The sequence below is a fragment of the Elephas maximus genome, chromosome 6 (genome assembly GCF_024166365.1).
Source record: "Elephas maximus indicus isolate mEleMax1 chromosome 6, mEleMax1 primary haplotype, whole genome shotgun sequence".
NCBI lineage: Eukaryota > Metazoa > Chordata > Mammalia > Proboscidea > Elephantidae > Elephas > Elephas maximus.
The window spans coordinates 82,478,861-82,550,949 of NC_064824.1; the positions used below are offsets into that span (position 1 = coordinate 82,478,861).

The 72,089-nt window shown below is 35.9% G+C and overlaps 1 non-coding gene and 1 pseudogene across 1 annotated transcript; both read left to right on the forward strand.

Annotated features, from left to right (window-relative positions):
- Window positions 1-30,581: 30,581 nt before the first annotated feature.
- LOC126078605 (U6 spliceosomal RNA) lies at window positions 30,582-30,688 on the forward strand. Its single transcript, XR_007518091.1, has one exon. It is a non-coding gene; the product is annotated as a U6 spliceosomal RNA (small nuclear RNA).
- A 13,037-nt stretch (window positions 30,689-43,725) lies between these two features.
- LOC126078334 (protein RUFY3-like) lies at window positions 43,726-45,737 on the forward strand (annotated as a pseudogene).
- The last annotated feature ends 26,352 nt before the right edge of the window (window positions 45,738-72,089 follow it).

Here is a 72,089-nt window from a genome sequence, read left to right on the forward strand (position 1 = left end):
TCAGGGGATGGGGAGAAGAAATGAATTGGTGAATCACAGGACGTTTTAGGATAGTGAAACTATTGTCTATGATACCGTAATGGTGGATACATGACATACATTATACATTTGTCAAAATCAATAGGACTGTACAACGCAAATGTAATGTAATATAAACTATAGACTTTAGCTAATAATAATATGTCAATATTGGTTCATCAAATGTAAAAAAGTTACTACAGTAATGCAAGATATTAAACAGAAGAAACTGTGTGTAGGGCAGAGGGAAGTATTTGGGAACTCTGTCCTTTCTGGGGGAAAAGGAAGAATATAGGAACTCTACTTTTTGTAAGATTTTTCTGGAAACATAAACCTGCTCTAAAAATAAAGTCTATTAAAAATCAAAACAAAACAAAACAAGAAAATTCCTTCACTATATCTAAAAGGTGAATTGGAGATTATTTTATTCTTGTAAACTGAGGAACTGGCACAGCCTGCTTCTTGCTCACTGATGCCTGAGAACCTAAGGCTGCTATTTAGTCTCAATCAGTCACAGTGTTGTACCATATTAAGTTTTTCAAAAACAAAGTTGACTTCTGTTATGGACTGAATCGTGTCCTGAAAATGTATGTCAACTTGTCTAAGCTATGATTCCCGGTATTGTGTGTTTGTCCTCCATTTTCTGGTCTAATACAATTTTATGCATTGTAAATTCTAACCTCCATGATGTTAATGGAGACCTGGGGGCATAGGCATTAAAGAGCTCAGCTGCTAACCAAAAGGTCAGCAGTTCAAATCTACCAGCCACTCCTTGGAAATCCTATGGGGCAGTCCTACTCTGTCCTATAGGTCTCTATGAGTGGAAATCCACTCAAGGGCAAAGTGTTTGGTTTGGTTTTATGATGTTAATGACGCAGGCTTAGAGGCAGTTATGTTAATGAGGCAGGACACAACCTACAGAATTAGGTTGTATCTTAAGTCAATCCCTTTGGTGATATAAAAAAGAGAAGCAAGTAGAGAGGAGATGGACCTTCTACAACCAAGAAAGAAGAGCCAGGAGCATAAAACCTCCTTTGGTCCCAGGGTCCCTGAGCTGAGAAACTCCTAGACTTCAGGGGAAGATTGATGACAAGGACCTTCTCCCAGAGTCAACAGAGAGAAGGCTTTCCCCTGGAGCTGGTGCTCTGAATTTGGACTTCTAGCCTCCTAGACTGTGAGAGAACAAATCTCTATTTGTTAAAGCCATTCACTTGTGGTATTTATGTTATAGCAGCAACACTAGATAACTAAGATAGCTTCTTATCTATTTGATATAAGACGTCTCCTTTTCTAGTAGCCACACTCCTAATTATTTTCAAAAGATGCCTTTACCAGACTTACTCTAATATACTTTGAGAATATTTGGCTTTCATGGGATAGTAGCAGAACTGCCCCATTGGGTTGCCAAGACTATAATCTTTATGGAAGCCGACTGCTACATCTTTCTTCTGTGGAACGGCTGGTGGGTTCACACTGTCAACCTTTCAGTTAGCAGTATAGCACTTAACCAGCTGCACCAGAAGAATGAACAAATTTGTCTTGGAAGAAGTACAGCCAGAATGCTCCTTAGAATCGAGGATGGTGAGACTTTGTCTCACATACATTGGACATGTTATCAGGAGGGATCAATCCCTGGAGAAGCACATCATGCTGGTAAAGTAGAGGGGCAGTGAAAAAGAAGAAGACCCTCAATGAAATGGACTGACACAGTGGCTACAGCAATAGGCTCAAACACAGAAACAATTGTGAAGATGGCACAGGATCGGGCAGTGTTTCGTTCTGTTGTACTTAGGGTAACTATGAGTCGGAACAGACTTGATGGTACCTAACAACAACAATAGGGCCACATCCTTTATCTTTTTTCTGAGCCAATTTGTCCAAATGGACATTTACTAGGTGCCATCTTATCATTCAGAAGTTTTCAAAAGGGTGTGACAGCTATGCCCTTGATTAGTACCTTGTCCAAGTCCCAGTTTTTACGGGCATTTGTATTCAAGGACTTCTCAGTTTCATCTTACGCTATTGGGTTTGAGAACAACTTGTTTAAATCCTGTAAGCCTTGAATGTTCTGGATGCTTTTGCTTTTCATTCCAGCTCTCAAAATGTCCATTCTTTCCTAAATTCTTTTTTGTCTCCTGTATACTTTATAAAATGCATCTAGTAACACCAAGGGGGTGCTACTAATTTACTCATTTTATCTAACCTACATCAGGAACTGTCCAGGTTTGAGATTTTACCAAACTTGCAAGTTAACACTTTAGCCTATTAATGTTTCATGGGTGCTGGCAAGACAGGAGATTACTTGGTCAGATACACAGGACTTTCTGAGGCACAAGAAAAGCAATAGTCAGAAATTCATGTTGATTTGCTTTGATTTCCCCATGCCCCCAGTACCAAAGTGGGTGATGGGGTACAGATGGATGTCTGTGCATTCCTTGGATTGCATTGAGGGACTCACTGATTTTACAATGAGTGAAAGCAAACCTGCTCTTTTCTTGGAAGAATATGTTATTACATCCCTCTAGATTGCACTCTGAAAACCCAACTCTGAAAAATGGCCCATTAGAGAGCAGTTAGGGACTTGCATTCTTGACATACCCCACAAGAACATTCAGGAAACTCAGGGCCCATGGAGAATTGCCTCTTCCAACAACCCCTTTACTTAAAGCAGTACATATTAGAGTCATTATATTCTTCCATCTTATCATCTTTGACAGTTTTATCCAATAGTTTGCCATATGTATAGCCATCTGTACAACCCCCAATAGCAATTTCCTGGCTGCCCATTGCTTCTCCCTTAAGACAATTCCACATATTTTAGTTTTCTTTATAATTGCAGAACCCCACTTCTGTTATCACTTTTGGCCTCAATCTGGATAGGCTAGATTCTGTTGAAAACAAAGAAACAAAAATTTAAGTGTCTCACCTAAAAAAAAAAAAAAAAAAATTATTTATACCGTGTTCTAAATGTCTATCACAGGTCGCATGAAGCTCTGCTGTATGTTGCCTTCAGTATGGGACCCAAGCTGATGGAGCAGCCTTTTTCAGGAATATTGCCACTTCCTGGCAAAGGGAAAAAATACACAGTGAATCACATACTGTCTCTTAATCTATTGGCTGGCAGTCACATGTGGCACTTCTACTCACATCCCATAGTTTCATGGCCACTTCTTTCATTACACTGGGCAGAGTGATGATGTATAATTCATGGAGGGGCAGCACGGTGCTGGAAGCCGGATATCTGGCAAATAGTTAGCCAAACTATCACTATTCTCTTAAATCAAATGAGACACTCCTTAGGGCAGCTTTATATTTCTTTTTTAAAACTGTTTACTAAATAACCCTGATGGTATCTGAGACCACTAGACTTTTATATATATTTTTAAAGACAACCTAGTCCTTTTCAATGGCTGGAAAGTACATGAATAAACCAGCTATGTGACACTTTACTTTCACCAGACTGCTAAAGACAGTTAAAAACAACAGAATATTTATATTGTATTATTGTCCTGACCTGAAACAGAATCAGAGAAGACAGAAAAGTGGTGCTGTAAAACATTCACCTATGTTATTTTTTAAAATTCCTTAGAGACTAAATGTAACTTCTTCTTCTCTATACCACAGAAAAGCAGTGAGATCATATAACATTATTTTCTAGATTATAGAGATTCATAAATTTTGTAAGATTTTCCTCTTATCACAAGTTATATGAACACTATATTGAAATGACAACTACTCTTCACTGATTATTTTATAGGTTCTGAACTGGATGGCAAGTTGGATGTGTACTGAGAAGTGTTGCCATTGGATGAGAAAAATTAATACAAATTACAGTTATCTAGAGAGTGGTGGTATTAGTGAAGGAATAAATATATGGATTAGAGGAACAGAATAGACAGCCCAGAAAGAGACCCACATGAATAACAGTCAACTGATGTTTGAAAAAGGAGCAATGGGAATTCGAAAGAGAAAGGATAGTTTTTTCAACAAATGGTGCCGGAACAACTGTATAGCCACATGCAAGGAAAAGAAAAACCTAGACACACAGTAAACATCTTGCACAAAAACTAACTCAAAATGAATCCTAGATGATAGCACAAAACTCTATGGTTTCTAGAAGATAACATTGAAAATCTTGTTGACTTTGGCTTTGGCAATGAGTCTGTAGATAAAACACCAGAAGTACAATGCATAAAAGAAATAATTCGTAGGTTGGATTTCATTAAAGTTAAAAACTACTGCTCTACAAAAAGCACTATTGAGAGAATGAAAGAGAACCCACAGGTTGGGAGAAAATATTTTCAAACATCATATCTGATAAAGGTTTGTATTCAAAATGTACAAACAAAAAACAAAACAAAAAAACTCTTAAAACTCAACAATAAGGAGACAAACAACCCAATGAAGAAATGGGTAAAATATCTGATCAGACACTTCACCAAAGAAGACACATAACTGACAAACAAGCATATGGAAAAATGCTGCACATCATATATTATTAGGGAATTTCACATCAAAACAACAAGATACCATTATATACATATTACAATGATTTAAGTCCACATCATTGAAAACACGAAATGCTGGTGCGGATGTGCAGCAACAGGACTCTCGTTCATTGCTGGTGGAAATACAAAATGGTACAGTCACTTTGGAAGACAGTCTGGCAGTTTCTTACAAAGCTAAACATAGACTTTCCATACGATCCCGCAATCATGCTTCTAGGTATTTAACCAAAGGAGATTAAATCTGTCCGCCTAAAAACCTACATACAGTGTTTGTAACAGCTCTATTCATAATTGCCAAAAACTAGAAGCAACCAAAATATGCTGCAATAGGTGAATGAAAAAGAAACTACTGTACATCAATACAAAGGAATATTCATCAGCGATAGAAAGAATTGACCTATAAAGCCACAAAAACACATGGAGGAACCTTAAATGCATATTGCTAAGAAGTCAGTCTGAAAAAGCTACATACTGTGTGAATCTAAGTGTGTGACGTTCTGTTCTGGAAAAGGCAAAAATATTCAGAGACAGTGAGATCAGTGGTTGCCAGAGTTTCAGGGGAAAGCAGGAGGAATGAAGAGGTAGAATGCAGGGCACTTTTAGGGTAGTGAAACTATTCTCTATAATTCTATAATGATGGACACATGATATTATGCATTTGTCAAACACCACAGGACTACACAACAGAAATTGTAAACTCATGTAATCTATGGACTTAGTTAATAATAATTACTCAATATTGATTCATCAATTGTAACAAATGTAATACCGGAATGAATGTAAGACATTAATAACAGCAGAAACTGTGCAGGGAAAAGGGGGTATATGGTAACTTTCTGTATAATTTTTCTGGAAACCTAATTCTGCTCTAAATAAACTCTATTATAAAAAAATGAATATAAACAATTTTTGCACATCTAAATCAGGATGGGGAATGTGATAACTAAAGTGAAAAATAATGGAATGAAATTTGCACTGGGGTTCCTTTCTAATATTGAAAGAAACAGAAAACATTTAACTGTCATGTTATTCAAGCTATGTGTTATTTGTTGATCAAAGGAAACAGCTATTTCTAATACTAAAATATTTCGTCTTTTCTTGATCACTCCAAGAAGGGGCATGTACCACAGTTTTTCTCAAAAGCACTTACTCGTTAGACAAAATCAAAATAATCGTCAGGTCTAGACTATCAGACGGCTCTGAATTCACCAAGAGACTTGCAAAATATTTTTGTCATTAGCTGTGTCTTGTCTTCCTCTTAAGCCACAGAGGAAAATACTTAAAGGGGAATTTATATCCCATAAAAGATTGTACAGCTGAGAGACTAGATTGCACGACTGACCATTGGTAGAGGTGAAATCCAAGTAAAACCACATTTGTATGAGCTTGTCCCCAGCCAACAAGTGCATTTCATTCGATTCCTCATTGGGTTGACTTGGGTGTTCCATTCAAGGAACACTTGTAGGTCCTTAGGGCCTGACTGGAAGGAAATATAATGACTAAAGAATATTTAAGTTTTGGGCACATTCTTGATTTGAATCTTTGGTATGTGGGATAAATGGCTTAGCTATTGATAAACTAATTTCTTGAAAAGTAACACAGTTTTTCCAGAGATTTCTCAAGTTATGTGTGCTAAAAAAAAAGAAGTTATGGGGGGGGAAAAAAAAGCAATGTAACTACTTCTACCTGAGGATGCAAAGAAAGGAAACAGAAAATGTTTGTTAAAACTGTATTAGGTTAAAGTTTCCTAACTCTGATCAATATAATTTGGGGGTACAGATCTTCTCCACATAATTAATAAATGTGTTTTCATTAAAGGATGTATACATATACACATACACATTTGAATAATTAAAATGATGTAAAATAAACATAAAAAATACCTCTTTAGTGTATTTAGATTAAGATAACTTCAAAATCAGTTTATTTCAACATGCGAAATTCAAACGCTAGGAGTTACTCTGATTTGTTTTATAGCGCTGGAAACAAAAGCCACACAAAAGGGAGAGGGTAAAAAAAAAAAACAACTGCCTACGGTAAAATAATTTTCATTTTAGTTGATTGACAATTTACAGTGCGTGAACTATCACTTATTCATTAATTTTCCTTCTAGTCATTGTTTTATGATTTTAGAATTATCTAAAATAATGTTTTACAAACCTCGAAACTAACTCAAGCATAGATTAAAAATAAACTATACTGCACATTCAGGGTTGTTATCTTTAGGTGTCAGAAACTAGATCGAGAAGAAGGGGTGGGGATGAGGAAGAACAATATATTGCAAATATAAAATTCAAATTGGACCTTTAATCTTAGCCTAATAAATCAAATACAAAAAACAAAAAACCAAACCCGTTGTCGTGGAGTTGATTGTGACTCATAGCGACCCTATAGGACAGAGTAGAACTGCTCCATATAGTTTCCAAGGAGCGCCTGGTGAATTCAAGCTGCCAACTTTTTGTTTAGCAGCCATACAACTTAACCACTATACCACCAGGGTTTCCAAATCAAATAAGCTAGGCAGCTTATTGAAGAAAAAAAGCTGATTTTCTTCATAAAGTGTGAGCATGTGTTTCTGATTTCCTACTTTCTTCTTAAATAGTTTTATTTCCAAACAATTCTTAGTTCCTTGGTCAGCATTATCTTATCTCAAAAAAAAAAAAAAAATTCAAATTATTTTTGCATTCTATTATCAAGTACATTTATATATCATTTGTCTAACACCCTAACTTTGTTAGCTTCTTTTCACTTCTTTAGCGGTACAAATTAAATAGGATTTTATCGGCATTGCTTATACTTTTAAGCACATTATTGTCAGTTTTACTAATATATTGTGTAATTTTTCTTCCTAGGTCTTACAATACCATTTTCTTTAAATGCTGTCTTGACACAGTTTTGAGGCCTGCCTAGAGGCCTGTCCATTCCCTTTTCTGAACATCAATTGATTAAATCCACTATCCACACTCCCTTTTTCAGATTCTCACACTTCTGAACCACTATGCACCCATCCTAATTGCCCCGGGGTCAGATGCCCAACAACTAGGGAAAGCCCCTATGCCCCTTGAGCCTTCAGAATTATTTAAAATACCCAATCCCTAAGAATCCCCCACAACCTGGCTAACTCCACTCTGGTTGCCGTATGGAAGTCCTCTCCTATATTTATTTCCAGCTTCTTGTTACCTTGTCCCTGGGTGCAACCCCCATATGGTCCTGAGTCATGGTGTACTGTGCTTCCCTGTCTCTGGGAAAGTGTGAGAATAATAAACCTGTTACTTTTCATGGCCTCATGACTCCTCTTTCCTGAGTCACACCTGAATTATCATTCCACAAGTTTGTTACAGCAGTCCTCACTGGAAGATTGATCCCTATATCAGTCAAGTTACCATCAGAAAACAGAACACTCAGAATTATTAGATGAGAGTTTATTAAAAAAGGAATCATTTACAAAGGTTTATCCTCAGCACTCAAGAGGTAGTTGTTTGAAAAGAACAAGAGGACACTGTCTGGTTTAAAATTGGAAAAGGTGTGTGGCAGAGTTATTACTTATCTAATCCGTATGGTGAACAAAAAACCTGAGAAGCTGAACTAAGAGTACATGGCATCAGAATTGAAGGAAGGCTCATTAACAAACTGTGATATGCAGAGGACACAACGTTGCTTGCCAAAAGTGAAGAGGAACTGAAGGTCAAAGACTATAGCCTTCACTGTGGATTATACCTAAACGTGAAGAAACCAAAAATCCTCACAACTTGCTCAATAACCAACACCAGATAAACAGTGAAGAAATTAAAGTTTTCCAAGATTTCATTATACCTGGATGAGCAACCAATGTTCGTGGAAGTTGGAGTCAAGAAATAAAACAACATATTGCATTGGGCAAATTTCCTGCAATAGACTTCTTTAAAGTTTTAAAAAGCAAAGATGTCACTTTGATGACTAAAGTTGCTTGACCCAAGCCTACTGGTGTTTTCAATCACCTCATATACATTTGAAAACTGGACAATGAAAAAGGAAGACAGACAGAGGAATAATTGATGCATTCAAATTGTGGCATTGGTGAAGAATATTGAATACACTGTGGACTGCCAGAAGAATGAACAAATCAGTCTTAAAAGTAATACAACCAGAATGCTCTTTAGAAGCAAGAATGGGGAGACTCCATCTTGCTTAATTTGGACATGTCATCAGGAAAGACCAATCACTAGGAAAAGACATCACGTTTGGTAAAATAGAAGGTCAGCAAAAATGAGGGAACCAAAGAGACAGACTGACACGATAGCCGCAAAAATGGATTCACACCAATGATCATGAAAGATAGCTCAGGACTGGCAATGTTTTGTTATATTATACATAAGGTTTCCACAGTTTAGAGCTGACTCGATGGCAAGTAACAACAACAGAGGTTTTACAGTTCCCTAAACTCTCATTATGTCTCAGCTCAGGCTGGAAATAGGCAAATTCATAAAACATGCACAGTATTTCTTAAAGAGGATTCCACACACCCATAATGCCCTATAAGTTTAGGGTCTATGGAGGGAAATGAGCAGGGCACATCTTCGCAACTACAGATATTCTTTTATTGGAGAAATGATCTTATTAGAAATGAGAGTCTCCAGAATCTAGTGGCTGTAACAGCCTATTCTCTTGAGATAACTCTGACCTGCTGAACCATCTCCCTGTTTAGCTACTGAAAGGGGGTGGCAGGATGTGTGTGTGTGTGTGTGTGTGTGTATGTGTGTAGAATGAACCTCCAGGACCATCTACATTTCTTTTTCATTGAACAGAAGTGTCTCTATTAGCTCTGATTGTCCAGAGCGTTGTTAGGAAGTGGGGTATCAATGTGATCCCACTCAACTGGGTCAGTTAGAAAGATACATACCCAACATTATGTCCCAACACAGCCCCGTTTGTTCCCCACTCACCTCTGTTGGTTTGAACCTGGAATCCAGCCAACTGTTGTCTGTCACCACCAACACTATCCCCGCCCCTGTCCTAGAGATAATCCAGGATGTCTCTCCTTTGTCCAGAGTTGTGAGTTTCACAAGGACCCTAGGATCATGATTTTGTAATCATAGGCAACATCTGTGACAGAAAAGGGCTGGCCTAGAGTCATCTAGCACAGTGTCTGAGTTCATTTCTCTCCATGTATTCTGGATCTCAACAGTATGTTTCATTCATCTGCTGAGATCATATGAACAGTCCATCAATAAGCTGAAGCCAAAGCAGGCAGTATATGAACTGATTATTCATTCACTGAGATCAAAGCAGGCAAGAAAAATAAGTAGATTTGTGTATTATTACCCTTTGGAAAAATGGGAGAGGAAAAAGAAGAATGTTTTGTCTCAAATTTTCCCCACCCCGTGACTCCTGGGTTTCTAGAAGCTCAGCCAAGGCAGAGATTGATATGGCCAGTTTTTTGTTTTGTTTTGTTTTAGTTTTTATATGTTAGCAGAGGCTTCTATACATTTTATATTCTTTATTACCTTTTAATTATATTCACGTAAACAGAAGAGTTACACAGTGCTGGTCCCTTCTTCCAAGTTTTGACGCCCCTTCAAAATCTGCCTTTTTTGTGTGTCCTCTAGAGTCTTCAGATAATTAGTTTTTGAAGAGTTTTTTGTTAAGTGTTTATAGTTGTTGTCTTCAGGAGAATTGGTCTGGGAGGCGCTTGCTCTGCTATAACGAAAATGGAATTTCTCACAGTCTCCTTTATCTCTAATTCAAATAATCAAGTGTTTACTATTTCTTCTAATATTCAAGGTTATTAGGTAGCAAACTCTATGGGGCAGTTCTACTCTGTCCTATAGGGTCACTATGAGTCAGAATCAACTCAATGGCATTGCTTTTTTTGGGTTAACATGTTATTTATTTTCTAGATATATTAGATGTTTTCAATTATCCTTTTGTTACTGATTTCTAATGTCATTGAATTACGGTCAGAAAATACGGACTATATTATGTGAATTCTTTAGAGTATATTGAGGATTTCTTTCTGGCTGTGTATTTATATATTTTTACTGAATGTCCCATCGGTAGTTTAAACAATGTATAATCTATCCTTTCTGGCTTTAAGACTCTCTCTTCACACACATACACACTCACATGCCTAGTTATTTATCTTAACCAAAAAAAAAAAAAAAAACCAAAAAACAAAAACCTGTTGCCATCTAGTTAATTCTGAATCATAACGATCCTATAAAACAGAATAGAATTGCCCCCACAGGGTTTCCACGGAGTGGCTGGTGGATTTCAGCTGCTAACCTTTTTGGTTAGCAGCCAAGCTCTTAACCCCTGTGCCACTGGGGCTCCTTATTTATCTTAGGATTTATTATTTATGTATATTTGTATTTATACACAGGGTTTATTGTTGTTGATAGGTGGCGTTGAGTTGATTCCAACTCATAAGGACCCTACTTACAACAGACAAAACACTGCCCAGTCTTATGCCATCCTCACTATCATTGCTATGTTTGAGTCCATTGTTGCATCTATGTGTCAATCTAAGCAGGGTTTAATATGTTGTTATTTAGGGTTTATTAATTCTCTAATTAGAGTCATCATGTGTACATATAAAGTCATCATATATATATAGTATATATACACGCAGACATCATTTGTAACCTCCGTAATTTTATATACATATATTATTCAGAGTTCATTAATTCTGTAGTTAGAATTTTCTATAACTTTATATGCATATATGTATACACCCAAAACCAAACCCACTGCCACTGAGTCTATTCTGACTCATAGCGACCCTATAGGACAGAGTAGAGCTGCCCCACAGAGTTTCTAAGGCTGTAATCTTTAAGGTTGCTGACTGCTACATCTTTCTCCCGTGCAGTGGCTGGTGGGCTCCAACTGATGACATTTCAGTTAGCAGCCAGTGCTTAACCACTGCACCACCAGGGCTCCTTATATATACATATATACATAATTATATGATTTAGGACTTAGGAATTTTTTAAATAACAGTCTTCGGTAACTTGATTTCTCTTTGTTTACTTCTATAAATTTCTTTAAAGTGATTGTTATAATCTTCATCCAAAGCTGTTGTTGATGTAACTTTTTTTCATTCTCTTAGGATTTGTTGCATATATTCTGAGGCTATATTATTAGACACTTCAATATTTATCATTATTTAAATTTTATTAATGTATTGCTGCTATTTCCATTATATAATGCCCTTTTCAACATTTCTGAGGTTTTCAAATTGAATTACATATTTTTTTTTAATACCAAAGGTGTCACTCTGATGTTTGTTTGTCTTCAGGGTTTCTTTTATTTTAGTTACTATTTTATTAGAAGTAGTTTCTGCCACCTTATGGTCTTTATTTTAACTTTCTTTTTGTTTCTCTTTTTATTCCCCTCCTTTCCTATCATTTGCCAGATAAATCCAATATTTATTTAGTTATACATGTTAATTTTCTTTATCTTGGACTAATACATATCTAAGCTCTATCCATACATTTATTTTGCTTATATTTATTACATTCTATCAATTTATTATTTTTAAATAAAATTTAAAGATATTCTTATTAACAAAACAATCATTAAGCAAGAACGAGACAAGCACTTCAGCATTCTCCTATGTCCCACGTTTCTGTTTTGATCTCTCTTCCCCAGCCTCTTCAGCCATTGCTCCCTGCCCTCACATACCCCGCAACCTAGCCCTGCTAAGTACTCTTTGGCCTTTTTTTTTTTTTTTTTCGGTTAGCTGTTTTGTTAGAATGTTTGGGATATTTTCCTTTGGATTTCTTTCTCTTTTTTTATGGAAGTTATGGTCATTGTTTTTTTAAGGCTACAATAAACTTTTATAAGTTATTAATTTATGTATAATCTTTATGTGTCATTGAATCCTTTTTTTTTTTCTTCCTTTAGGAGAGTATTTTCTACAAAATTATTATTCAAAGAAGATCTTTAGTAAAGAGTTTGAGTTCATGCATGTCTTGGAATACATTTATCATGCCCTTATATAAATGATCATTTTAGGTATGAAGCTGTTTTACTCCAGAATTTTGCCATATTATTTTATGTTCTTTATTCCATTGTCACTGTTGTGAAGTCTGATGGCAATCATTTTTTAGATAACATCCTGTCTCTCTGAAAGTTTTTTTTTTTTTTTTTAGTTTTCTCTTTGTCTTTTATGTTCTATATTAAACATGCACTATTGGAGCCCTGGTGACACAGTGGTTAAGAGCTCAGCAGTTAACCAAAAGGCTGGCAGTTTGAATCTACCAGCTGCTCCTTGAAAACCTTATGGGGAGGTTCTACTCTGTCTTATAGGATCGCTTTGAGTCAAAATTGACTCGATGGCAATGGATTTGTTTGTAAACTCTGTGTAGACCTAGAGTTTTCTTTTCTGTTTACTTCATCATTCTATTACCCTTGTAGTCTGAAGTCTTTCAACCTTCCTTGATTTGAGGGAAATTTCAGTCATTATTCTATTAAACAATTCCTCCTACCACTTATTTTTTTTAATTTTCTTGTATTATATAGTTACTAGATAATTTGATTCCCACTTCTTTTTATTTCTTATTTTGTATGTTTTCTATCACCTTAATCTTATGAAGTGGCCAAAATTTCCCCTAGCATAGGGGCTGGGATAAGCAGTTATCTTGGCTGGTCCTACCTTCTGCTCATCCTTTCTCCCCCAGAGTAGAAATGACCAGTTCCTTATTATGCCCCATTCATTTCTTTCTCCTTGAACACATTATACTCTGTTGTTATGTTCATGATGAATAAGTTTTCTTATAATATCTTTCTGTAAGATCCAAGTGAATCATAATTTTTTTTCTCCCGTTTCACTTGTGTGGCTTAAAGCTCTACCCATTAAACCTATTGCCATTGCCTTGTTATTATTGAATGATTCATTCAGGTCATTTTGAGGGCTTTTCATATGTGTTAATACAATTCCATGTTATGTGTCATACATTATTTATAATATTTGCAGAATATTAGAGAATTTTAACTTTAATAAATAGTAAAAAAGCTTATACTGAGAAAGTGCATTGTATAGAAACATAGCACACTTTAGAGTGAACACTTCACAATTAGCTGGTACAAGCTGGACAGGTGCCTGTCAGTATGAGCAACTTAAAGTAGAATTTAAAAAAAAAAAAAAAAAAAGAAAGAAGAGGGAAAACAAAGTCTGCTTGCATGTGATGAGTTATGTGGTTTGGGTGTCTACAGATATATAATAAATGTGTACAGATGGGCTGCTTGTTAAACTGCCATTTCAAAAACAAAATTTCAGAAAACTTGTTCTTTCTTTTATTCCCATTGAAATAAATAGATATTCACGAAGAATTATGAATTGAATTGTGTCCCCTCAAAATATGTGTTGTAAATCCTAACCTCTAGCCTGTTATTATAATCCCATTTGGGAATGAGTTTTCTGCTATGTTAATGAGGCAGATTAGGCAAACGGAGATGGGGAAGACACACGCCAATCACATGAGGATTGTCCAGGAACAGAAGCTCCAAAGAGATGAGGACCTTCTTCCAGAGCTGAAAGAGAGAGAAAGCCTTCCCCTAAAGCTGGCACCCTGAATTCAGACTTCTAGCTTCATAAAATGAGAAAATAAATTTCTGTTTGTTAAAGCTATCCACTTGTGGTATTTCTGTTATAGCAACACTAGATAAGTAAGACAAGCTATAACTGTTGTTTCCTTTGAAAGGATTATAATTATTTCTAAAAATACCTATGCGTATACCTGAGTTTAATGATTGGTTAAAGTGAAAAAAAAAAGTTGAATTCTGTCCCTTTAAGTGGTGGAACAAGCTCAAATATGTTCCCACCTAATCAAGAGCAAAATTAATTTGTACCCAGAGGTATTAAGCAAAGATTCAGCAAGCTGTTTGCCTGCGATTAAAACTCTGGTGAGCCAAATCCAGTAAATGTGAATATAAGATTACAGTCTTCTTTGCTAGTCCTTAAAGCTCTAATCTCATTGTTTGCCATGGCATATAAGACACTCGCTCAGTTGCTTGTAGTCCAGGTGTTCCCACTAATGGTGATTCCACATTGTGTTTTTCTTTCTTTGTTTTGCTTAATTATTGTAGGCGGTGAGGTATATGAAATACACTGTATAATGTAATTCAGAATTAGACTCAATCATTATCCTACACAATTATTTAAGAAACACTTTAGAGTAAGTACAAATCCTCATTTGTTGTTTGACACAGTAAATGCTATATTAAATGATTATTTTCTTTCTTGGTCATAGCTCATATGTTCTACAATAGATAAAATATCATATATACTTTTTAGGGACGCTTTGAATTGAATATGTTACTAACAGTAAGGTGTTTTCAGGTTGTAAAATTGTAAATTGGTTAATTTACTACTTTTGTATTTGTATTCTATTTGGAATTACAGTTTAAATTTTTATGAATTTAAGCAATAACTCAAAATAATGATCCAAACAAGATAAGATTTAATATCATTTTTTATATACTACCCAGAACTTCTTTCTTAGATTGTCTGTGTTTCTTTCTCTTCACTAGTAAACTTCTAAATTTTTTTCAAATGACTTCTCTGGAACTGCTGCTTTTGAATTAAAATTCTACTGTCAAGTGCTTTAATCATGAAAAGACAAATAATCACTTATTTCAGTAAGAAATGTTCTCTCATAGACTCTTAACACAGGCAAAATGAAAACACAGCAAAAGTTAGTTTCAAAAAATCCTAGCATCCAAAGATACAAATTTGTGACTAGACAGGGAGCTCAAAATTGACACTATAGCTTTCATTCCAATATAAGGTCCCTAACTGCATTGCCATGTATAGTGTCAGATGAGTTGTATAAATACTTTACGCAGTACTGTATATATTTTCTATAGACCTTTATTTTGTTTCATGAACCATGAGAATTGATACTGCTTCTGGCTCCAATTACTTCTCTTATTTTTTACACTCAAGCTATAAAATGTTTAAAAATAGATAGAAAATATTTTGTCTCTTATATAATTGGAGGCCAGTTTGTTCTATGCCCAACTCTTTGCCCACTTAGTTGCCTATCAGCACCACCAGTGCAGGATAGCTCATCCAACCACACTCACTTCAACTAGCTAAGTAGACATCATTGCCTCTAGGTTCTACATCTACATCACTGGTTATTTCCTTTCAGTATCCTTTCTGAATCCAACTAATCTGTTTGCCTGAAGTTTCTGTTAAAGTATGCCAATGCTATGTGGCCAAAAGTCATCAATGTTGTTTTTGCAAATACTTCATCTTTTTCTAGTTTATTCAGTTTTTCCATTTTAGTATACTGAGTTGTGATTGCTTTAGGAAATCCCTAAGAAACTGAACAGCGTCTCTATACTGAGCTGCTCTGCACTTTTTATGATAAGATGTACAAATATATTTTTATTTTCATTATTCTTTTAAAGGCATTTACTCAGATGAGTCATTTTATTGGTCTAATTTCTATTATATTTCTTCTTCATCAAGCTTTAACTGATTCTTCTATCCAGTCTTTGGTCCCTAAATATATGTTCTTATTATTCTACTTTTTCATTCATTCATTCATTCATCCCACAATCATTTATTATCAATTCACACTTTGTGTTATTCATTAGAAATTAGTAGATAAAGCAAAATTCAAGAGTGTATCAAACATACCAAGACTGAAAATTTTAAAAATGTTAAAATAACATTTGTAGTTTCTAATTAATTTATCTTTAAGATGGGAGAAAGAAAATTTGAGGGATATGCATATAAATATCAGAGGGCTGGGTGAGTATACAAAAGAATTAATCTGATTTTAGAAAGTAAAAATGAATGCATATTTCCTTAGAAATTTATCCTAAACATAATGAATATATCCCGAAGCAATTTCATCCTGTAAAGTAGTCACCATCCAACAGAATAAACGTGTCAAATATGCTACACAAAATAGCCAGAACTTCACCTTCTGTTGTAGTATGTAACTTTTTTTTTTCTTTTTCTTTTCTCCGTGGAGAATCTTACCTTTCCAGATCACTGAAGCATAGTGTGTGTGTGTGTGTGTGTTTCTGATTCCAAATTCCTCTCACTTAGTATGTTTCCTTTCTTCACTGAACTTTATTCTTTAAAATGCCAATTTAACTTATGCCAAACAAAAAGTTAAATGAAATTTGGAAGTATACCCTTTGTTGTCAAATACTTTTAAATCGGACATCAATTCTTTTTAATTCATCCATTAAAAATCCCAGAAGCCAGTCTATGAGGCACATAATTAGAATTGAATTATTAATTAGCAGTTCAATGGAAAGGGAAATCAGCTGTCCTCATGTTCTTGAGTCATCATCTTTTTTTTCTTCTAAATAAATGTAAGGATGCAGTAATTTACATTGATTTCTGTGGACATTATTTGGGAGAATTTAGGAGAAAATAAAATTTATGAGATGAATTTTTAAATCATGGTTGTTGGGTATAGGTTATATACAATTACATTAATCAATTTCAATTGTACAATTCAGTGAGTTTGATTAATGTACTCTGTCATCATCATAAGACATATCCCAATAATATCTTCATGCCTTTTTGCAATAAAATACCACTCCTCAATATGGCCTCTGGTAGCCGCTAATATTCTTTCTGGCACTATAATGTTTTTCTAGAATTTCATGTAAATTGCATAATATAGTAGACAGAATTTTATATCTGGCTGCTTTTACTTAGCATGATGCTTTTAAGATACACTCATGCTGTGGAATATAGTAGTAGTTATCCTTTATTGCTCAATGAATTGTTTGGATATACCAAAATTAGTTCATCTATCCACTAGTTGACTAACATTTTGCTTGTTATCAATGTTTGACTATTATAAACAAGTCTGCTGCAAACATTCACTTAGAAGTATTTGTCTGGATATACAGTTTTATTTTTCTTGGATAAATGTCTACGAGTTAGATTGCTGGGTTGTATACTAAGTATGTGTTTAACTGCCAAATTATCTGTACCATTTTACATTCCCACCAACAATGTATGAGGGTTTTACTTGTTCTATACACTCTGTAGTATTTGGTGTGGTCAGTCTTCTCAATTTTAGACATTCTAGTGGGTGTGTCATGGTATCTTATTGTAGCTTTAAATTGAATTTCCTTTATGGTGAAAAATGCTGAACATATTTTCATGTGTTAATTGGATACTCATATACCAACTTCCATGAAGAGACCTTTAAAATTTGTTGCCTGATTTTATACTGGGTTGTTGTCATCTTATTGAGTTGAAATATTTCTTTTTACATTCTGGACACAAATCCTTTATCAGATATATATTTTGAAAATATTCTAATCCTTGGCTTTTCTTTTCAGTTACTCAGTAATGAATTTGTAAAAGTATAGCTTTTAATTTTGATAAAATTCAATTGATTTTTTTCTGTTATTACTATATTTGTTATGCCTATATAAGAAGCATTTGCTTAACCCAGGCTCAAATATTTTTTATCCTATATACTGTAATATAAAAGTTATAGTTTTAGCTCTTATGTTGAGGTCTATTATCCATTTCAAGTTTTTTTTTTTTTTCTTTAATGATGTGAAGTGTCAAAGTTTACTTTTTCTTATGGAAAATCTATTGTTTTACTCCTTTTGTTGGAAACATTATCCTTTTCCCATTGTGTTTCCCTAAAGTGTAAGCAGCATTGAGTATTAATTGAACAAGTATCTGGGAATCTATACTACGACTCTATATTTGCTGGGCTTATATTTCATCCCATTGATTAATATGTCTGTCCTGGAGCTAATGGCATGCATTCTTGCCTAGTGTAGTTTGAAAGAATAAGTGTTGAAATCTAATAGTGTAAGTCTTGCAGCCTTGTTTTTCTTTTTCAAAACTGTTTCAATTATTCTAACTCCTTTATATTTCTATACAAATTTGTAGGTTTTTTTGGTAGGGTTCTTTATTTATGCTTAGTGGAACTTTGATTGAAATTACACTGAATTCTTTAATTTGTGAAGAATCAGCATTTTAATAAGCCAAGTATTTTAATACAGGAACATTTTATATTGCTCATTTCTTCTGGTCTTTTTTTAAAAATGTCTCTTGGAAGCAATTCATAGTTTGATATGTAAAGATTCGGCAGATATTCTGTTAAATTTATCTTTAAGAAGCTCGTGGTTTTGTGTTATACACAGGAAATTTTTCAACTTTTAATTTCCAGTTGCTCATTACCAGAAAAGAGAAATGCATATGATTTCTGTATACTGAACTATATTGAGTGACTTTGCCAAATTAGCTTAATAATTCTACTAGATTTTTTGTAGATTGCTTAGGTTTGTCTACAAAGCTGATCATATTGTCTTTAAGTAAAGGCCAGTTTATTTCTCCTTTTTCAGTCTGTTTTTCTTTTATATCTTTTCTTGCTTTATTACATTGACTAGTATCTATTAGTGCTGAAAAGCAAGAATGACACTTTGAGAACTAAGGTGTGCCTGACCCAAGTCGTGATATTTTCAGTCGCCTCATATACATGTGAAAGCTGGACTATGAATAAGGAAAAGCAAAGAAGAATTGATGCCTTTGAATTATGATGTTGGTGAAGAATATTGAATATGCTATAACCGCCAGAAAAACGAATAAGTCTGTCTTGAAAGAAGTACTGCCAGAGTGCTCCTTGGAAACAATGATTGCAAGACTTCCTCTCTCTTACTTTGGACATGTTATCCAAACGGATCAGTCCCTGGAGAGGGACATTGTGCTTGGCAAAGTAGAGGGTCAGCGAAAAAGAGGAAGACCCTCAATTGGATGGATTGACACAGTAGCTGCAACAATGGGCTCAAGCATAACAATGATTGTGAAGACGGCACAGGGTCAGGCAGTGTTTCATTTCTGTTGCACATAGGGTCGCTTTGAGTCAGAAGCAATTCAACAGCACCTGACAACATCAACAGTATTTACAGTCTATGTTAAATAAAAGTATTAAAAGTGGACACCCTTGCTTTTTTTCCTTTTTAGGTGGAAAAAATTTGGTCTTTCACAGAATAAATAAAATTTTAACTATAGATTTTTTTTTTCGTAAATTCCTTTTATCAGATGAAGGTGATTCTTTTTCATTACTAGATTGCTAAGGGTTTTACCATGATATTGACGTTTGTGAAATTCTTTATCTGCATCTGTTGATATGGTTTTGTTATTTTCCAAAACTTGTAAATATAGCCCTTTTTATTGATTAACCTTTAAATATTGAACCAACCTTGCGTTCACTGGATAAAATTATGTATTATCTGTTATACCATTACTAGAATTACTGGTAATATATAATTATTAGAATAAAACATTGCTGAAGCAATGGTCAATTTATTCACACATTTTTAATAGCCAAGACCCAAACCTTTTCAACATAACATAGCCACTTTTTTTTACTCTTCTCCTCTCTTCTTCTATGTTCTTCTCTCCTATTTAAGGCAAGTAAAGTACAAATAAAATAATAAGACAGACCATGTCCTGATTTTCAGAACAGCATGATGTTGAAATTTTGAATTGTAATAAATTATAAACATAAAGCATAAAAATAAAAATGCTATTAGAAAACAACAATAAGTGAGAGTAAATGCACTGAAATATCTGTCATTATTGATGTTGGAATTCACCATCACAGATAACAAAACAGAACTAAACCAAAAAACAACAACAAAAAACACTGTAGTCAAACAGTTAAGTTTATTTAGCTTCCTGCAGCACAGAAGAGCACACAGCAGAGATCTAGAGATAGTGTGATGAAAGGGAGATGAGTGGTTATTATACAACTGGTCTTCTGGTGGGTGATTCTAATGTGACTACAGACACAATGCTCAGTTCTAGTCAGGGAGCAATGAAATTCAGAGATTGGTAATTTTGGGCTTTTTTGTATTTCTTTTCAAATTTGTAAGATTAAAACGGTTCGAGTGGACATTGGTAAAGAAATATTCACATATTATACAATAGTATGAATTGAGGATTTTAAATATTTTGGTGTTGCTTAGTGTACTTTCTTCTATAATTTTTCTGAAATATTAACAGAGTGCTTTGTCTAAGTATTGTTATTATTCTGTGAAAGTTATTTACATTTAGTTTGGAACTTTATAGCCTAGCTCTCAGCTGCCAACTGCCATGGCCAATTTTCACTCCCCCTTTGGGCAAGAATAAAAATATGTAAATATCCCAATATTATTCTTTTTGTGGGAACAATGGATGTAGTGTATATGTTGTAACTTAAATTATTAATTGACAGACAACTGTAAGTTTTTATTTACAATATATAGAAAAGCAATATCCTTAATGAGTCATTAAAATTAAAACTGTATAAAAAAACAGATTTATGAATGTGTTTCTGACCAATATCTTGTGTAGATTAATAGACACTTAATTAAAAAAATAACATTTAGGAAATGTGACTTGTGGCCAGCACACCATACTAGATGTGCAACATTTAGTGTGTCACTTTTGGATTCTTTCCACAATAGACAGAAAATGGCATTTTCTGATATATTCATTGGCAGACTCTAAAATCCTCTGCTTTTTCAAAAATAGTCAACATAAATCATACCATGGTGGAACACTTTACGAATCCATATTTTTTAAAGATTCATAAAATTAATGATCTTTTTATGAAAAAGAGGATAAGTTTAAGTCACTCCCTTATAACAGGATACAAATTTAGTTGTACAGTAGTCATTTCAAGACAGCAATGAAGAAGTCCAGAACACATCCTATGTATGTGAAGAAATGAGACTCAGGAGAACACGTACTCACTAATTTTAACAAATGTTAAAACTTCAGCCCTATCTACCTAGTCTTTAAAGAAATTTAGATAACCAGGAGACAGAAAAAGATTTTAAGCAAGGAATAATTTGGTTAGGTTTGTAATCTTAAATATAATAACAGTAATTATAATAATAACAGCAAAACCTCATTCTGACAGCAGTAGATGATAAATTAGGAATGGTCAGAATATTACAGGAAGAATGTCAGGAGGCTAATGCAGTGAATTTTGAAAAAAAAAAGATGCAGAGAATTTTAACTGAAGCAGAGGTTGTGGGAATGAAGAAGAAGAAACAAATTTAAGAAATACGTACGGGATAGAATAGATAGAAATTTGCCAAATAAACGAATAGAGAATACAATAAAATTTGTCGATGTGAGATGTGTTAAAAATCAGAAAAATCCATGTATTCAATCAACAAATATATACTGAATGTTGTGCAGTGGTCAAGAACTTAGCTGCTAACCGAAAGGTTGGCAGTTCAAATCTACCAGCTGCAGTTCTGTTCTGTCCTATAGGGTCGTTAACGAGTCGGAGTCAACTTGAAAGCAACAGGATTTTTTTGTTTGGTATATGGTTTGATTTCAGAGGGGAGAGGTACATTTCTTTTTCTTGAGACTATGCAAAAGAATAGGAAGACGTACAGCTGAGAGGGAGAGAGAGAGGGTAACTCGTGGATGGTGTGATGTTTGAAGTGTGAGGTGTGAATATTTCTAGGCTTAGGACAGGAGAGAAGTAAGTTTCAGAATCGTTAACAATTATGTACAACGCATGGGAAAGGCATTAGCATTGAAAAGTCTATAAATTAGATATGTCTCCTCATTACAGTAACTAATAACATTTTCTATAAATAAAATAATAGAGTGGCCAGACTAAATAGTTGAAGTCATCAATAAGCAAACTGCATTTATAACTCTTCTTTGGGACTATAAAAATATTTAAAAATGGGAGATTCTGAGGCTTTCCCTAGAGGAGTCTTATTAGAAGATTTTGGTAAATAGTTCATGATCCTTCCCATTTGTGAGAACCAGAAAGAATTAAAGTAAAGAACAATAGTTACAGAAATAGGCAATGAGTGAGAGATAAATGAATTCTTTAAAATGTTAGCATTGCACAGAATGAGCTATACGACCCTAAAGTTATCTCAGTCAGTAACTGGAGAAGATCATAGCAGGGAAAAAAAGAAGTACCAATTTCACTCTTCAGGCCTCAGTTGCTGATAACAGCATAATACAGAAATTTATACCAGCTTTGCAGAGCTTTTTGACACAGAGTTTAACAAGCTATGCCAAGATATTTGTGATGTCTGCCACTCAAGTTTCAAGAAAGAGAAGGAAGATTTAAGCTTAAGGACTGTGATTTTTAAAGGAGAAAAAGGTGGGAAAAGCAATGCAGAGAATTGATATTATGAGGACCCAGATGTAATGATATAAAATTGTACTATAAAGATTAAATTTTATTTGAGACAGTGGGAAGGAGAAACAAACAGTAGTCCTAAAAATGAAATGTTTTTATTTAGCTTAAATCATATAAGTCAATATTTGCCAATGGCTTTTCTATGAGATAGCCTTCAAAGAAACAAAAACACTTGTTAGGTGCTGTCGAGTCGATTCCAACTCATAGCACCCCTATGTTCAACAAAATGAAACACCGTCTGGTCCTGTGCCAGCCTCACAATTATTGTTATAGTTTTTTCAGCCCATTGTTGCAGCTACTGGGTCAATCCATCTCATTGAGTGTCTTCCTCATTTTTACTGACCCTCTACTGTACCAAGCATGATGCCCTTGTCCAGGGACTGGTCCCTCCTGACCACAAGACCAAAGTATGTGAGAAGAAGTCTTGCTACCCTTGTTTCTTAGGAGCGTTTTAGATGGACTTCTTCCAAGACAGATATCTTCTTTCTTCTAGCAGTCCGTGGTGTACTCAATATTCATCGCCAATGTTATAATTCAAAGGCACCAATTTTTCTTTGGTCTTCTTTGTTCATTGTCCAGCATCGCATGCATATGAGGTTATTGAAAACACTACAGCGTGGGTCTGGCACACCTTAGTCCTTAAAGTGACGTCTTTGCTTTTCAAAACTCTGAAGAGGTCTTTTGCAGCAGATTTCACCAATGCAGTGCATACTTTGATTTCTTGACTGCTGCTTCCTTGGGTGTTGATTGTGAATCCAAGTAAAATGAAATCCTTGACAAGTTCAATGTTTTCTCCATTTATCATGATATTGCTTATTGATCGAGTCGTGAAGATTGTTTCCTTTACGCTAACATGTAATCCATTCTAAAGGCTGTAGTCTTCAATCTTTATCAAAAAGTGCTTCAAGTCCTCTTCACTTTCAGCAAGCAAGGTAATGTCATCTGCATATGGCAGGTTGTTAATGGGTCTTCCTCCTATCCCGATGTCGAATTCCTCTTCACGTAGTCCAGCTTCTCAGATTATTTACTCAGCATACGGCTTGAATAAGTATGATGAAAGAATACAACCTGATTTTGAACCACACAGCATTCCCTTATTCTGTTCGAATGACTGCCTCTTGGTCTACATACCTTTTCCACATGAGCACAATTAAGTGTTTTCGAATTCCCGTTCTTCATAATGTTATCCATAATTTGTTATGATCCACACAGTCAAATGAGTTTGTATAGTCAATAAAACCCAGGTAAACATCTCTCTGGTAATCTCTGCTTTCAGCCAAGATCCATCTGACATCATTAATAATATCCCTTGTTCAATGTCCTTTTCTGAATCCAGCTTGAATTTCTGGCAGTTCCCTGTCAATGCACTGATGCAACCGATTTTTAATGATCTTCAGAAAAATTTTGCCTATGGTATTAACGCCTAGTTTTCACCAATGGTTTCAGTGCAGTTTGAACTTATTCCTTCAGTACCATTGGTTTTTGAGCATATTCTATCTCCTAAAGTGACTGAAAGTCAACAAACTCTTTTTGGTACTGTGACTGTGTATTTCTTCCATCTTCTTTTGATGCTTCTTATGTCATTTAATATTTTCCCTATGTTGTTGTTGTTGTTGTGAGGTGCCATTGAGTTGGCTGCAACTCATACCGACCCTACATATAACAGAATAAAACACTACCCTGTCCTGTGCCATACCCACAATAGTTGTTATGCTTGAGCCCATTGTTGCAGCCACTGTGTCAATGTATCTTGTTGAGGGTCTTCCTCTTCTTCACTGATCCTTACTTTACCAAGCATGATGTCTTTCTCCAGGGACTGATCCCTCCTGATAACATATTCAAAGTATGTGAGATGTAGTCTCACCATCCTTGCTTCTAAGGAGCATTCTGGCTGAACTTCTTCCAAGGGAGATTTGTTCATTCTTTTGGCAGTCCATGGTATATTCAATATTCTTCACCAGCACCATAATTCAAAGGCTTTAATTCTTCTATAGTTTGCCTTGAACATTGTCCAGCTTTCAAGTGCATATGAGATGATTGACTCAAGGCTTGAATTTTCTTTTCAGTTCTTTCAGCTCGAGAAATGCCAAGCATGTTCTTTCCTTTTGGTTTTCTAACTTTAGGTCTTTGCACATTTCCTTATAATTATTTTAAATTGTCTTCTTGAGCCACCTTTTGAAATCTTCTGTTCAACTCTTTTACTTCATCATTTCTCCCTCTCACTTTAGGTACTCTAAGTTCAAAGCAAGTTTCAGAGTCTCTTCTGAAATCCATTTTGGTCTTTTCTTTCTTTCCTGTCCTTTTAATGACCTCTTGCTTTCTTCATGTATGATGTCCTTGATATCATTCCACAACTCCTGTAGTCTTCGGTCATTAGTGTTTAACACGTCAAATCTATTCTTAAGATGGTCTCTAAATTCAGGTGGAATATACTCAAGGTCATATTTTGGCTCTCGTGGACTTGTTCTAATATTCTTCAGTTTCGACTTGAACTTGCATATAAGCAATTGATAGTCTTTTCCAGAGTTGGCCCCTAGCCTTGTTCTGATTGATACTATTGAGCTTTTCCATCATCTCTTTCACAGATATAGATGAAATCAGATCAATTACATCTGCATATAACAAGTTAGTAATGAGACTTCTTCCACTCCTGATGCTATGTTCTTTTTCATATAGTCTAGTTTCTTGGATTATTTGCTCAGCATACAGACTGAGTATGTATGGTGAAAGAATACAACTCTGACACACACCTTTCCTGGTTTTAAGCCACGCAGTATCCCCTTATTCTCTTCAAATTACTGCCTCTTGGTCTATGTATCGGCTCCGCATGAGCACAATTCAGTGTTCTGGAATTACCAATCTTTGAAATGTTATCCATAATTTGTTATGATCCACACAGTCAAATGTCTTTGTGTAGTCAATAAAACTCAGGGAAAAATCTCTTTGGTATTCTGTGCTTTCAGCCAAGATCCATCTAACATGAGGAATGATATCCCTCTTTCCATGTCCTCTTCTGAATCAAGCCTGAATTTCTGGCAGTACCCTGTCAATGTACTGCTGCAACCGTTTTTTAATTATCTTCAGCAAAATTTTACTTGCATGTGATATTAATGATATTGTTCAATAATTTCCACATTCCAGTAGATCATCCTTCTTTGGAATAGGCTTATTATGTGAATATCTTCCAGTGGGTCGGCTAGGTCTTCCAAATTTCTTGGCATAGATAGGTAAGCACTTCCAGTGTGCACCCTTTTTTTGAAACATCTCAATTTCTGTTCCATCAATTCTTGAAGCCGTGTTTTTTGCCGGTAGATTCAGTGCAGCTTGCACTTCTTTCTTCAGGACCATTGGTTCTTGATCATATGCTACCTCTTGAAATGGTTGAATGTCAACCAATTCTTTTTGGTGTAGTGACTCTGTGTATTCCTTTCATCTTTTTTGATGCTTCCTGAATTGTTCAATTTTTTGCCTATAGAATCATTCAGCACTGCAACTTGAGGCTTGCATTTTTTCTTCAGTTCTTTTAGCTTCAGAAATTCTGAGCGTGTTCTTCCCTTTTGGTTTTTAAACTACAGGTCTTTGCACATTTCATTATAATACTTAAGTTTATCTTCTTGAGCTTCCTTTTGAAATCTTCTGTTCAGCTCTTTTACTTCATCATTTCTTCTATTCACTTTATTTTACATTCCAGACAAAATTTCACAGTCAGTTTTTTTAGGCTAATTTTTTCAGATATTGACTGCCCGGTCTTTTTTCACAGTCTGTAAGCTCCTCATAAACCTGTCCACCACGGGTAACCCTGCTGGTGTTTGAAATATCCATGGCATAGCTTCCAGCATCACAGCAACTCATGAGTCACCACAGTATGACAAATTGACAAATGAGTGACGGCAAAAATACATTCAAAAAAAAAAAAAAAACAGGGTCTAGTAGATTGATCAATTTTGCATTGAATAGTCCTCATCTAAGATTTATAATGTGTATTAGAATACTAAAAGAATGGGAAAGCTTTCAATAAATACAACTGGCTTTTCAAACTCATTTGACTATAAAGCTTTTTTGTTGTGTGCATGTGTATGTGTGGTAAATGTTGGTTTGAAGCATTCAGTGAGCCTAAAAAAAAAAGCATTTTTTTTTTTTTTTTAGTGGTGTTTAATTTGGTTCTTTATATTTATTAGACTAGTTAATGTAAGCTGACCAGCTTGCAATCATCAGATTTTTTTTTTTTTTCCGTGTAATTAAGTTCACATGGTGAAAAATTATTCCTTTCATGGTGCATTATATATTCAGTTGACCACCAACTTTTTCCAGCTCAGGTTTCTTAGTAATCTACTTTAACCACTGAAAATATTTGGTTCCCTTCAGTGGAGACTTGTGTAATGGTGAAATGTGGAAGAAATGTTTGCTGAAGCAAAATAGCTGGGGTAGAAAACTTAAATATGAGGTAGCACATCGAAGAAGTGTGATTGGGTAAAAAAAATTTGTTTTTGTTTTTTGTTTTTTTTTTTGCTTTTGTACCCCTAGATAAGCCTTGTAAGCATATTTATGATTTCCTGTGTGATAGTTACTGACCCCTGGTGGGATTGGTTTGCATGTATGTGTGTGATATTTGGAAAACCAGAGGTTCCTGCAATACTTCTAGCAACTAAGGTCCAGTGGTAAAGACAGACATACACCATAGTGCCCAAGACCCCCCAAAGGCTTTTGGTAACCAGGTATTTCCACCCAATATTTCTTAAAATCCATATTACCAACCAAAAATTTAAACATACTCCATGACTCAGCATACTTCCACTAATGAAAACAAGTGGTAACAACAACAAAAAATTTAAAGCAGAAAATAATTGGACCATGAAGGCGTTATATTGATTTTTTAGAAATGTAAAATGCCAATTTAACTATCGAGAAATACAGTATGTCCCAAGGAAATCTAACAATTGCTTATATATCACAGTGTGATCTCTTGATTACCTCAACATGTAAGTTATCAAAGCAGATAGTTTCCTCAAATCTATTACATTTTTTAGTTCCTATTTTTCCTTTTCTGCATTTATGGAGAAAAAAAATCAAACAGATGGCATGGAGTAGATTTTAACTCATGAGGACCCCACGTGTGCCAGAGTAGTAGAACTGTGCCATGGGTTTTCAATGGCTGATAGTTCAGAAGTAAATCACTAGACCTTTCTTCTGAGGTGCCTCTGGACAGACTCCAGCTGCCACACTTTTGGTTAGCAGATGAGTGAGTTACCATTTGTACCACCCATGGATGATGACTTAAAAGAAAGAAAAACCTTTTCTTCACTTGATAAAATAACATGACAGCCGGAGAGTATTTATTTTTTCTTTCCTTTTCTTTTTTAAGAAAACACACTAGAGACTAGCAATCCTAGGGAAGTACAATTCTTGCAGGACTGCACTGATTCATGAATAACCTGAGAGCTTCTCCCATCCACCAGGACATGTGTTCAAATTATAGCCCACTCCAGGGATGACTTGCACTTTAATGAGAAATTCCCAGGAGCTTTCCCTAACCTAGATAAATTTTAGACCTAAATCAGGGATAACAAACTGAAGGGCCCACCCTGCCTTCAGGCTGTTTAGTTTGGCCAGATAAGTTCACGTTTTGAGAAACTGAATTTAAAGGACTTATTATACAGACGACATACTCTCCATTTCACCATAAACCCAAATATGCTCATCTCTATTAAAAATTGAGTTAGCTCTCTGATTCCTGCAATTATTAGAGCAACAATTTTTTAGGTGGTTATGGAATGAGCAGTATCAGCTTCACCTGGTGACTTGTTTGAGATGCAAATTCTTAAGCCTTACTCCCCAGTCTTACAGAGAGGAAGGATTCCAGAAATTTATGCTTTAACAATCTGCCCAGGTAATTCTGTTGCATGCTCAGGTTTGAGTTACACTACATTAAACCTTGTGACCCATTCCCTAAATGATTATGACCCTACATCTTTTCTGATTTTCACCTGAAATGGTTTTCTGTAGTAAAGTAAAAGTAATCAATGAAAAGAACACTTTTCTTTCCTATTTTCCCCCTAATGTTATGTTTCACAAAATGTGCTCCAATGGACATCATAGGACATTTATCCTGTGAATGCATATTAATAAGTATACATAGATGTCCTGAGATTCTGTTAAAGAAATTTAAGTTTGAATAATTCAGTATTTCTTAAACATATTTGACCATACATGCTTTTTTTTCCACAAGTAATATCTACAGGCACTCACTGGGTTATGAATGAGATCCATTCCTAAGTGTGTCTTTAAGTTGAATTTGTAGGTGTTGGAACAGGTTCAGGCAGTTCTTATTTCACCTTACTTTAGTGCAAGAAAAGGCTCAAGGACTTTTCAATGATATAAAAGCTGCATGTGCAGCGAGTGAAGGTGACTGCAATGAAGAATTTGTTGTGACTAGCGCTTTGTTTAGTTGTTTCAAAGTGAGGGCAAATTTTCATATCTTTAAAGGGCAGGTATGAGTTGCCTATCAGTCAGATGTTCCTAACCCGTGGAATTCCTAAGGATTAATTTCCTAAGGGTCAAATGCTTCCTTTAGGGTATTATCTGTCTCTCTTTCTTTATATACAATCCTCTTGAGTCAGTAAGTCAAAAATGAAGAAGTAGGCTCATGAGAGAACCTAGGCCAATCAGATTGTCTCCTTTGTAATTTGTGTCTTGAGCTAAGTAAGACAAGAATGTAAAGTAGTTAGAGCTGATTCATTTCATTCACTCATACTGTGTCTCAGGATATATTTGTAAAAATATGTTACAAAGTATTGTCTTAAGAAGAAAAATATTTTATCATTCTCAAATTATCACACAATCTGATTGTTAAGCGTCTCTTTTGATTTATAAACTGCCTGATATTTTCAACTGATCCCTTTTACCTCTACTAACTAGGGTTTACATTAGTTACTTGGACTCAAAGAACCTTAATAAAAGATGATACAAGATAGAAGAGTATAGCATAATGGATTTAAGGCTACGGGTCCTAAGAAAAATATATAATCCCCAGCGGGTCATATAGAATTTTTCATTTTTTTAAGGTGGAACATAAATACTCTTTTTTTTTTTTTCTCCCCTATGATGGCACATTATTAACTCATGGTATATCAAATCAAAATATTATTAAAATTTTCCCCCTTGTCACCTGGAACTATCTGGATGGCGGCAGTGAGGCTACTGACCCAAACCATTAAATTTCATGTTTAGAACTGAAGGTGAAAAAAAGAAAAGCTAAAATTTCAAAATTCTCCTCTGTTTCAAACTGAATCTAAGGAACTTTTAAAATCATGCTTTAAAAAATTTCTTACTGAATGTAGTTAAAATGGTAAGATCACTGACATATTTATTATTTCATTTTTCTTATTATTTTTCCTCTTTGTGATAAGAGGATTTGTCAGAAGCAGACCTGCAAACAAAAAATCTTAAAGAATGTCTTCAAGTAGAAAAAAAAAATTACAACATATGGAAAATTGGACCTACTCAAAGAAATAAAGACTTGGTGATATGACAAGTATGTGGATAAATCTAAATAATACTGTATCTCATTTTATTAATTCTCAAAGATAATGCACAATTTAAAGCAAAAACAGTACCAATATATTGGAATATTTCTAACATTAGTAGATAAAACTTTATTACAATTTTGTATATTGTACAAATATACAAAATAGTACTGTGCACATTAGCCTATAATTGTTTCTGCAGAGGTCTGTATTTCCAGTAAGAGGAAAATACTTGGAAGAAAGGAACATGTTTTTACTCATGTAATGCCAGCACCTAATTATAGGTATTTTTCACATATTCTTATGTATTTGGTGAGTGAAAGATTAAAATTATACCTTAATAAAATATATTTTTTGAAAAACTTCCTTCCCTCAAAATATCTTCAGTGCTCACTTCTGCAGCACATATACTAAAATTGGAACAATACAGAGAAGATTAGCATAGCCCCTGCGCAAGGATGACACGCAAATTTGTGAAGCGTTCCATATTTTTGCCAAGGAACACACAGATAAAGCAACTGAAGAAATTAGAAAGATTATTCAGGAACATAATGAAAAGTTTAACAAGCTGGAAAAATCCACGGACAGGAATCAGAAATTCAGAAGATTAACAATAAAATTACAGAATTAGACAACTCAGTAGAAAGTCAGAGGAGCAGAACTGAGCAAGTAGAAGCTAGAATTTCTGAACTTGAAGATAAATCACTTGGCACTAATATATTTGAAGAAAAATCAGATAAAAGAATTAAAAAAAATGAAGAAACCTTAAGAATCATGTGGGACTCCATCAAGAGAAATATCCTACAAAGGATTGGAGTACCAGAAAAGGGAGGGATAACAGAAAATACAGAGAAAATTGTTGAAGATTTGTTGGCAGAAAACTTCCCTGATATTGTGAAAGATGAGAAGATATCTATCCAAGATGCTCATCAAACTCCACATAAGGTAGATCTGAAAAGAAAGTCACCAAGACGTATTATAATCAAACTTGCCAAAACCAAAGATAAAGAGAGAATTATAAGAGCAGCAAGGGATAAACGAAAAGTCACCTACAAAGGAGAGCCAATAAGAATAAGCTCGGACTACTCAGCAGAAACCATGCAGGCAAGAAGACAATGGGATGACATATTTAAAAAATTGAAGGAAAAAAATTGCTTGCCAAGAATCATGTATCCAGCAAAACTGTCTCTTAAATATGAAGGTGAAATTAAGACATTTCCAGATAAATACAAGTTGAGGGAATTCGTAAAAACCAAGCCAAAACTAAAAGAAATACTAAAGGGAGTTCTTTGGTTAGAAAATCAATAATATCAGGTATAATTTTTTTTTTTTTTATCAACCCAAGACTAGAACACTGGGCAGAGCAACCAGAAGTCAACCCACACAGGGAAATCAAACAAAACAAAGCAAGATTATATATACGTATAAAAAAGCCCAAAACAGGGTAACAGCGATGTTATTATATAAAAGAAGACAACATTAAAATAATAAAGAGGGACTAAGAAATGTAATCATATACCTTCCATATGGAGAGGAAGATACGGCGATACAAAGAAATAAAAGCTAGTTTTACGTTTAGAAAAATAGGGGTAAATAATAAGGTAACCACAAAAGAGACAAGCTATCCTACTCATCAAAATAAAATACAAGGGAAAAATAGAGACTCAGCAGAAACATAATGAACAACAACAAACATGAGGAAAGGACAATATATAAAGAAAATCTACTCACCACATAAAATCAAGTGGGAAAAAGAAACTGTCAACACACACAAAAAAGGACATCAAAATGATAGCACTAAATTCATACCTATCCATAATTACCCTGAATGTAAATGGACTAAATGCACCAATAAAGAGACAGAGAGTGGCAGAATGGATTAAAAAACAAGATCCATCTATATGCTGCCTACAACAGACACACCTTAGACTTAGAGAAAAAAACAAACTAAAACTCAAAGGATGGAAAAAAATATATCAAGCAAACAACAATCAAAAAAGAGCAGGAGTGGCAATATTAATTTCTGACAAAATAGACTTTAAAGTTAAATCCATCAGAAAGGATTAGGAAGGACACTATATAATGATTAAAAGGACAATATACCAAGAAGCTATAACTATATTAAATATTTATGCACCCAATGACAGGGCTGCAAGATACATAAAACAAACTCTATCAGCATTGAAAACTGAGATAGACAGCTCCACAATAATAGTAGGAGACTTCAACACACCACTTTTGGTGAAGGGCAGGACATCCAGAAAGAAGCTCAATAAAGACACGGAAGATCTAAACGCCACAATTAACCAACTTGACCTTGTAGACATATACAGAACACTCCACCCAACAGCAACCAAGTATACTTTCTTTTCTAGTGCACATGGAACATTCTCTAGAATAGACCACATATATTAGGTCATAAAGCAAGCCTTAAGCAGAATTCAAAACATTGAAATATTACAAAGCATTTTCTCTGACCATAAGACCATAAAAGTGGAAATCAATAACAGGAAAAGCAGGGAAAAGAAATCAAACACTTGGAAACTGAACAACACCCTGCTCAAAAAAGACTGGATAATAGAAGACGTTAAGGATGGAATAAAAAAATTCAGAGAATCCAATGAGAATGAAAACACTTTCTATTACAGCCTTTGGGACACAGCAAAAGTGGTGCTCAGAGGCCAATTTGTATCAATATACGCACACATCCAAAAAGAAGAAAGGGCCAAAATCAAAGAATTATCCCTACAACTTGAAAAAATAGAAAGAGAGCACCAAAAGAAACCCACAGGCACCAGAAGAAAACAAATAATAAAAATTAGAGCTGAACTAAATGAAACAGAAAAACAATTGAAAGAATTAACAAGACCAAAAGCTGGTGTTTTGAAAAAAATCAACAAAATCGATAAACCACTGGCCAAACTGACAAAAGAAAAACAGGAGAGGAAGCAAATAACCTGAGTAAGAAATGAGAGGGGCAATATTACAACAGATCCAACTGAAATTAAAAGAATCATATCCGATTACTATGAAAAGCTATATTCAAACAAATCTGAAAACCTAGAAGAAATGGATGAATTCCTAGAAACACACTACCTACCTAAACTAACACAAACAGAGGTAGAACAACTAAATAGACCCATAACAAAAGAAGAGATTGAAAAGGTAATCAAAAAACTCCCAACAAAAAAAGCCCTGCGCCTGGTCCGGATGGCTTCACTGCAGAGTTCTACCAAACTTTCAAAGAAGAGCTAACACCACTACTACTAAAGGTATTTCAGAGCATAGAAAAGGATGGAATACTACCAAACTCATCCTATGAAGCCACCATATCCCTGATACCAAAACCAGGTAAAGACACGACAAGAAAAGAAAATTATAGACCTATATCCCTCATGAATGTAGATGCAAAAATCCTCAACAAAATTCTAGCCAATAGAATTCAACAACATATCAAAAAAATAATTCACCATGACCAAGTGGGACTCATACCAGGTATGCAGGGATGGTTCAACATTAGAAAAACAATTAATGTAATCCACCACATAAATAAAACAAAAGACAAGAATCACATGATTTTATGAATTGATGCAGAAAAGGCATTTGACAAAGTCCAACACCCATTCATGATAAAAACTCTCAGCAAAATAGGAATAGAAGGAAAATTCCTCAACATAATAAAGGGCATTTATACAAAGCCAACAGCCGACATCACCCTAAATGGAGAGAGCATGAAAGCATTCCCACTGAGATCGGAAACCAGACAAGGATGCCCTTTATCACCACTCTTATTCAACATTGTGCTAGAGGTCCTCGCCAGAGCAATTAGGCTAGATAAAGAAATAAAGGGCATCCGGATCGGCAAGGAAGAAGTAAAAGTATCTCTATTTGCAGATGACATAATCTTATACACAGAAAACCCTAAGGAATCCTCCAGAAAACTACTGAAACTCATAGAAGAGTTCAGCAGAGTATCGGGATACAAAATAAACATACAAAAATCAGTTGGATTCCTCTACAGCAACAAAAAGAACATCGAAGAGGAAATCACCAAATCAATGCCATTTACAGTAGTCCCCAAGAAGATAAAATACTTAGGAATAAATCTTACCAGAGATGTAAAAGATTTATACAAAGAAAACTACAGTACGCTTCCGCAAGAAACCAAAGAAACTTACAAAAGTGGAAGAACATACCTTGCTTGTGGATAGGAAGACTTAACATTATAAAAATGTCTATTCTACCAAAAGCGATCTATACATTTGATGCAACTCCGATCCAAATCCCAATGACATTCTTTAATGAGATGGAGAAACAAATCACCAACTTCATATGGAAGAGATAGAGGCCCGGATAAATAAGGCATTACTGAAAAAGAAAAACAAAGTGGGAGGCCTTACTTTACCTGATTTTAGAACCTATTATACCACCATAGTAGTCAAAACAGCCTGGTACTGGTACAACAACAGGCACATAGACCAATGGAACAAAATTGAGAACCCAGATATAAATCCATCCACATATGAGCAGCTGATATTTGACAAAGGCCCCAAAACAGTTAAATGGGGAAAAGACAGTCTTTTTAACAAATGGTGCTGGTGTAACTGGATTAAAAAAAAAAAAAAAAAAACCATCTGCAAAAAAATGAAAGAAGGCCCATACCTCACTCCATGCACAAAAAGTAACTCAAAATGGATCAAAGACCTAAATATAAAATGTAAAATGATAAAGATCATGGAAGGAAAAAGAGGGACTACGTTAGGAGCCCTAATACATGGCATAAACAGTATACAAAACATTATAAAGAATGTTGAAGAAAAACTAGGTAACTGGGAGCTCCTAAAAATCAAGCACCTATGTTCATCCAGACTTCACCAAAAGAGTAAAAGGACTACCTACAGACTGGGAAAAAGTTTTTAGCTATGACATTTCTGATCAGTGCCTGATCCCTAAAATCTATATGATACTGCAAAAACTCAACTGCAAAAAGACAAATAACCCAATTAAAAAATGGGCAAAAGATATGAATAGACACTTCACTAAAGAAGACATTCAGGTAGCTAACAGATATATGAGGAAATGTTCACGATCATTAGCCATTAGAGAAATGCAGATCAAAACTACAATGAGATTTCATCTCACTCCAACAAGGCTGGCATTAATCCAAAAACAACAAACTAAGAAATGTTGGAGAGGCTGTGGAGAGATTGGAACACTTATACACTGCTGGTGGGAATGCCAAATGGTACAACCACTTTGGAAATCGATTTGGCACTTCCTTTAAAAGCTAGAAATAGAACTACCATAGATCCAGCAATCCCACTCCTTGGACTATATTCTAGAGAAATAAGAGCCTTTACATGAACAGGTATAGCTAGAAATAGAACTACCATAGATCCAGCAGTCCCACTCCTTGGACTATATCCTAGAGAAATAAGAGCCTTTACATGAACAGGTATATGCACATCCACGTGTATTGCCTCACTGTTTACAATAGCAAAAAGATGGAAGCAACCAAGGTGCCCATCAATGGATGAATGGATAAATAAATTACGGTATAGTCACACAGTGGAATACTATGCATCGATAAAGAACAATGATGAATCTGTGAAACATTTCATAACGTGGAGGAACCTGGAAGGCATTACGCTGAGTGAAATTAGTCAGTTGCAGAAGGACAAATATTACATAAGACCACTATTATAAGAACTTGAAAAATAGTTTAAACTGAGAAGAAAACATTCTTTTGTGGTTACGAGAGGGGAGAGGGAGGGAGGGAGGGAGAGGGGCATTCACTAATTAGATAGTAGATAAGAACTACTTTAGGTGAAGGGAAAGACAGAACACAATACAAGGGAGGTCAGCACAACTGGACTAAACCAAAAGCAAAGAAGTTTCCTGAATAAACTGAATGCTTTGAAGGCCAGCGTAGCAGGGGCAGGGGTCTGGGGACCATGGTTTCAGGGGACATCTAAGTCAATTGGCATAATAAAATCTATTAAGAAAACATTCTGCATATCACTTTGAAGAGTGGTGGCTCAGATCTTAAACTCTAGCAAGCAGCCATCTAAGATGCATCAATAGGTCTCAACCCACCTAGATCAAAGGAGAATGAAGAACACCAAGGACACAAGGCGATTACAAGCCCAAGAGACAAAAAGGGCCACGTGAACCAGAGTCTACAACATCCTGAGACCAGAAGAACTAGATGGTGCCAGGCTACATCTGATGGCTGCCGTGGCAGGGAACACAATAGAGAACCCCTGAGGGAACAGGAGAGCAGTGGGATGCAGACCCCAAATTCTCATAAGACCAGACTTAATGGTCTGACTGAGACTAGAAGGACCCCGGTGGTCATGGCTCCCAGACCTTCTGTTGGCCCAGGATGGGAACCATTCCCGAAGCCAACTCTTCAGACATGGATTAGACCGGACAATGGGTTAGAGAGGGATGCTGGTGAGGAGTGAGCTTCTTGGATCAGGTGGACACTTCAGACTGTGTTGGCCTCTCCTGTCTGGAGGGGAGATGAGAGGGTGGAGAGGGTTAGAAGCTGGTGAAATTGGACACGAAAAGAGAGAGTGGAGGGAGAGAGTGGGCTGTCTCATTAGGGGGAGAGTAATTGGGAGTGTGTATCAAGGTGTATATTGGTTTTTGTGTGAGAGACTGACTTGATTTGTAAACTTTCACTTAAAGCACAATAAAAATTATAAAAAAAAAACTTCATTTGTTTTCACAGTATCAAGGTCAGTGTTCTGTGCCACTATCCTTAAGTTGGAAGATTGAAATATGAATTAATATGTTAAAGACTATAATGTGAATAGTAAGAAAAATGATTCAATTAAAAAAATAAATTTTGTGTAAATCCAAAATTATTCTTTAAATGTTGTCTTACTTTTTTGTTTAATTGATTCACACCCTAAATATTCAACTAATGTGTCTTCTTATGTACTGTATAAAATATCCCAGTTAATTGGCCTAATATTGTATTTAATGCTTCTGCTCTACCATTTAGTTTGTTGTGTAGTGCCTGGGGTCTTAAAAGCTTGTAAGCAGCCATTCAAGGTACACCAATTTCTATCTATTTGCCTGGCACAACAAAGGAAGAAGGAAAGTCAGACATAGGAGGAAGAAATGGAGTATGTGGCTAATTGTCTCAATGAACAACTGTCCCCTTTGCCATGAGACCAGAAGAACTGGATGGTGCCTGGCTATCATTCCTAGACATTTTGATCTAAGATTCTATAGAATTCTGATCAAAGGGGGGGAAATGTAGAACAAAATTTCAAATTGTTATGGAGTCTTGATTTTCTGGAGTCATAGAGGCCTAATGAACCTTTGAAACTGTTGCCCTGAGGTAATCTTTAAATCTTAATCCTTGAACCAAAAATATCCACTGAAGACTTCTTCAAATGAAACAATCGTTTAGTTTAACTAGTAAAGGAAGTCTGCCTTGAGCGTTGTGCTCTTTTAAGATCTGTCTGTATGGGGTCAAACTGACAACAGAAACTCAAAAGATTAAATAGGAAACTTAGGGGGCAGCGAGTTTATGTTAATAGCGGAGGAACAATTTGTAAATGGAGGGTGAGAACGGTTGCACAACTTGAAGAAAGTAATCAATGTCACTGAGTTGTGTGTGTAGAAACTATTGAATTGTATGTTTTACTGTGTATATTCTCAACAACCACAGAAATTAAATAAATTAAAAATATTTTATCATGAGTTTCTTCTATATATGTAAATCATATTATAGGTTTACTGCTTCTTTATTTCTTGGAAAAAACAATGTCTAATACTGCAAATCATTTTAGATGTTCCTGAAAAGTTTTTCTTCAAAATTTTAGATGCATTGAGCCAATAAAAAAAAAAAGTATATATTTTATTTTATTGTTTTTTGACTACAAACTCAATTTCTACACTTTGTATTTAAGTTAAATATATTCTGAATTCACTGCATTTTTTACAAAGAATGGGCAGATGTCTTAATAAAGTATGACCAGCTGGTTTATGAGCAAAGAAACACGATCAATTTTTGTGTACAGTTTAAAAGTTACATAAAACATCTGTACGCTAGATGATCAGTATATTATTCCAAAAGCATAAGACTCTAGGATGTAGTAGTAACTTGAAACTAAGATATTAATTCCATTTTAAACCAATATTTTAAAAACTGAATATACTTCTGATTTTATATTGGTCATTTGATTATTACTGTCATTTTAAGTAAAATTACCTATAAAATATTGAGTAAATTTAAGAATATAAAGTATACAAAGCCATTCTTTCAAACATTTTATAAGAAGATGGTAAATGCTTCAACGCACTGAAATCAGATGAAAACAGAAAGTCTATATTTACAAGTAAATTGAACTAATAATGACAGCATTTAATTTCCTTTTGGGTATCTTCTTTGAAATTATAATAAAATACATGTGATGTCTGTAGGTTGTTTGGAGGTATCCTGGGGCAGTGATGTTGCAATTAAATCTATGCTGGATTGCTGTGTAAACACCTCTAGGAATTTGTGTATTTTAATTAGAGATTTACTTAAGTACTAGGAATTTTGGAACAGTCACCCACCCACCAGGTTTACCAGCCAATGAACACCACGTACAGTTAAGCGATTTGTAGTTCTCTTTGCTGAAAAATGACTCTCTGTATAGTAATTAAGGTGATTATGGTATCTTCAGCAGCAAAACTAGACTACACAATCAGCAGTTATATTTTTAATTACTTCTTTTTGTTCTCATTTGTACTAACTCTTACAATCAATTTGTGTGAAAAATGGATCCCAAAGCATTTGTATATTAAAGAGTCAATACACTTATTTGTGGCACAGAATAGTATTTTAAAATTTTAGATTCATTAAATTATTATTTGAATAAGATACGATTACCAGAGGAATTTGGGGGCAAATTTTACTTTCCTGATAGATATCTATTTAACACACATTACATGAAAAGACACGGTTCCAGATTCAAAGAGTTTGTACAATCAGTCTAGTAGTTACATAAGACATACGGTTCAAGAGCAACTATAACGCAATATAGTAAAGGTTTCTGAAACAGCCCATACTGGGAATTCTAGGAACTCAATGACAATTAAAATCTGAGGGTGTCCGGGAAGGCTTCAAAGACAATAGAAATTAAACTGGATCTTGAGGGTTGTACAGTTACTAACCTGGTAAAAAACTGGAGAAAGAGTAGCAAGAGGGATATATGTAGTGATAGTTCTGTGCTTGATTAGAGTGGTGGTTATACAAATACACTATGTGGTAAATAGCCCATGTGATACATATACACGTGATAAATATATTTTTATTTATCTATTAAAAAAAAGAGTTGCCATTGAGTCGATTCCAACTCATAGAGATCCTATAGGACAAAGTAGAACTGTCTACTTTGGTGGATTTGAACTCTTGACCCTTTGGTTAGCAGCCAAGCTCCTATTAAAATTAAAAAAAAAATTTTTTTAAACACAAAAAAGTATTAAGGAAAGAAAATTGCAAACAATGATGATAACATGTGGGAAAACATAAACATTTTAAATAGACTTGTATCATGGTAAAGAAGGAGAGGAGGGGGCTAAAAAAGTAGATTATAGCCAGGTTCTATAAGGCTTTATATTCCAGACTCACAGATTTGGATATTATACTGAAATCATAAATAAGATGTTTTTGTCTAGGAAATAGAAACAAATAATCAGTTATAACCCTATCTGAAAAGTACTCTATTAGCGATATCAGAATTTGTTTCTTTTTCCCAAGGAGGCAGCTCTCAGGACATTTGACACAGACTTTACAGAAATATTTTTGCTTACAAATGGATCAAAATGATCTAGTTAATTCAATGATGATAATAAATACTTTAATGAATGATAAAGAGGCTGTTCTTGTTTTGTCTTATGTTAAACAGTAATTTCAGCTTTGGTAAGTACCATCCGTATGATCGTTTTCAAGGTTTTGGATTAAAAGTGGAAAGTGCAATTTACTGAAAATTCCAAATTATATGTAAAAAACATTGTTTTCCTTAAAAATTTTTATATAATTTTCTGAAAAAAATATAATACAATGGAATATCATCATTCATACAATTTACTTACGAGATGACTTTGGGATTTAGTGCTTGGGTAAGAACCTAATACTTAAATCTCTATCATTCATCGGGTAATTCAGTAGCAAAGAGCAAACAAGTAGCAAAGTTCTACTCTAGAGTTATCACAGACACAGGGTATGCGGGTCTGATAGCAATGTTTAGATTGATTTAAATCCAATAAACACTTATTCAGTACTGTTGTCTGCCAGCCTTTGTGCTAAGTATTTCACATGCTTCTCTTAATTTTCACAATAAATACGTCAATTAACATTTATTGAAGTTATGCAGACTTACTATTAAAAAAAAATGTTGCCGTTAATTGCTGTGGAGTGAGTTCTGACTCATGGCAACTTTACGTACAACAGAAAGAAATGTTGCCGACCCTGTGCCATCTTCATGATTGTGGGTATATTTGAGTCCATTATTATGGCTATTGTGTCAATTCATCTCATGGAGGGTTAACACAGAACACAGTAAATACTACAAGCAAGCAGGAGAACTTTAGAATTCTCTACTTGTCCTTCCTCCAATCTCTCCTCACCAGCACATGTAGATACATTTACCTTTGACAATTAAAGCAGAATTAGAATGCCTGGACACCTGCACATTGACTTTTCTTTTGTTACTTCCTTTATTTTGCTGTTGGCTCTGAAATATTAGTGTGCACAAGAATTATTATGTAGGACTCTGTACGTAAAACTGTGAATATTTTACTTTTTACATATTTAGAAGATTTATATTATTAATTGTGAATGTATAAATTTTTGCCTCACACACTGAAACCAACCAATCCTGTGTTAAATGCATTCCACTATACCTCAAGGTATAAAATTGTCTTGTGTAAGTAAGATGGCTGATGAGACACAGTCTAATTTTTTTAATAACTTTGCATTCACTTTTACAGTGTTTATAGGAATGGAAAGAAGCCCCAGTAGCCCAATGGTTAAGCATTCAGCTGCTAACTGAAAGGTTGGCAGTTCAAAATCACCCAGCAACTCCGTGTGAGAAAGACCTGGTGATCTGCTTCCATAAAGACTACAGCCAAGGAAACCCTATGGGGCAGTTCTTCTCTGTCCCATGGGGTCACTGTAGTCAGAATCAACTTCATGGCACCCAACAACAGCAAGAACAATATAGGAATGAAAAGCATTTAAGACTCACTTATATACAAACACTTATACAATGTTTGTATATTTATTTAAACATATAAACAATGTTTGTATATTTAAACATATATACAAACATTTATGTAAAAACTTAGCCTTCTCTGTATAATTTTTTTGGCTTTCTTAAGGTAAAGGAAGGATTGACTCATTAATTTGGTTTGAAAGATATTTTTTGACAAGTGACAAAGCCATTCTTTGTCAATAAGAACCTATCAAAGTATATCACTGTTATTCATGAACCAAGGAGGATTGGAAGATCATGAAAATATGGCTGACCAAGACTTAGAGAAAATCATTGTGCTTTAGTCATGTTCTAATCACCCCCTGTCACTTGTTCGCTTCCGTAACCTCTCAGTACCTGTCTAAACTTTTGAGTGAGTGTTTGGTAATATAAAATTGCTTCAAGATGAGACCAGAAAGAAGAATTTGGCTTTCCATCACAAATAAACAAGAAAGACAATACAATATATCTAGCACCTCCATCTCCTTCTCAAGTATCTACAATTTATGTTTTGAATACCTGTTACATTAAAAAATTATTGTAGCATTTAGCTTAATATAATGAATATAGAGTGCTTAGTCTACAAAGATTCATCAACCATTTGTCACTTGTATAAAAAAAATTACATTTATATTTTATCACATTTCCTAAAATCAAAGTACAATTTACGATTGAATAAAACATTTTGGTGCATTTAAAAAATATGGCTTCCAAAATATTCTACTTATATTAGTTTTTTTTTTTTTAATTATTTTAGTGTCCATCTTTCACAATTCCTTCTGCTGTGATTCTATTTCTATTCCACTTTGGGGAAAGCAACATGACCAAGAGGAAGAAGACCCAAAACCAAGATTCTTGTATTTAGATCTAATTGTGCCACTAGTTGCTTAAAGTGTAACCTCAGATAAGCCACACACTTTTTCTGAGCCCCCGTTTTTTCGTCCATACAATTTCTCAGTCCGGAAGATCCCTAAGATGTCTCTGCTTGTAAACATGTGCCTCTGTTATGGATGTCCTAAATCTGAGACCATAGATGGAGATTAACATAAAGGCAGCTTAATAAATGCAGTATAAGCAGTTTCTCACCCAATCAGTAAGTGAAAGAGGTATTTAAAAAAACTATAGAATATCTATTATTCACATGAAAACGTCTTCATTAGAAGGTTAAGATGTAATTTCATTTTATGAGTGATTTTTTGGTTTGTTTTTAGTAGTTCAAACTATAATTATGTCTTATATCAAATGTGGTTTTTTTTTCTTCCCAGAATATATTTGCCCCTCACTTATTTATTTATTTATTTTTTTATGGACATAGTGAGGTTCCAACGGCCAGGTCATTATGAAAAAATTGGCATTATGCAAAAATGAAGGATTTTTCTTCTTCTGTTTTCAGACAATCCACTTGTCCAATTTTTTTATTTATAAAATAATAAAAAAATAGGATCATATAAATATTAACAACTAAGATTTACTGATGTGCTCATCACTGTGACCAGTCCAGTTATGGATTATTCCCCTGCAGAGAAGGAGGCTTCGAGGAGACAAAGCTGGATAGAGCTGGGCTGTGTGACCGGAGGGCCCATGGTTTAACCGCTCCAGGGCTCCACTTCCACTCCTGCAAGCCCGGCGTTCATGATCCTGGAGCCTGCTCTGCCCTCCCGGCCTGGAAGTCACCAAAGCTGGGGCTTCTTGCATGGGTGCTAGGAGCCTGGCCGGGCATCGTCCCCACAGAGAAGGAGGCTTCACACCCTGTTCGGCTCATTTCGGTATGGCATTAAACTCGCATGCATTTCTCCCAAACATCCTTTCAGATGCCTCTTTCTTTCCTCCCTTCCACAGAAAGTTTGAGTTGTAGGGCCTCAGGCTGCATAGGTGTGGTCTGGGAACCCAAAACAAGTGAGCTGGGAACCCAAAACAGGGAGGGTGTGGCCAGAGAGGAGGCTGGCCTCGCACGACAGCTGGACCCAGCCCCCTGGCAGCAAGAGGAAGAGGAGGGCACCAGCCAGCATGGCCTGGCTTCCCAGAGGCTGCCTGGGGACAGCCCTCGAGGGAGGGGGCGCTCCACAGCCTTTGCTGCAGTGCCTGCCACCTTGTGAGTGCACAAAATAGGCAGTAGAGTTTTTACTATTGTAAACTCGGAATGTGAGATAATGGCATAATCGATAAGTGAGGAGTAGGCGTACAATTGAAATCTTCTCATTGAACGTGGATCATTCATCAGATGGTGCTAAAATTACAAACTGGTTTAGTGGGATTTTTTCTTCAGAATAAGATGGTTTCAAGTTCATACAAGAGCAGGATAATTATCATTTCGAAGTTAAAATGCACATACAGCACATTAAATGCCAAGAGACAAGAATCAAGAGCCGGGGGCGCGGACCGAGAGGGCGAGGCAGGGCCGCCGCTGGCATCCCCGGCCGGCCAGTCGGAGCCGGAGTCCCCGGTAGCCGCCCCCTTCTTCCTGCTCCACCCCCGCGATCCAGGCGCCGGCTTCCCAGCGCGTCCGCCGCCGCCGCCGCAGCAGCAGAGCGTCTGGAGGACCCCGCCGTCCCCGGTTGCCTGCTGCCCTTCCTGCTGCTGAGCTACTCGGGCGGCGGCGGCGGCAAGCACCATCCTAATTATCTCAGGATTAACGAACGCATAAACCTGATGAACATGGCCAAGCTGAGTATCAAGGGCTTGATTGAATCAGCTCTCAACTTGGGGAGAACTCTTGACTCCCACTACCCACCTCTCCAGGAACACTGCTTGAAACACGGCTTGAAAGCCAAGAAAACTTCTTTTGGACAAAATAAATCCTCTGGGAGCCTCTAGAGCTGGTAGAAAAGCTTGTTCCCGAAGCTGCAGAGATAACAGCAAGTGTTAAAGATCTTCCCGGACTTCAGAGGCCAGTAGGGAGAGGGAGAGCCTGGGTTTGGCATTAATGCAAAAGGAACTCTCAGAATATATGAAAGCCTTGGTCAGTAAGAAGGAACTCCTCAGTGAATTCTATGAACCCAGTGCCCTCTTTTTTTTAGTGCCCTCAGGATGGAAGAAGAAGCCATAATTGTTGGTCTTCTGGTGGGTCTGAATGTCACTGTGCCACCTTCCGTATGAAAGAAGATTTGGACTCTGAGATTGGAGTCACAGATTTTTCAATGTATCTCAAGGATGGGAACAGCAGTAATGGTAGTGAAGGAGATGGTCAGATTACTGCAATTCTGGACCAGAAGAACTATGTAGAAGAACTCAACAGACATCTGAATGCTGCTGTAAACAACCTTCAGGCAGAAGTGGATGCATTAGAAAAACCCAACACAAAACTGACAGAGGAGCTTGCAGCTGCAAAGAACAGGATTATTACCTTTCAAGAAGAAATGGAACGAGTTAAAGAGGAAAGCTCCTACATACGAGAATCCAATCGGAAGGGTCCCAAGCAAGACAGAACTTTCGAAGGGTAAGCACTGAGTGAAGCAAGAAAGCATTTAAAAGAAGAAACACAATTAGGACTGGATATTGAAAAAGAGCTGGAGATACAGGTTGGCATGAAACTGGAGATGGAATTGGCCATGAAGATGCTGGAGAAGGATATCTGTGAGAACCATGACGCCCTGGTGTCTCTGAGGCAGCAAATGGATGATCTCAGGGCTCTCAAGCATGAACTTGCCTTTAAGCTGCGGAGTTCAGACTTACGAGTGAAACAGAAAAGTGGACTAAACAGTCACTTAGAAGAGAAAACTAATCAGATGGCTGCCACCATTAAACAACTGGAAGAAAGATTGTGCCAGGCTGAGCGAGGCCGCCAGTCTGCCGAGTTGGAAAACTGACTCTTCAAGCAGAACTTTGGAGACAAGATCAACAGTCTGCAGCTGGAAGTGGAGGAGCTCACCAGGCAGCAGAACCAGCTTGAGTTAGAACTAAAACAGGAAAGAGAAAGAAGGTTACAAAACAACAGGAATGTCCCAGGAAAGGGTTCACAGAAGACAGAATCCAAAATGGATGGGAAGCACAGAATTCAAGAGGAAAATGTTAACCTAAAAAATCCCTTGGAAAAAAGCCACGGGCTGCAATCTCACCCCATGGATCAACAAGATCAACCTCTGCTCTCTGAAAAGCCACAGGTGTGTCAGCTATGCCAGGAAGATGATGGTAGCATAAAAAAGAATGTGTGTAAGAACTGCAAAGGAACCTTCTGCAATGCCTGTTCAACAAATGAACTGCCTCTCCTTGAAGTATCAGCCTGAGCGAGTTTGCAGTTCTTGCCTCAAGTATCTGATGAAGCAGTATTCCACCAGCCCGTCATAAGACAGGAGGCCAAGACCTCGACCAGAACTTTTATGCAGGGCCAGTCCCTACCTGTGCTAGATGTCATGATCTCCTAGAGCCCAGTCCTTAAAATCAGCTAAAGGGCTGATAAAAAAAAAAAAAGATAGGAATTATTTATATACCACAAGTCTAGGGAGAAAAGGCAGAGGTTGGGGTTGCTGGAAATTTTGTTCATTTTTCTTAATTACTGTATGAATAAAAATCACTCAGTTGAGCCTTTCTCTTCTCAGTCTAAATAACCCCACTTTGAAAGGTTTTCTCTATAGCGTGTATTCGAAAAGGCTATTCATTTTTATGAATAGTGATAATTCTGGGGTAGGTATAATAGAAGAGAGTGGTCTAAGCAGTTAAGAATAAAAAGGAAATTGATCATCTCCCTCTTAACATTTATATATTCTGAGAGGAGAGATAAATGTTAACTGCGATCAAAATGAGAGGTATTACATATTTTCCCAGGTACTGCTAGACGTAAACATTATTTCCTCTTAACCCCCCACTAACTACCTCTTCTATCTCTGCCAAACTGTGAACCCAAACTCAGGGGGGAAAAAAAAGAGTAATATAAATTCTGGGTGGACTTGAAACAATCTTATATTATGATTTCAGGGCCAGAAGTTTTCTGGTATTGGCCTACAAATATTTTCATTATCTGAACAAAAAGGCATTTGCAGTTTTTCTACTTAATGACTTTAAAAGTAAATATCTGCCGTTTTCAGAATCTCCTACCATAAAGCAAGCCAACAAAGCAAGCCCAATCTATCCCTCCTCCCAAAGTCATAAAGGAAATTATAAGGAGCTTTCAAAATAGGGTTTGACTTCTACAAATAGGAAGTGTTGATGAGAGCGAAGCTAGATTAGGTATAGAGTAAGACAAATTTGTCCATGGCTGAGAATAATTAGCTCAGAATTTTTCTTTTTTTAACATAAGGAATCCCTTATGTTCTGAGTGAAGAATTAGAGCTGGTAGACAGGTTTCTTGAAAAGGGCAATACTCAAACATCTCGTAGTAACGAACCCTTTGAGGGCACAGAGGGAAGTGCAAGGGAAGGAAAGAAACGGAATATACTATTTTGACTATGTTACATGTGTCTAGACTGTTTGATTCCAATTAAGACCTAAGAAGATATAAATCTGCGACTGGCTTAGAATTTTGGGGTGGAAGCATCCTGGAACTAAGGCTGTTTGATAAATAATGTATCCTGGAAAGGGTTAGAGCCTGGGAAAGAGCTGTTATTCCAGAAGTCTAGTGTGTTACTTGGTGAAGCTGAGGTTTAAGAGTCCTAGGGACAAATAAAATCTACTAATTAAAAAAAAAAAGAGACAAGAATCAAACTGATGATGCCACATAGAGCAAAAATAATTAGAGATATGAACTTACAAAAGGAATAAACACTGGAGACATGACCATTTATCTCTAATTGGGGAGTATAGTCTTGTGGGAGACTTGTGAGCAGTATCACTACTTTCTTTTCCTAAGATTTTTCATTTATATTAATAAATAAATAAATAAACCTGCAGGGAGTAAAATCTGAAGGAAGCTGATGTTTCAGCTGCTCCACACTTAGGTAATGACGACCTGTGTAGAAAAAATTAGAATGTTTCAGGGCAGCAACTGGTAACATGTTCAGATTCAGCCTTGATGCTCTTGATGCAAGTGGGCAGCCATAAGCTCAGGCAAGAAGTGGATTTTAAATGGCTTCAAGCATCAGGGGGAATTTGAATGGGCATACTTTAAGTTGGAAATAGTATAGAAAATCAGTAAAATCATACGATAAGACTGTTAACAAGATAAAATTTCAAGCATACCAAATAAATCAAAACCCAAGATATTTTTAATCATTTTTAGAAAGTAGAAGGTATATTTTTACTAGTTGTCAGGAGTATGAGTCAATAAAATATATGCATATTATTGCAAAAGTAAGGTTATTCTAAATTCTTTAACGTGAAGGAAATGTCTTCCCCCTCTCCCGTTTCGATTCTGCCAAATGAAGTAGTTTATAGACTAGGATTAAAAACCAAAAAACCAAACCCATTGCCGCCGAGTCAATTCCGACTCATAGTGACCCTATAGGACAGAGTAAAACTGCTCCCATAGAATTTCCAAGGAGCAGCTGATGGATTTGAACTGCGGACCTTTTAGTTAGCCACCAAACTCTTAACCACTGCACCACTAGGGCTCCAGACTAGAGTTAAGAGATAAGTATTAAGCCACTTACGAGGCTTCCTTGCCATTTTAGTTCCCGGATACTGATATCACAGGTGAAATATTATAAGGTAAATTATTCTTAAGAAATCCTAGTTTTATTTTTATTTAATCAAATATCAAATTGAAAATGTGTGCATAATACACTCAGAGAGTCAGCACCTCTGCACTAGTCATGAATAGTGACAAATGCACTCACTTGATAGCCTTCCCACTGAGATAGTGAAGCATGAAAGAAAAGTGCTGATTACACACCTGCAAGAGCTTTTATTCAGCTGATGTGGTCTTGCTGGAATGCTCCATGGTCACAGCAACTATAGTCATTACTGTATGTAAGAGGAAATTAGAGCAGCTAATGTTGGTCACACTAGTTACCTCATCCCCACCTTCAGGAAGATCCTGTGTACAGAATTCTCTTTGATTAAGTGTGGCACAGTTGCTATTTTCATTAATGGCAGCAAGACTTTAGATGGATGAGAGGTCTTTACAGTAGGTTCAAGTACATAAAAGCAAAAGGAGGACTTCAAGATTGTTTACACTTCTCTTAACCTTGAAACATCCTGAGAAATCAATTGTGGGTTTGAACACTAGAATATATGAGTTTTAAATATAGGATAGCTTTATCAGGTTTTTAAACTTGCACAGTTGCATGCTTTTTATTTAGGCCATAAAAACAAACAAACAAAAAACCCCAAACCCATTGCCACCAAAGTTGATTCTGACTCATAGCAACCCGAAAAGACAGAGTAGAACTACCCCATAGGGTTTCTAAGGAGTGCCTGGTAGATTTGAACTGCCAAACTTTTGGTTAGCAGCCACAACCCTTAACCACTACACCACCAGGGTTTCCATACCAAAAAAAAAGCCAATCCCGGTGCCGTCGCGTCGATTCTGACTCATAGCAACCCTATAGGACAGAGTAGAACTGCCCCATAGAGTTTTCAAGGAGCGCCTGGTGGATTTGAACTGCCGACCCTTTGGTTAGCAGCTGTAGTACTTAACCACTATGCCACCAGGGTTTCCACGGTTTCCATAGACAGGCAAAAACACTTAGGAAGATATGGGACTACAGCTGGTTACGAAAAAATGGGTGATGGAGTCTGGAAGACAAAGCAAATGGTAAGAGTGAAAAGAAATTGGAGCAGGAGGTACACAAAAGGAAAAAATGAATTTATTATTCACAATAGAGGCATATGCAATGTTTCTATTTTTTAAAATGTTTTTATCACGCCCTTAAAAATTATTTGGAAAATTGGATCCTTTTAAAAGAGCTTGGTAAAATTAACAGCAAACATATTTGTAGGGAGAGGTAAGTCAATGACAATTAGTAGCTAACATATATTAAGTGATGACAATATCTGATGTAATGTTCAGTTTGTTACATGTTCTGAATCATTTAATCATTCCAACATCCCTGGGAAATATTATTATTCCACTTAAAGTCTTGCTCTGTACTGCACTGCAGTAATCAAAAAAGAACAATAAAAAGGCCACATACCAGCTTTAATATCTACATACTCTTGTTTCCTGCTGGTTTCCATAGATTAACTATCCATACTCCTGTAAAAATCAAATCATTCCACTTGTTGTGACTAAGACTTTTGGAATAGCAACCTATCCTGTCTCTTCTATAGTTCCAACTTCTCCTGCAAATGAGTTTTTTCTCATATCCTTTTACTCTGCAAGTTACTATCCCATGTATTTGCTCTGCTCTGAAGCAAAATTGAACCATTTTCTCAGTATCTGGTTCCTGATCCATTCTCTCTTAAGTTCACACCATCAGTCTCCAATCTCCACTCCACCAAAAGTGTTTTTGCCAATGGCAAGAATGTTCATGACGTTAAATGTAGTAATTATTAATAGTCTTATTAGGCCTTTGAGCATCATTTGTCATGGCTGATTACTCTCTCCTCGTTGATAGACTCCTTAACTTGGATTGATCACACCCAGAAACCAACCTTAGAAAAGCAGCAGTCAAAAGATGGGAAGAAGGAAAACCAGTAAAGAACACATAACTTTCAGATAATGCAATTAGACTTATGTCAGGCTCACCATTAACATGTGTAGTGCCTAGAGCAAGAGTATCAAAGGGGCCCACTTACAATATGTCTAAATATTTAAAAGTTATAAATCAAGTTAAAGTTCTGTTAAATGAGTAAAATACATTTTATCTTTCTATCTTGGTTTGTAAGTTTTTATCACAACATTTCTTTTGTTGTTTATTTTCCTTCCTCAACTGAACTTTGTTTGTTGTTTCTATAACCATCAAAAGGATTGTAGCAACAGAAAAATTGTGTCTAAAATGTGAGCATATTTTCATCAAAAAGGCAAATTAAAGAAAGTGGAAGTCATGTTAAAAATTAAATTGTGTGTAATATACATATATTAGATAATATGTATAAGAGATATATATTAAATAACATATATAATATATACATACAAGGGGTCTCTACGAGTCAAGTTAGAATTCACTCAACACAACTGGCTTGGTTTTTGTAACTATACATAACTGTTTTTACTGTATTCTGAAAACACATTGTTATTTGCTGTTGAGTCAGCTCCCACCCATGGTGCCCTTATGCGCAACAGAACAAAACCTTGCTTAATTCTGCACCATCTTCAGGGATCATTGGTAGGTTTGAATCCATTGTTGCCCTATTGTGTCAATCTATCTCAATGAGGATTTTCCTTATTGTTTGTTGACCTTCCACTTTACCAAACATGATGTATTTTCTAGTGATTGGGTTTTCCTGATGACTTGCTCAATGTAAGCAAGTCTTCCTATTCTTGCTTGCAGCGAATATTCTGATTGTATTTCTTCTACTTCAGTGCAGCTTGGACTTCTTCCTTCAGTACCATTGGTTTTGTATCATATGCTACCTCCTGAAATGGTTAACAGTTGTCCAATTTATTTATTTATTTTTTTTGGTACAGTAACTCTATGTATTCCTTCCATCTGCTTTTGATGCTTCCTGTGTCATTTGATATTTTTTGCCCATAAAGTCCTTCAGTATTACAACTTGAGCTTGGAATTTTTTCTTCAGTTCTTTCAGCTCGAGAAATGTCAAGCGTGTTCTTCCTTTTTGGTTTTCTAACTCCAGTTCTTTGCACATTTCATTATAGTACTTTATTTTGCCCTCTCATCTGCCCTTTGAAATCTTCTGTTCAGCTCTTTTACTTCATCATTTCTTCGTTTCACTTTAGCTACTTGACGTTCAAGGGCAAGTTTCAGAGTCTCTTCTGACATCCATTTTGATCTTTTCTTTCTTTCCTGTCTTTTTAATGACCTCTTGCATTCTTCATGTATGATGTCCTTAATGTCATTCCACAACTCATCTGGTTTTTGATCATTAGTGTTTAATGAGTCAAATCTATTCTTGATATGGTCTCTAAATTCAGGTGGGATATACTCAAGGTCGTACTTTGGCTTTCGTGGACTTGTTCTAATTTTCTTCAGCTTCAACTTTAACTTGCATGGGAATAATTGATGGCCTGTCCTGCAGTCAGTCCCTAGCCTTTTGTTTGGACTGATGCTATTGAGCTTTTCCATCGCTGAACTGATTTCTGTGTATTCCATCTGATGAGGTCCACGTGTGTGGTTGCTATTTATGTTGTTGAAAATTGTATTTGCAATGAAGAAGTTGTTAGTCTTGCAAAATTCTATCACGCAACCTCTGGCATCGTTTCTATCACCAAGGCTGTATTTTCTGACTACTGATCCTTCTTTGTTTCCAATTTTCGAATTCCAATCACCAGTGATTATCAATCCATCTCGATTTCACGTGTGATCAATTTCAGACTGCAGAATTTGGTAAAAGTCTTCAATTTCTTCATCTTTAACCTTAGTGGTTGATGCATAAATTTGAATAATAGTCGTATTAACTGGTCATCCTTGTAGGCATATGGATAAGTACCCTATCACTGACAGCATTGTACTCAGGATAGGTCTTGACATGTTCTTTTTGACAATTAGTGCAATGCCGTTCCTCTTCAATTTGTCATTCACAGCATAGTAGACATTCAACGATTTCAGGAGGTAGCATATGATCAAGAACTGATGGTAGTGAAGGAAGGAGTCCAAGCAGCACTGAAGACATTAGTGCAAAACAAGGCTTCAGGAATTGACGGAATACCAATTGAGATATTTCAACAAATGATGCAGCACTGGACGTGATCACTCATCTATGCCAAAAAAATTTGGAAGAGAGCTACCTGGCCAGTAACTGGAAGAGATCCATATTTATGCCTGTTCAAAAGAAAGGTGATCTAACAGAGTGCGAAAATTATCAAAGAATAAAACAAAAACAAAAAAACCTGTTGCCGTTGAGTCCATTCCAATTCATAGTAACCCTATAGGACAGAGTAGACATAGGATTTCCAAGGAGCACTTAGTGGACTTGAACTGCCAACCTCTCGGTTTGAGATGTAGCTTTTAACCACTATGCCAGCATGGTTTTATCACATAAAAGTAAAATTGTTCTGAAGGTCATTCAAAAGTGTTTGCAGCAGTACATCGACAGGGAACTATGAGAAATTCAAGCTGTATTCAGAAGAGGCCATGGAACAAGGGATATCGTTGCTGATGTCAGATGGATCCTGGCTGAAAGCAGGGAATACCAGAAGGATGTTTACCTGTGTTTTATCGACTATGGAAAGGCATTTGACTATGTGGATCATGACAAATTATGGATAATATTGTGAAGAATGGGAATTCCAGAACACTTAATTGTGCTCATGAGGAACCTTTACATAGATCAAGAGGCAGTTGTTTGGACAGATCAAGGGGATACTGATTAGTTTAAAGTCAGAAAAGGTGTGCATCAGGGTTATATCCTTTCACCATACCTATTCAATCTGTATGCTGAGCAAATAATCCAAGAATCTGGACGATATGAAGAAGAACGAGGCGTCAGGATAGGAGGAAAATTCATTAACAACCTTTGATATGCAGATGGAACAACTTTGCTGCTGAAAATGAAGAGGACTTGAAGCACTTACTGATGAAGATCAAAGACTAGAGCCTTCAGTATGGATTACATTCTCAACATAAAGAAAACAAAAATCCTCACAACTGGACCGATAAGCAACATTGCGATAAACAGAGAAAAACTGAAGTTGTCAAGAATTTCATTTTACTTGGACCCACAATCAGTGCCTATGGAAGCAACAGTCAAGAAATCAAAGAACATTGGCTACAACAATGGGTTCAGGCACAACAGTTATGAATATGGTGCAGGACCGAGCAGTGTTTCCTTCTGTTGTACATAGGCTCACTATGAGTTGTAACCCACTCGACGACGCCTAACCACAACATGTTTTCTAAGACTGATTTGTTTATTCAATTGGCAGTACATTGTGTATTCAGTATTCTTCTCTGACACCACTATTAGAATGCATCAATTATTCTTCTGTTTTCCTTTCTCATTATCCAACTTTCAATACGTATATGAGTCTATTGAAAAGATAACGGCTTGGGTCACACGCACCTTAGTCATCAAAGTGAAACCTATGCTTTTTAAAACTTTATTGAAATTAAAAAGCAAAGTGAAAGTTGTAAGTAATAAATATCAAAATGAAAAAATTATTTAAATAAAGATGAATTTAAAAATCATTTTTTTGAAAATGTAAATAAATTTCAGTAAACATTATATTAAAAAATCCAAAGGCCACGTACTTTTCTTTGTGAAAAACTATTACCACTCTTCACCTGAGTTATATCTTGGCCCTTATACTTAGGAATATAAGAGTAATTCAAATGGATTAACACTTCAAAATATTCCTCGGTAAGCACGTGCAAGCCCTGAAAATACCATGCTAATTTGTGACTACCTTCAGAACTACAAATTGGACCATGAATAGAAACAAAAAATATAGATTATACCCACTACTGAGAAACAATACTTTGTTATGCAAGAATCGATTGCATTCTTGCTGAGGATTTGACGAATTAACTAATTTGTTTTTTATTTACTGAATCCCACTGTTGAAATTCTCAGCACACTTCTAAGCTTGTTCCAATATCAGCAGAGGCACTGTTCACACTGTTTTATAGCAATTGAACGCAGCCACCTGTTTTTCAAGAATATAGGGCATGGGACATGGAAAGGAGTATGCTAGAAACTGAGGGGTATTAGTCACAAAAGAGGATATTTAGGATTACATGTAATGCTGTGCCAATTCTGAATGTCAGATCTTAAGCAATAAAGGTCCTTACATGCTCTTTGAGAAATGGACGTTTGGTATGTTTGCGATATGCAAGGCTCTCTAAGGAGGCCAGGTAGAGGCCTTGTCTGAATCTAAGGGTATAATAACCCTGTGAATTATTATCAGCTGTCACTGTGTTAGGGTTGTCATTCCAATAATGCATAACACAGAACTACAATACACATCACTGGTTTGCACACTGTGTGCCCCGAAGGCTTCCCTGATGGGACAGAGGAGTCACGAACGGAGACAGAGCAAACTGGGATGTGGACCTTCACTCCCATTTGCTAGCACAGATTTGGTTTTATCTGATTTAGAAATTGGAGGCTGTTTACTCATTTTTTTGTAATTGCTGATTAAAAATTTTTGAGAAGCCATTGGAATACACAATAAACTGCAACTTCAATAAATTGAGATTTGTAGGCTGCAGTGTATCACAGAAAATATTCATATTGTTCATGTATTTTTTTTTTAACATAGCGTTCACTATTTCATTTTTTAAATATAAAAGACAGTTTTTGATGTTGCAGGATTTGGACTTATAAATTTTAATCATAGTTTTACTAGATACTGTATCATTTAATTCCTTATCTCTCAAAGCAGCTGCCTCTCTCTGAGTTCTTAGAATTTAATTGACATTTGAATCTGAATACAAACCTTTAATTTCTCAGATATTTCCATTATTCTTTCCTAGTAGGAACCAAAGCCTTAAAACTTTTGGAAAAGGTACAAGGTCTGAGTCAACTGAAATTTCTTTAAAGCAAGGAAAAAAAAAATGCAATGCAATATCTATTCATATGAGAATCTGTCAGGATACAAAATAAATACTTAGCTTTTATTGTTTAACTTTAAACTATTCTGACTCATAGCGATCCTCTAGGACAGAGTAGAACTGCCCTACAGGGTTTCCAAGGAGTGCCTGGTAGATTCGAACTGCCTCAAAAAAACTTTTCAAATTTGAAATAAAATTGACCACCTAAATAAAATGCCTGGAAAAACTGGGGAAGAAAATTGTGAATGCTTGTACCTGGGTACCATAGCAGCAGGACATAATTAGATGGGGCACAAATCCTTAAAAGTACATTTAGCTAATGATAGCCTAGTTACTTCAGAAACTTATAAATCTGATGTTTAATCCAGAAATAAATAAAATATTGCACATAAACTATTATAGCAAACATCCTTTCCTGTGTCTGACTTGAGAATCCGAGTGCTAAAGATTTGAATACGTGATCATTTGTTGCTACTGTTGTTACTGTGTCTTCGTATTTTTATTTTTTTCAGCTATGTATTTGTCAAACAGAGCCATTAGTGGTATTCACTCCTTCCCTATCTTTCCTTCATCTTTATGTAAGAGAATATAAAGAGATATGAGTCTTAAAACAATGGGACTGTATAATGTTACACTGGAACCAACTCGAGAGATAATTTTGTCCAGCTTCCTCATTTTGAGTAAGAGAAGACTAAATCCATAGGTAGTAAGCTATTTCCCCCAAACCCTAGAGATTCCCCGAGCATCATTGCAGCAACTTCAGTAGCAGTGGAGGCTAGGTTTTTTCCAAAAACAGCAAACATTGCTTTGAACTCTAGCAATATGGATGCCTAGCATCTCTTTTTGTAAATACTAAAAAATAAATTTCTTGATAGTCTATAATTACAATATAACGCATATATCTAAAGTAAGAGGATGTGATTGGGCATAGCATTTACCATAATGTTTGGGTTTTCCTATTGGAAAGAACTGATGGTAGGGGAACACATAGGTTGTTTTACCAAGCATTACCAATTGCGGCCAAACTGTTTTTATCAGTTGTGTCAAAGGTTGTGTACATACAATATTAAGTATAGCAACACCATCATAAGGGAGTCCCTGAACCAAGCGCTGTCCTTATGTGGTGCAAGTATAAAAAAGAGTCATATGACTGAAATGCAACTATGTTACTCACACACACATTTACCCTTCAGGATTCATTTAGAATAGATTTCAAGATGATAAGGAGATAAGCCAGAAATCCATTATTTGATATAGTGGTAATAGGAAAACATCAATAATAAAACAAAATAAAAGACACAAGCAAAAAATTGCTGCCTGAAGCTAACCCCACATTCCATTTCAATTTTCTTTCGATTTAGGCTTATTCTAATATAAGTCACTAGTCCCACCACCTTGGCACCAATAAATGTCTGTAAAATCTTATATAAGTCATAAAAAATAATATGCTTGTCTTTCATTGTTTGTGCCTCATTCCCATGGCCCTGTCTGAAAACCCTGCCCTTAACCTCAGGGAATATACAGAGATCAGTTCTGTAGCTGAACATTAGAAAAAAAAAAAAAAAATTACTCATCTAGACTCAGTATTGCCTTTGGAAAATATGCTTCATGAGATGTTTGCTTGGCGGAGTCAGGTGCTATTTTTAAATCTGAATTGAAGATGTCAGTCTACTAAATATACCAAACCATATATTGTGTTTTGACAGTCTAACTTTTAGAACTACCATGACAATTTTAGATTGTGCTATTAAATTAGCAAAGCTCAGTATGGTTAAATGTAAATTTTGGAAATACAGCTATCTAAAACAAAACAGTATTCAGGCTACCACTACCTACACAAACTACATTTCTGTCTGCTTTACTTAAATTCTGTCACATCCAAGAATTGGGTGGGTGTTGAAGGTTTTGGTGATAGCTGTGCACTACTCACTTTTTTTTTTTCAGAATCATTTCTAGGTACAAAAGAATTGATTTGAAAATTATTAGTGTAGGATTATTTCTGTTATATGTCAAATAGCAGTGCTCTCAACCCCTTGCTTTTTAAACCAAAACTGAAAAAAACAAGCAAACAAAAAACCCACTGCCATCAATTCATTCTGACTCATAGAGACCCTAAAGGACAGAGTAGAACTGCCCTCTAGGGTTTCCAACGCTGTAAATTTTTATGGAAGCAGACTGCTGCATTTGTCTCCCACAGAGTGGCTGGTGGGTTCCAACCATCGACTGTCTGGTTAGCAGCAGAGTACTTAAACCGTTCTGTCACCCGGGCTCCTTCTTTCTATCTAGCAAAGCCACCTGTAATAGCCATAATGTTTTTAATCAAAATTTTTTTTTTTTGACAAAAAAATAGAAACTCTTAGGGATATTTAAGGGAATCCATCTACGTTTGTATAGAGATTCTTTTGCATCATTTCATACTGGAAAAGAAAATTGAAAGAAAAGTTTATTGAGAAAAAGCTGCAGGTTCAAGGATGGGTAGTGAAATATGGGCAATACAGTATTTCATTCACCTGATTTTCTGGCATTTTAATATGCGTAAGTAATTAAATAAGTGCTGAATCCTTGATCCTCAGCCATGTCTTTCCAGGAAGAGCTCAATTAGTTCAATGATTAAAATAACAAAAAAGAAATTGAGTTGCGTTTCAAGTAAGACTGGAATATTTGCCATCATTTTTATATCACTAGTGTGGATATAGAAGCCTTGGTTGCACAGTGGTTAAGAGCCTGGCTGCTAACCAAAAAGTTGGCAGTTTGGATTCACCAGCTGCTCCTTGGAAACCCTGTGGAGTGGTTCTACTTTATCCTATAGGGCCGTTTGAAGACATTGGGTTTGTTTTGTTTAGTGAAAATATTACCTTGGGGAATAGTCACTCATTTGAGTCAAAATTTTAAAACAAGATTTCATCATAGTTATAAAATTTATTATTTTACTGTTACTTTTTTTTGCTCTTGTTAAAGCAAGGAAGATAAGCTATAAAGAAAAATAACCTTTATGTAATGCTTTATGTTTTATAAAACTTATAATAACTTTTCTAGGTATTGATATCTTCAAATGAATTATTTCATAAGAAAATTATGAACTTTTGTTCTCCAATGACTTGAAATTATCTTTTGAAATTAAGTGTATAGTGAATTTTGAGCCCAAAATAGAACAAAATATGGCTTTATAATAAATTACTGAGAACCATTAGCATGCTAAGCAGTACTGTTATCACATGTTAGCCATGTATATCTTTTTGATTATCTACCTGAAGCAGCCATACACTTTGTGGATTAAACGTAGATTTATTAGTGGGAAATATGTAAAAAGTAAACTTATATCAGCCTTTTCCCACATTAAAATATTTTCAATTGATGTAGTCATGGTTGTTTTATTCTAAGCATAGAAGAATTTTGTTGAAATATTGCTTTAACCATTAGTCTAGTCTTATGCATCTATTGCATCAGCCTAATCTTTATTCTGTTGGAGAAATGGGTTTAAGTCTTCTTAACAGACACTGGCTTTTGGCATTAATAGTTTATTAGGATGTTGGCTTTGTGCTTTGTTTTATAACTCTTGGGGAAGATGAGGTTGTATTGCTCTCCTAGCCACACATAAAGAAATGCTGGATAGGCAGAATGTTGAGACATTGCCCTGACTATTCCTTCCCTTTGCTTGCAAAGGGAATCATTTGAGATACTCTAAACCAAAAACAAGAAAATGAAAATCCCCATTGCCCTTGAGTCAATTCTAATTTATTGTCACCCCATGTGCTACAGAGTAGAACTGCTCCATAGGGTTTTCATGGCTATAATCTTTTAAAGAAGCAGATCACAGGCCTTTCTTTATGGAGCTGGCCTCCAGCAATTCCAGCGTTCCACAAACAGGATAGTAGAATTAGGTCTAACTGCACTATTAAAACAAGGTAGGTGACCGATGTGAGCTGCCTGTTATATCAAAAAAAAAGTGAAGAGGTAGAGAATTGATAAGCAGAGTTCCTGAGCCCCAAAATTTTAACTAATATGGTGGCCTAAGTATTCCATATTTTTCAAAACCACAAAACACAGTCCATGCTGGAGGCCAGACAGAAGATCCCAACTTCCTGGTGCTCAAGGTCCAAGGGTGGAGGTAAAGTCCAATCTCACAGTTGCTCTACCCCACCCATTTACTTTCTAACCAAGCTTCTTCCATTGAATTCTCCCATTTCTCTCTGTATATATTTTGTTCTTTGTTTTCCCTGTTGGAAACACTTCTGTCCAGGTGAGAAATATTAGAGAGGGAATGTGGGAGTGCAGTACATTTGAGTATGCTGAAATATTTGTCTTCACATTTCTGTCAGTATTTATGAGCACATTTATGGTGCATTATTTTCTAGCAACCCCCACACATCTGTTAATTTGTTGTACTGTGGGGGCTTGGGTATTGTTGTGATTCTGGAAGCTATGCCTCTGGTATTTGGATGCAAGTGGGGGCACCCATGCTGGACAATTAATATGACTATTATTCAAATTTACGCACCAACCACTAAGGCCACAGATGAAGAAACAATATTTTTCCAACTTCCATAGTCTGAAATTTATCGAACATGCAGTCAGAATGCACTGAATATTACTGGTGATTGGAACGCAACAGTTGGAAACAAAGGAGAAGGATCAGTAATTGGAAAACATGGCTCGGTGATAGAAATGATGCTGGAGATTGCATTTCATGTCATTAAAAGGACAGGAAAGAAAGAAAACACCAAAATGGATGTCAGAACAGACTCTGAAACTTGCTTTTGAATTTCGACTAGCTAAAACAAACAGAAGAAATGATGAAGTAAAAGAGCTTAACAGAAGATTTCAAAGGCTCCAGAAGACAAAATAAAGTATTATAATGATACGTTCAAAGACCTGGAGTTAGTAAATCAAAAGGGAGAAAAAGCTCAGCATTTCTTTAGCTGAAAGAACTAAAGAAATAATTCAAGCCTTGAGTTACAATGTTGAAGGATTCTATGGGCAAAATATTGAATGATGCAGGAAGCATCAAAAGAAGATAGAAGGAATACACGGAGTCATCTTACCAAAAAGAAATATTCTATGTTCAACCATTTCAGGAAGTAGAATATGATCAGGAACCAATGGTACTGAGGGAAGAATTCCAAGCTGAATTGAAGGCATTGGTGAAAAACAAAGTTCCAGGAATTGACGAAATACCAATTGAGATGCTTCAACAAATGAATGCAGGGCTGGCAGTGCTCACTCATCTATGCCAAGAAAATTTGAAGACAGCTACCTGGCCAGTTGACTAGAAGAGATTCATATTTACACCTATCCCCAAGAAAGGTGATCCATGCAAGTAAAATTTTCCTGAAGATCATTCAAAAGTGACTGCAGCAATATATTGGCAGGGAACTGCCAGAAACTCAAGCCAGAATCAGAAGAGGTTGTAGAACCGGGAATATCATAGCTGAAATCAGATGGATCCTGGCTGAAAGCAGAGAATACCAGAAAGACATTTACCTCTGCTTTATTAACTATGCAAAGGCATTCAGCTGTGTGGATCATAAGAAATTATGGATATCAATGCGAAGAACAGAAATTCCAGAAAACTTAATTGTGCTCATGAGGAACCTGTGCGTAGATCAAGAGGCAGTCGTTCAAAGAGAACAAGGGGATACTGAGTGGTTTAAGTCAGGAAAGATATGTGTCAGGGTAGTATCCTTTCACCACACCTATTCAATCTGTATGCTGAGCAAATATATCTGAGAATCTGAACTATATGAAGAACAACGGGCATCAGTGTTGGAGGAAGACTCATTAACAACCCATATTATGCAGATGATACAATATTGCTTGCTGAAAGTGAAAAGGATTTGAAGCACCTACTAATGAACATCAAAGAGATTACACCTCAACATAAAGAAAACAAAAATCCTCACAACTGGACAAACAAGCAACATCATGATAAATGGAGAAAAGGTTGAAGTTTTCAAGGATTTCGTTTTACTTGGATCCACAATCAACATCCATGAACGCAGAAGTAAGTCTGCTGCAAAAGACCTTTTTAAATTATTAAAAAGTGAAGATGTCGCCTTGAAGACTAAGATGCTCCTGCCTCAGGCCATGGTGTTTTCAATTGCCTTGTGTGCATGCGAGAGCTGGACAATGAATAAGACAGGCTGAAGATTTGACACCTTTGAATTATGGTGTTAGCGAAGAATATTGAATATTTCATGGACTGCCAAAAGAAGGAACGTATCTGTCTTGGAAGGAGTATGACCAGAATGCTCCTTACAAAAGCAAGGATGGCAAGACTATATGTCATATACTTTGGACATGTTATCAGGAGGAATCAGCCCCTGGAGAAGGACATCATGCTTGCTTAAAACAGAGGTTCAGTGAAAAAGAGGAAGACCCTAAACAAGGTGGATTGATACAGTGGCTGCAACAATAGGCTCAGGCATAAGATCGTGAGGATGGCACAGGACTCTACAGTGGTTCATTCTGGTGTACACAGAACCACTACGAGTTGGAACTGACTCAACGGCACCTAGCAACAACATTCTCGAGCATGGACTCTGGTTTCTGGTTTCAAAAAATATGGAATAATTAGGCTACCACATTAATTAAAATTTGGGGGCTCAGCAATGTTGCCTGTCAGTTGTATACCTCTCCAGATTTGATATAACAGACAGCTCATGTTGGTCACAAACCTTGCTTTAATTACTCCACACAGAAGTTAATTGGAGGAAACTTTAATTTACCATGGAGGAAAGGGAAGAATTGTTATATGTGGCCTCTCTAAGATTCCTGGACATCAGCCTTTAACTAGCTTTAAGATGCCCTGTGATGCCAAGAGAATGGCTCAGGGCTTAAGTTTTCAGGCGTGTTCTCTTAAAAAGCCTACTTATAACATAAAACTTATGTCCTTGTAACGCTTCGTTATAACCTGTGAATCGGGTTTACATATTTTAGAAGAAAAAGCTCAAATAAAAGCAACAAAGTAATTTAAGAAACAGCTATAAAGTTCAATCAGTTAATATTTTTTGCACAAAACTGTGCTAGGTGGTAGCTTAATTTCACTTATTAAATGAATTTATGTAATTTTAAAGGAATATGACAATCTCACGTGGATTTCCTTTCATTCCTGTGAGTTAGGCTAGTCAATATTTTCAACGGTTAGTATCAATTTAGAAGTGTGTAGTTTATTTTGATTAATTAATTTACCATGCATATGCAAAACATTTCTCAAGTAGATTTTATTTAAATTTTGTTATTGAAATCAAAACCAAAACCCTAACACTTATACAAAGGTTGCAAGAATAGTTCATTCAATATTTGTATGTTGTTGTTTTATGTTGTTAGGTGCCATCAAGTCAAACATTTATCAAATAGATCTTATTTAAGATTTGTTATTAAAGTCAAAACCAAAAACCTAATACTTACACAAAGGTTGCAAGAATAGTCCATTGAATATTTATTTGTATATTGTTGTTTTTGTTGTTACGTGCTGTTATGTCAGTTCAGACTCATGGTGACCTTACGGGTAGCAGAAAGAAATTTGCCCAGGCCTGTGCCATCATCACAATCACTGCTATGCTTGAGCCTATTGTTGTAGCCACTGTGTCAATTCATCTTGTTGAGTGTCTTTCTCTTTTTTGCTGACCCTCTACTTTACCAAGCATGATGGCCTTTTCCAGGGACTGGTTCCTCCTGACAGTATATCCAAAATAAATGAGAGTAAATCTTGCCATCCTCCTTTATAAGGAGTATTCTAGCTGTAATTCTTCCAAGACATGTTTGTTCATTCTTTCAGCAGTCCATAGCATAGTCGGTAGTCTTCACTAACACCACATTTCAAATGCATCAATTCTTCTATCTTCCTTACTCATTAACCAGCTTTCACATGCATATGAGGAAATTGAAAATATCATAGCTTAGGTCAGGCCCAACATAGTCCTCTTACGTCTTCGTTTTTTAACACCTTAAACAGGTATTTTGCAGCATTTTTGCCCAATGCAATACACCATTTGATTTCTTGACTGCTGCTTCCATGGGCATTGATTTTGGGTCCAAGTAAAATGAAATCCTTGACAACTTCAATCTTTCTCTGTTTACTGTGATGCTGCTTGTCGGTCCATTTGTGATGATTTTTGTTTTCTTTATGTTGCGGTGTAATTCATACAGAAGGCTGTAGTCTTTGACCTTCATCAGAAAATGCTTCAAGTCCTCTTCACTTTCAGTAAGCAATGTTGCGTCATCTGCATAATGCAGGTTGTTAATGAATCTTCCTCCAATCCTGATACCATGTTCTTCTTCATTTGGTCTAGCTTCTTGGATTATTTGCTCAGCATACACATTGAATAAGTATGGTGAAAAAACACAACCCTGGCACACACCTTTTCTGATGTTAAATCAGGCAGTATCCACTTGTTCTGTTAAATGACTGCCTCTTGGTCTATGTATAGTAACTGCATGAGCAGAATTCTTTACTTATATTCAGCAATTTTTATCATTTTGCCTCATTTCTCCTTCCTTCTCTCTGTCTATTTCTTGGACATCCCTCATATTTTTATCCCTTTTGGCCAAATTAGTTGCGAATAAATTACAGATGTCATGACTTTTTATCCCTTGATAATTCCGCATGTATCTTCTAAGAAAAGGAAGATTCTATATAACATGTATGCAATACAATTATCATCCTCAAGAAATTTAGCATTTATGTATTAATTTTATCTAACACATTGTCTATATTCAAATTTTCACAATTGTTTCAATAACTCTCTTTAAAGATTTTTTTTTTTCAATCCCGGATTCCAGAATAACATATTTCATTTGCATTTAGTTATATGTCTCTTTATTCTCCTTTAATCAAGAACAGTTCTTCAGCACTTCTTTGTATTTTGTGACACTGACATTTTTAGAAGAGTATATGGATTGCCTTATTGTTTCCTTATAATTGGATTCAAGTTATATATTTTTGGCAAGAATTATGCATAAGTAATATTGTGTTCTTCCAAGTACAATGCATCAGGAGGGGCATATGTCATTTTGTCCCATTACATGAGGTACTCAATTAGGGTGGCAACCCTCAGATCACTACAATGTAGCTTTACCATTTATCCTTTTGTAATTAATAAGTACCGCATTTGCAAATACTTTGGGAATATGTAAATATCTCTCCCCAAACATTCAGCTGATGATATTAGCATTCATAGGTAATTCTTGCCTGATTCAAGAAGTAAAATGCTTACAAAATGGAGATTTCCTAAATATAAAGTTTTCATGCCTACCTTTGTTTATTTATTAATTTACTGACTTGTAATCACTATAAAAACTCATATTCAGTGAATTACAATCCATTATGGTTATATACATCTTGATGCTGAAATTGTCCTGGATTTGGCCAGTAGAAGCAGCTTCAAATTAATTCCCCTCCCCCTTTTTTTTGAGGATTTTCATACTTTCTGGCATAGTAAAATGTTCCAGGCTTATTTTATACTTTCCCTTCTCCAGCCTTGGAATCAGCTATTTCTCAAAAACAAAACAAAGAAAAAAAAAGGGGAGGGGCTCCTATAAGTGGGGAATGGTTTTCAAAAACCAAGATATGTTTGCTAGATGTGTTCATTCCTACTGAGGTGGAATTGCACTAGGATCTTCTTAGCAAAGAGAACTATAGGTTAGTAGATTGGTAGGTAGGTGCACAGGTAGACAGGAAGATAGGTAGGCAGATAGAAAAAAAGAAAGAAAGAAAGGAAAAAGTAAGTAGGAAAGAAAGAAATAGCTAGACAGATGGATGATAGATAAAAAAATATCAATCCTGAGTTTATGCTGACATCTCTAATTCTAATCCAGTACCACAGGGTTTATTCTGGCCTTTCCCCTGTTCCGTATTTGTATTTCTCTTTTTCTATAACATAAATATATATTTACTTATATGCTTAATTTTACCATATGTATAACCCTACTCTGCAGAAGAGAGTTAACATAGCAGGCCTAAACTGCTATCCTTGAAAAGACATCCTTGCAGGGTTGGTTCTTGTCTGGCATCTGCTAACTTGGATTTGGGAAGGATTCCTACGCCTCCCCTATCTGATAAAATGATTCAATGTACCTAAACATTCTATACAAACAGTATGTTTATGCTGAACACCTGGTTTTCTTCTGGGAGTCTAGAATTTTGGGGTATGTCAGATAGAAACTTCTTATGTAACCAGCCCCCAAGAAAAACAATGAGCACTGAGCCTCTAACAGCTTCCTGGTTGGCAATATTTTACAACTGTCAAAAATAGTTGCTGGGGAAATTAAGCATGTCCTTTATAACTCCACTAGGAGAGAACCCACTGGAGATAGAAAACAAAAAGGGAAGAACACACTCGGCATGTCTCAAACTGAAAGAACTGAAAAAAAATTCAAGTCTTGAGTTGCAATAGTGAAGGATTCTATGGGGAAATATTAAACAACGCAGGAAGTATCAAAAGAAGATGGAAGAAATACACAGAGTCATTACACAAAAAGAATTGGTCAGTGTTTAAACATTTCAGGAGGCAGCATATGATCAGGAACCAATGGTATCGAAGGAAGAAGTCCAAGCTGCACTGAAGTCACTGGCAAAAACAAGGCTCCAGGAATTGGCGGAATACCAATTGAGATGTTTCAACAAATGGATGCAGCACTGGAAGTACTCACTCATCTATGCCAAGAAATTTGGAGGACAGCTACCTGACCAACCAACTGGAAGAGATCCATATTTATGCATATTCCCAAGAACAGTGATCTCACTGAACGAAGCAATTGTCGAACAATATCCTTAATATCACATGCAAGTAAAATTTTGCTGAAGATCATTCAAAAGTGGCTGCACCAGTGTATTGACAGGAACTGCCAGAAATTCAGGCTGAATTCAGAAGAGAATGTGGAACCAGGGGTATCATTGTTTATGTCAGACAGATTCTGGCTGAAAGCAGAGAATACCAGAAAGATGTTTGCCTGTGTTTTATTGACTACACAAAGGCATTCGACTGTGTGGCTCATAACAATTACGGATAACATGGTGAAGAAGAGGAATTTCAGAACACTTAATTGTGCTCATAAGGAACCTGTACATAGATCAAAAGGCAGTTGTTTGGACAGCACAAGGGGACACTGTATGGTTTAAAGTCAGAAAATGTGTGTGTTACGGTTGTATCCTTTCACCATATCTATTCAATCTGTATGCTGAGCAAACAATCTGAGAAAATGGACTATATTGAGAAGAACAGGGCATCATAATTGGTGGAAGACTCATTAATGTATGCAGATGACACAACTTTGCTTGCTGAAAATGAAGAGGATTTGGAGCACTTACTGACGAAGATCAAAGACCACAGCCTTCAGCATGGATTGCACCTCAACATAAAGAAAACAGAAATCTTCACAACTGTACCAATAAGCAACATCACAATAAATGGAGAAAAGATTGAAGTTGTCAATGATTTTTACTTGGATGCACAATCAACACCCATGGAAGCAGCAGCCAAGAAATCAAGAGGCGCATTGCATCGGGCAAATCTGCTTCAAAAGACTTCTTTAAAATGTTGAAGAGCAAAGATGTCACCTTGAAGACTAAGGTGTGCCTGACCCAGGCTATGGTATTTTCAAACACATCATATTCATGTAGAAGCTGGACAATGAATAAGGAAGACAGAAGAATTGACGCCTTTGAATTGTGGTGTGGGCAAAGAATATTGAATATACAATGGATTACCAAAAGAACAAACAAATCTGTCTTGGAAGGAGTACAGCCAGAATGCTACTTGTAGGAGAGGTTGATAAGACTTCACTTCACCTACTCTGGACATGTTGTCAGGAGGGATCAGTTCCTGGAGAAAGACATCATGTTTGGTAAAGTAGGTCAGTGAAAAAGAGGAAGATCCTCAATGAGGCAGACTGACACAGAGGCTGCAACAATGGGCTCAAGCATAACAGCAGAAGGAAACGCTGCCCAGTCCTTAGCCATCCTCACAATTGTTCTCTTGCTTCTTCACTGCTGCTTCTATGTGCACTAATTGTGGATCCAAGTAAAATTAAATCCTTGACAACTTCAACCTTCTCTCTGTTTATCATGAGTTGTTTATTGGTTCAATTGTAAGGATTTTTGTTTTCTTTATGTTGATATGTAATCCATACTAAAGGCTGTAGTCTTTGATCCTCATCAGTAAGTACTTCAAGTCCTCTTCACTTCCGGCAAGCAAGGTTGTGTCATCTGCATAATGCAGGCTGTTAATGAGCCTTCCCCCAATCCCGATGCCACATTCTTCTTCATATAATCTAGCTTCTTGGATTATTTGTCAGCATACAGATTGAATAAGTATGGTGAAATGGTAAACCCTGAAAAACACCTTTCCTGAAATGAAACCATCCAGTATCCCCTTTTTCTGTTCAAATGACTGCCTCTCGGTCTATGTACAGGTTCTGCATGAGCACAACTAAATGTTCTGGAATTTCCATTGTTGGAAATGTTATCCATAATTTGATATGACCCACACAGTCAAATCCCTTTACATAATCAAGAAAACACAGGCAAACATCTTTCTGGTATTCTCTGCTTTCAGCCGAGTTCCATCTGACATCACCAGTGATATCCCTTATTCCATGTCCTCTTCCGAATCGGGTTTGAATTTCTGGCAGTTCCTCGCTGATGTGCTACTACAACCAATTTTGAATGATTTTCCACATAGCATCTAGTCCCTTACTGCATATGTGAGGTTTGACTTATTTTACTAATTTTATGTAATGAAAAAACTTAGATGTGCCATATAACTGCTGATTTCAGAATCTGAGAAAGTTAACCACCAGTACATCACTGGCAGACTAGTCATTGGTGGACAGTAGCACTGGAGGCCACAGTGATAGGTGATTAAGAGTATGACACCTTATATTCATGACTTACCAAGAATCATGAAAAAAGATCCCCCTTTTCTCTTTCTAACTTCCAGTTGATAGGTACACCTGAGCCCCATGGAAGCAAAGTTGCAATCAGACAGGAAAAGAGACCCTTGGTAAGGTAGAAAATGTGTAGAAAGAACTTTGAACAGTGACTTAATGTTTGTCTAAAAGTGAGTATGCTTTAAAAAGGGAGTGAATTGAACACTCAGAATTAATTTGAGGGATGGATGGATGGATGGATGGATGGATGGATGGATGGATGGATGGATGGATGGATGGATGGATGGATGAATGGATGGATGGATGGATGGATAGATGGGTAGATAGATGATAGATAGGTATATAGATGGATAGATAGATAGACGATAGGTAGGTAGATAGATAGATAGACAGACAGATAAAGACCTAATCAATGTGTGGAAGAAATTAACAGTGATGTAATATTAATAATGGGAGGACAGGAACACTTTAAGTAAACCATATATGAAGCCTGAAAGGTAAAGGAAAAAAAAAAAAAAAAAAGAAGTAAAAACCTGATATAGTATAGGCCTTGGTGTCAAAAGATGGAGAAATTCAGTGTGCCTGGAACATAATTAAAAAAAAAGAAGAGTTATGTGATATGAAATTTGGGAGCTAGGAAAAGGCCTGTTGAAGTTTTCAGATTAATTGTAAATAACAGTGGCAATGATGGACATTGTTTCAGGCTGTTACATATATAGGACATTATCCTGTTCTGGTATTAAGAGTAATGACTATTTTCTTAAAATAGTAATGAAATATACAATTACAAATACAGCATTCATATGTCTCCCTTTGTGTATTTTTTCCTGCATTTTACTGCCACTTAACATTCTTTACTGGGATATATTTTTCTCAATTCACACTCCTTGATATCTCTATGTTGACCTTTATATGGAGTGATGTCTTTATTTCTTTCCTCTGATACATTTATGCTCCTTAAATGTCACAGTATCAATTGTTTTGAAGAGCTCACTCTCTGTTATTTCAGTATTTCTTGATATTTCAAAGGCTTCCTATGTTATAAAACTCCCTGCACATCAATTATGTGGAAATTTTATTTTTCCTTGCTGGTTTACATTGGTAGCAAAACTCTTAGGGTGAAGCATTTTTTTATCCTCCTCGGTGCCGTATACTTTTATGTCTGTATATAAATGGTAAATAATAATAACTCTCAAGGCAAATTACTCCACTTTCTTAATGAATCCTTGAACGTTCCTCCAGAGAATACATTATTTCTTCCCTTGATAGTGATAGAAATAAAATAATGTAAAATTATCACTAATGTTATTTTAAGATTTGCTAATAAATCTTCAGAGGTACTGTGTTTCTCCAGCATTTAATGGAGCCCTGGTGGCACTGTGGTTCAGTGTTCAGCTGCTAACTAAAAGGTCAGCTTTTCGAATGCACCAGCTGCTCCTTGGAAAACCTATGGGACAGTTCTATCCAATCCTGTAGAGTTGCTATGAGTCGGAATTGACTTGATGGCAAGGGTTTCTTTTTTTGTTTTGTTTTTTGAGTTTTAATAGTAATCATTTTACAAATACATTTCCATAATGATATAATTATGACTGACAAATCAGATAGAACATGTCCTTTATAACTTTCTTTTCCCTGGGGGTGGGGGGAGGGAACAAGTTCAGTAATATGGGTGATTTTTTTTGTCCTTTGCTGTCTTCTGAGCAAATTAAACCTTACCAGAGCTCTAAGAAACTACTGTTGCCTTAAAAAATGGTATAAACAGTAGAGCCTCAGAAGACAGAACTCATCATATGAAACTGGGAATTGGATTCTCTGTAGCATTCTGGAAAGGAAAGTTTAACAGAAGATAATACAAGATCATGCTTACAATTTATTTGCAAAAATGGCCAGAATCTGTTTTCTTTTTCTTACACAAGAACCTTATTTTGTCCCCCGTTTCTTCTGAGAAAAGGAGGTTCACCCTCTAAAAATAATACTGCCATTTCAAAGTCATAGAATTATATACACATATCGTATCAATGTCAGTTTTCTGGTTTGAATAGTGTAGTATGTTTCTGTAAGATGTAATAAATGAGGGGACACTAGGTAAAGGGTTCACAGGACTTCTCTGTACTAGTTTTGAAATTTCCGATGAATCCACAAGTATTCTAAGATTAAAAGTTAAAAGAAAAAAAAAAGATATTCCAATTGCTCATTCAGTTTGTTGTATTGAGGTTATAATGTCATAACTTTCATTTCTCATGCATCCTTCTTTATTATGCCTGCTATTTGAGTTGTCTATAAAATTATTGCAAATATTACTTTATATCAGTTTTGTATTAAACTTTGGGAAAGTTTAGAGTGCATTATTTATTTTTAAATAATAGAACCTATTGCCATCAAGTTGATTCTGACTCATAGAGACCCTACCGGACAGAGTAGAACTGCCTCATAGAGTTTCCAAGGAGCACCTGGTGGATTCGAACTGCCAACCTTTTGGTTAATAGCCATAGCTCTTAACCACTGTGCAGTACATAATAAATGAGAAAACAGATTATGTAGGGTTTTATAGGGCAATTTAAAATTGTTTGTTTTTACTGTGAAAGATATGTAGAGTCAATGCAGGGTTGTGAGCAGAGGGTGTGTCATGATCAATTTATGTTTAAAGAATAACTCTGTTTATTGGGATTAGATTGTGTGCCTGGGGAATGTGAAGAAGTAAAGAATGGACAAGAGAGGCTTGTTTGGATATGCTTGCATTAATCCAGGTAAGAGATGTTAGAGGATAAGACCAATGGAGGGGATAAAACGTGGTCAGAAACTTGATATATTTTGAAAACAAGCCAACAGGATTTCTTGATAGATGTGCAGAGTGAAAGAAGGAGTGGTGTCAGTACTGCTCTGAGGTTTCTGGGAGACAAGGGACAAAAGTACTTGAAGGAAGAGAAAGTGAACTGTATCAAATGTGGGAGGTAAAATAAGAAAATGGGATTAGAACATCTAACTGATCACAGTCATATGTTGCTAATATTAACACACATGCTCTTAAGCTTTTCTATTTCAAAAACCGTATTTTAAATGTAATTACTTAGACCATATTTTAACATAGCAAAAAAATTGCAAAAAGAAAATGTATTAGTGGCATATTTCTACACAGACAGAGTCATTCCCTCTAAAATCCAAAACCTTTCATCAAGGTCATTTAATTTGGAACATGAATAATGGTTTTTTTTTTTTGTTGTTGTTAGATGCCTTCAAGCTGGTTCCGACTCAGAGACCCTGTGTACAATAGAACAAAACCCTTTCCAGTTCTGTGCCATCCTTATGATTATTGCTATGTTTGAGCCCATCATTGTAGCCGCTGTGTAGGCCCATCTTATTGAAGGTCTTCCTCTCTTTCACTGATGTCCTTCTCCAGGGACTGGTCCCTCCTGATAACATGTCTGAAGTACATGAGATGAAGTCTCGCTATCTTTGCTTCTAATGAGTATTCTGGCTGGACTTCCAAAACAGATATGTTCATTCTTCTGGCAGCCCGTGGTATATTCAATATTCTTCACCAACACCATAATTCAAAGGCATCAATTCTTCTTCAGCCTTCCTTATTCATTGTCCAGCTTTTGCATGCATATGAAAGGATTGAAAATACCATGGCTTGGGTCAGGTGAACTTTAGTGACAAAGCGACACCTTTGCAGTACATTTGCCAATGCAATATACATCGTTTGAGTTCTTGACTTCTGCTTCCATGGGTGTTGATTGTGGATCCAAGTAAAATGAAATCCTTGACAACTTCAATATTTTCTCCATTTATCATAATGTTGTTTATTGGTACAGTTTTTGAGGATTTTTCTTTTCTTTATGTTGAGGTGTAATGCATACAGAAGATTGTAATCTCTGATCTTCATTAGTAAGTACTTCAAGTCCTCTTCACTTCCAGCAAGCAAGGTAGTGTCATCTGCATATTGCAGGTTGTTAATGAGTCTTCTTCCAATTCTGATGTCATATTCTTTTTCATATAGTTCAGGTTCTCGGATTATTTGCTCTGCATACAGACTGAATAGGTATTGTGAAAAGATCAACCCTGATGCACACCTTTTCTGACTTTAAATCACGCAGTATCCCCTTGTTCTGTCCAAACAACTGCCTCTTGATCTGTGTACAGGTTCCTCAGGAGCACAATTGTTCTAGAATTCCCATTCTTTGCAAAGTTATCCATAATTTATTATCCGCACAGTCATATGCCTTTGCACAGTCAATAAAACATAGGTAAACATTTTTTTTGT